Source organism: Dreissena polymorpha, chromosome 9, assembly GCF_020536995.1.
Source record: "Dreissena polymorpha isolate Duluth1 chromosome 9, UMN_Dpol_1.0, whole genome shotgun sequence".
Classification (NCBI taxonomy): Eukaryota; Metazoa; Mollusca; class Bivalvia; order Myida; family Dreissenidae; genus Dreissena; species Dreissena polymorpha.
In genome coordinates, this window is record NC_068363.1 from 58,521,652 (window position 1) to 58,593,740 (window position 72,089).

At 35.6% G+C, this 72,089-nt stretch overlaps 1 protein-coding gene across 3 annotated transcripts; it reads right to left on the bottom strand.

The window, feature by feature from the left end:
* Positions 1 to 9,411: 9,411 nt before the first annotated feature.
* On the bottom strand, positions 9,412 to 23,044 carry LOC127844426 (uncharacterized). Of its 3 annotated transcripts, XR_008032725.1 has the most exons (4): positions 22,944 to 23,044; positions 21,149 to 21,247; positions 10,858 to 10,929; positions 9,412 to 10,395 (listed from the first exon to the last, which is right to left on the bottom strand). XR_008032725.1 is itself a non-coding variant. In XM_052374638.1 (2 exons), exons 1-2 carry the CDS (start codon positions 10,903 to 10,905, stop codon positions 9,667 to 9,669), a joined length of 777 nt encoding a protein of 258 aa, XP_052230598.1. In that variant the 5' UTR covers positions 10,906 to 10,935; the 3' UTR covers positions 9,412 to 9,666. The 3 variants fall into 3 exon arrangements, 1 of the variants encoding a protein (XP_052230598.1); XR_008032726.1 differs by lacking the exons at positions 21,149 to 21,247; positions 22,944 to 23,044 and adding an exon at positions 14,277 to 14,339; XM_052374638.1 differs by lacking the exons at positions 21,149 to 21,247; positions 22,944 to 23,044 and having other exon boundaries at positions 10,858 to 10,935.
* Positions 23,045 to 72,089: the final 49,045 nt, after the last annotated feature.

Genomic DNA, 72,089 nt, shown 5'->3' on the forward strand with positions numbered 1-72,089 from the left:
TGACATATGTGGGCAGGGCGCCCCAGGGTTGGTAATTGTGCCATGCATAGTTGAGATTGACCGTATTTTCATAAGAGAAGTTCAGTATCAATTTGAAGTGAATCGGTGTAGAAATGAAGAAATTATAGTAAAAGGCAATTTTGGGCGGGTGTGGTCTATGTGGGCGGGGCCCCAGGGTTGGTAATGGGGCCATGCATAGTTGAGATTGACCGTATTGTCATAAGAGAGGTTCAGTATCAATTTGAAGTGAATCGGTGTAGAAATGAAGAAATTATAGTAAAAGGCAATTTTGGGTGGGTGTGGTCTATGTGGGCGGGGCGCCCCAGGGTTGGTAATGGGGCCATGCATAGTTGAGATTGACTGTATTGTCATAAGAGAAGTTCAATATCAATTTGAAGTGAATCGGTGTAGAAATGAAGAAATTATAGTAAAGGCAATTTTGGGTGGGTGTGGTCTATGTGGGCGGGGCCCCAGGGTTGGTTATGGGGCCATGCATAGTTGAGATTGACCCTAATGTCATAAGAGTCTGAATGTATCTGAAGAGATATCACAATGTTTGTGATAGGAGGGATACTGAGATATCTAAATATATATGAAGAGATATCACAATGTTTGTTATAGGCGTGCTACTCATATATCAGAATGCATCTGAAGAGAAATCGCAGTGTTTGTGATAGGAGGGATACTGAGATATCTAAATGTATATGAAGAGATATCGCAATGTTTGTTATAGGCGTGCGACTCAGATATCTAAATGTATCTGAAGAGATATTGTTATGTTTTTGATAGGCGTGTTACTCAGATATCTGAATGTATCGGAAGAGATATCCAAATGTCTGCGATAGGCGTGCCACTCGGATATCTAAATGTATCTGAAGAGATATCGCAATGTTTGTGATAGGCGTGCTACTCATATATCTGAATAAATCTGAAGAGATATCGCATTGTTTGTGATAGGAGTGCTACTCAGATGTCTGAATGTGTCTGAAGAGATATCGCATTGTTTTCGATATGCGTGCTTGTAAGATATATGAATGTATCTTAAGAGGTATCGCAATATTCGTTATAGGCGTGCAACTCAGATATATGAATGTATCTTAAGAGATATCGCAATGTTTGTGATAGGCGTGCTACTCAGAAATATAAATGTATCTTAAGAGGTATCGCAATGTTTGCGATGGAAGTGATACTCATATATATGAATGAATCTGAAGAGATATCGCAATGTTTGTGATAGAAGTGATACTCAGATATCTGAAGGTATCTTAAGAGATATCGCACTTTTTGCGATAGAATTGATACTCGGATATCTGAATGTATCTGAAGAGATATTGCATTTTTTTGTGATAAAAGTGATACTGAGATATATGAATGTATCTTAAGAGATATGGCAATGTTTGTGATAGGCGTGCTTCTCTGATATCTGAATGTATCTGAAGAGATATCGCAATGTTTCTGATAGGCGTGCTACTCAGACATCTGAATTTATCTTAAGAGAGATCGCAATGTTTGTGATAGAAGTGATACTCAGATATCTGAATGTATCTGAAGAGATATCGCAATGTTTGTGATAGGCGTGCTACTATGGTATCTGAATGTATCTTAAGAGGTATCGCAATGTTTGTGATAGACGTGCTACTCAGCTATCTAAATGTATCTGAAGAGTTATCACAATGGTTGGGATAGGAGGGATACTCATAAATCTGAATGTATCTGAAGAGATATCGCAAGGTCTGGATGTAGTTAAGGCAATTACATAAGAAGCCCTACTTGTCCGGGGAGGTGCCCACAAAACAAACTCACATGCTTCCGGGAATGGTTATTGAACCCGGTGCGTAAGTCGGGAAACGCATGTTGCAACCACAATGGTCACCTGACCATTGTGGTTGCAACACACGGTTCTCGACTTACAGACCGGGTTCAATAACCATTCATGTGAGTTTGTTTGGTGGCCACCTCATCGGACAAGTGGGGCTTCTTATGTAAGAATGCTGGAACACATTCCCGACCCATACCTTATGCAACCTTAAGCACTAACGAACATTGCAAAGTTAGAAATAATCACGGAGTGTTAGAAGAACTTTCTCAGTTTATAAATAGCCAGATCAATCTTTGTTTCGGCAAAAAAACACATTAACGTGCATTTTTAAACTGTTTTCTCGGCAATACCGTATAGTTTTACAATTTAAAAGCGCTCGTCGTAAAATTTAAGATTCGAAACTTAATGCATAAGAAAAGGAAAACGGAATTTTTAGTAGTGAACAATATATTGTATTTTGGCATCTCTTCCCGGCGTAACAATCAAGTTGAGGCAGCGATTGTACGTTTCACGACTCGAGTAAACCTTTACCTGCAGATATGGCGTCGTTTAACCCAGTAATTTTTTAATGTCTGCTTGAGCTAAACAATGACTAGCAAATGAATTTGTGATTGTTTTCTTGAAGGCCAATTCGTCATTTTCCTTAAATAAAAGTTTAATCGACATGAATTTCTCTCCACATAATGCTTTAGGAAGTTTCATAGTTTCTTAGCTAAAATCACCACAGTCGATGACACACATAGTTGTTCTGAACATTACTATAAAGAACTAAAGAAACTGAACAGAACGGGTTTATATGGTGGCAAAGAGGTGACATTCACTCCTCTTTTTTCTATCTTGTTCCCACATACTAACTCGAGGGAACGACTTACTTACTCATGGGAACGAGTAGTTTTGTCGTGGGAACGAGATAGAAAATATAGGAGTGCAAAATGCTTAACTCGTTTGTTTGATGCATCCATATTTATTTACTGTACCGCTCTCTTTTCATTAAACTCCTCTTTATATAGATTTGCATCCCTTTTTTCTATAACGTTCCCTCAAGTTAGTAAAAAGTTTCAACGACATAGCTAACTCGTTCCCACGAGTTAGTAAGTCGTTCCGTAGAGTTAGCATGTCGTGGGAACGAGATAGAAAAAAAAAGGGTAGCAATTTAAAAAAGAAGAGCGAATTTCACCTCTATGCCACCGTAGGTTTAGTGCAATATATGAAAAGTTTGACGAAAAGTTTGTGATTTGTTGCTGAATTCGCCATACTATATAACAATTATATTACTGGAAGCTTAATGCCTGCCACTAGCGCCTTACTAATAGTACTAACTCATTGTGATTCTCACATTTTTATTTGTAAAATATATATTGAAAAAATGTTCTTTTGTAGGAGGAAAGTACAATCATTTGCAGCAAATAAATTGTTTTCACATTAAATTTTATCCAAGAGTCTATTTCTTGAAACTGTGGAAGATATGTCTACACGCCTGCTGCACGATGAGAGAACAAGAGGCACGCGCGGGGGTCAACACGGCGCAGTTCATCTCGCACATCTACAACTAGACATGGCAGAAAGCGACTCCGAAGAACTTCCATGCTCACTAAGCGGCGATGAAGATGCCTCCGAAGAATGTAGAAATCTCGTAACAGAGGTACGAGAAGCACGTGTAAGCGAGCTTCCAGGCTCAATCAATCCAGTGAGTTCTGCTAGAACGTTCTTGAATTGAACCTAAAAAAATAAATGCATACAGGGAAAGAAATAAATAGCAACAGAAACTATTGATAATGTTTAATTCCCTACTGAATAATTGTGATAAAAAGAAATATAAGGGCACACTTCTTTGAAATAAAATTACTCTAAATACAGTTTATTTATGTTATGATATAAATCTATAATCACGTGTAATCAAGCCATTCCGTTAGATATACATTTGTAACATTTTTCATCAGGTAAGAACACAATTTAATATAATAAATCACAAACTTTAATGTGATGGTCCAATATTTCGACATCATGGCTTATCAGAGTAACTTTGTTGTCCATTGTAAAAAGTCAGAATTTTACCGCAGACGAGGTTTGTGGTCACAACGCCATGAAACATTGAAAAGAGGCATTTATACTCGGCACATTGACACTGAGAGCTGAGGTGTGACACGTGTGATTAAACATTCGCAGGGTGTGATAAAACACCAGCATCCGAATGGAAATGGAGTATTGGGGTTGAATAACTCGATCAGATAGAGATTTATCAGCGTGTCTATGACAGCTTCCCCTAATTGTGACAATCGGTTAGAGAGACGTGTTTTCAGTGAATTTAACCTTGATTGACAAGGATGATTCAAATCACGATAATTAAAACTAACCACTAAATAAATGTATAACGCACGTACAATTTTATTTATTTTACTTCAGAAGTTAAAAGCAACATACATGTTTATCAATCACATACTAATTAAACATTTTGTGGATGATTTTTTAGTAAATATTAACATAACTAAAATGACGGTTGAGGGGGGGGGGGATATAAAAACAGAGTCCAATCTAAAACATGAGCACCCTAATATTTTTCTGCTTTGATGGTATATTGTATGTATGTCAGTCAGCTGATATATAATTATAGAGGTATGTGAATCTTCATTTTGAAAATTTATAGATAATAGTAAGAAAGGTGGCCATTCCATGGAACTCAACATTAAGCATTTTACAAATTAATTTAGTTAAGTTAAAAAAAACACTGCAATGCCAACCAGGGTTTGCATATAAGATACACAGACATACAATTTCAACGCAAAAAAACTCCATCGAATTTCGAGTAAATGAGCGAAAAAAGATTTTCCTTTCGTAGTAATGGTGATCTTGACAGTGACACGATTTGCCACAATGCAATCCGAAGCTCAGTCAGCATGTATGTTGACATATGTAATATGTATGCCATATGTATGCACACTTAGTAACAGTGACCTTGGCATTGACCTAACGGTCTAGAAATGCAAGGTTTTCTTGAATACTTGCTTCATCTTGGTCGGGCATTGCAAATTAATGTTATTGATCGGCAAACACAAACATTTGTATTCAACGGTTCATTGACAGGTCCTCTTGCGTCTTCACGACTACATGTATCGATAGACCACGTCGATGTCTGCATTTCAAACACAGGCCCGCCCCTTCCGCTATCTGCTTCTTCCACCTTTGATGCGCCCTTCTCTCATCCGACGGTCCGAAGATTAAGTGTATAAACGTGTAATTCGGCGGGTCAGTTCAGTGGGACAGCGGGATATTCTAGGAGACGGGGGGAGAGGACGTCTGACTCAAGGGATAGCGGTTCTCGCTGGATTAGAATAGACATCCGTAGAAGTTCTCCTATCCATCTTTAAAGCCAGAAGGTTGTTGAAGTATTCAAGAAGTTCTTTTGCGGGAGACCCTCGCCCGGTCGCAACGCGCACGCTCCAGTGATAACCGGGGGCAAACACAAACCATAACCTAAATACTTTAAGTACCAAAGGGCATTTTTCTGCTTCATTGCAGATCAGAATGTTTGCCCCTGGTCAGTGATAATTAACATTAAGACATAATTATTATTTTTTTTAAATATGTGATGTAGATAAAGAGATTTGGAATTTTAGTCGACCAATAGTATTTATGAACACTACATTCTCTGAAAACATATCGACCCAATTTCTTAGTGTGTGACCAAGTTATGACACTTATGGCATCGGCTTCCGCATAAAATCTCATTCGCCAAGCGATATTTGGCTAACAGACTTTAGAGGTATGAACAAGCAATTATTGAGACGCTCAAACTGATTTTAAATTTTATCCGATTTGTTACGAATGCGAAAAAAACGGAAATTCAGAATAGCAACCTCATTCATATTAAAAGAATAAGTGTTATTTTTGTAACAATTATAAATGACTTGTAAAACAATCGGCATGCACTTCTTGAACATGTTTTGTGTTTTAAACCTCTTTTCCAAAAAAAAAATACGGAATTAACAAAAGCAAATAAAATCTTCGAATTTAGAATGCACTTTACAATGTAGTCCTATTTAATCAAACGTCAATTTGCCACTGTTTATTAGCTTCTCGCAGTTTTAAAAATATTCAAGTAAAATCTCGATGGTCAGCTGATCTACGAAATATTTTCATGGCCATATTTTGCACATATAACCATTTTAACCGTACTAAGAGGACTAGTGTCTGTAAAGGCTGTCCCATATAGATGCCGGATCAACACGGTTCATATCCAGGATGATTCGGCATGTAAAGCGTGTAGCCGCCGTGTTGCTCCGTGTAGGTTCTGGGACGTCCGGGAATGTCCTTGGAGCACCGGGAGGCCAACACGGCAGTTATGGAAAGTTCAAAACTGCCGTGTTAATCCGTGACAATGCGGGATGGCTCGTTTTGGTTGAAAACAATATCTTGATTGCTTAAGCGAAGCTATGACAGAGAAATTGAAAATTCGCGAAAAACATTTATCGCGATGACTAACATCGGGGACATTAACCACTGTCTTTCGGGTCGCACATAGCACCATCTCCAAGCAGGTCTGCGATGCATACTTGTAGAATTTACTGAGGAACCAATGCCCTGTCCTGATGAGTAGAAGATCGTCCAGCAGTTCGGCGACCTATAGCAGTTGCATTTCTATGTGGTTGTATTTGACGGGAAGCACATCGCCGTACATTGTCCTCGGTGTGGTAGCTCCTTGTACTACAAATACAAATGTATATGCAATCCATTATCCTCATGGCCTTATGTGGCATTTTGATGTTTTATATATGCATAAGAGGATGCACCTTCTTGATTTGCTGAATGATGGAATCACCGAAAAACATCAACCTGCTTTTATACAAGTTATTGTCGGTCCGGCGCAGATCGGGTTTGGTCCGTATGGATGCCGTGTTAGTCCGTGTCGTTGTCGTGCAGGTCCGTGTTGGTTCTTGTTTATCCGTGTCTCTTCCGTGTGGGTCCGGGTGTGGGTCCGTAGCTCTGCCGTGACTGTCCGGGACAATCCGTTTAGGCGCCGTTTAGATGGCGTGTTGCTGCCGGGTTTTGGCCCGTGTGGATGCCGTGTTGTTATCGGGATGATGGCTTGGAACACCGTCGACGCTCAAAAAATCCAAAAGGCCAAGGACCGTCCCGGTACTTGATCGGGGGGGGGGGGCGCGGTGCGATCCGGGACTGCCGCGTCCATCCGTACTTATATGGGACTGGAGCTTGAATTGAAACTGCCCTACTTGCATTTGAGGTAGGGAAAGAATGACTTACTCTTATTTGATAACTAATCTCCGCCCTTCACAAATTGCATGTCCGGGCAGCGTTCTTTGATTCGGACTCTAGATCACCCTTTCAACAGTCCAAAATTATACAAACAGCCACCCCGGGTCCGATTCCACAGCCATAAAAAACAAGTCTTGTCATGGAAGGGCCATGCAATATACTGCGAATTATTCACGGGAAGAATGTCGTTTAAACTAATAAAAGGCCTAGATGATCCTCGTTACAGTAATAAGCCTCGTTAAGGGAAAATTGGGCTTAATACATTGAGTAAAGTATCGTCCCTGAGTAGCCTGTAAGGGCTTATCTGTGACAACACTTTACGCACATGCATTCAGCCCTGTTTTCACAGCACGAGACTCATAAAAAAACAGACTGGATAAATTGTAAGAACAGGGCGTGATTTAAATCAACGTCGTAAAGAACAATTGTAAATTAAAATTTGATGCCAAATACTTAACATCTGAGACATGTAGTTTCAAAGAATAAAAATAAATTGTGTTCATAACCTATTTTTTATGAGACTTCCCTGGGACATGGTGAGAAATATTATCTGAACATGAAGCCGCCACATACAGTGAGTGTATCCCTCGCAATGATGCCTTTTGTTTGAAAGGTTCACAATACAATTAAGGGTAATACATTCTAAAAAATAACTCCATTGTGAAATATTGACAATATGCGCTAATGCACATATAATACTCTATAGGTTTTTTTATTTATTAAATAGCACAAATCTCAAGTGAAACTCTTTTATACTTATACTTGCAGTTACCGTGACAAATTTTGTTTCAAATCAAAACCTTTACCTAATCAGCAAGTAACCCCAAACCCCCACCCACACACACTTTCAGAAAACTTGTTTAAGCAACAGTGACATTGAAACATGTGTGAAGTTTCAATTAAATAAATGCAATAGAAACAAGAGATGTGTTTGTCAGAAACACAGTGCCCGCTATTGCACCGCTTTGAAGCCATATATTTGACCTTTGACCTTGAAGGATGACCTTGACCTTCCACCACTCAAAATGTGAGGCTCCATGAGGTACACATGCATGCCAAATATTAAGTTGCTATCTTCAATAATAAAAAAGTTATTGCAAAACCTTAACCAAGGTTAAAGTTTTGGGACACACACAATGAATGAATGACAGACAGACAGGCCAAAAACAATATGCCCCCGATCTTTCGATCCGGGGGCATAAAAATTGATACTGAAATATTGCAGATTTACTCAAAACCAATGTTTTAAGTACAAACGGAGCCTAATTTTGTTAATGTGCACATCAGATTATTGAACCTGGTCAGTGACCTAGCACAATGACTCCAACAGTTCAGTAAAAATTTCAACTGAATACCTGTCAGAAGTAGAAACCTTTATTTGGATATACATGTATTGCACCGTTTTATTTTTACAAAGTCTTATGTCAAAAATTGGGCATGATTCTGCTTTATCGCTGCCAGAATATTGGAACTTTGTCATTGATCTGACACAATGAATCCTAATATATATGAAAAGTTTCAATTGAATATCTGTAGACAAAACCTTGATATGGAAATATTAAAAGTTTACCTTAACCAAGTTTTTAAATGGGCATGATACACTGCTAAATGAATGCAAGAATTTTGGAACTTTCTCACATAACGAACCTGAATACAGGTGTGGAGACTTTAATACCTGTAGTATAAACTGTGATATGGTGATTACCGGTAAGAACGTTTTCCTTCACCATCACATACCATAGACGCAGAGACAAACATTATTGCAAGTCGTGTACAATCTTCATCATAATCAGCGCGCCCACTGCTGGGGAAATTTGAGCTATGTTGTACCATAACTGGGCTTAATGTATGTGCGTAAAGTGTGGTACCAGATCAGCCTGTGCAGTCCACACAGGCTCATCTGGGATGACACTTGATGCACATGCATTAAGCCCTGTTATCCCTGAACAAGGCTCATTTAACCCTTTCCCACTCAGAGGCAAAGTGAAAATGGCTATGTGCAAACAGAAAAAAAACACAGAACAGCCTGCCAGTAACTCGCAGTCTGTTCAGGTTTAATGCTGTTTTCTACTTATCAGTATCTTAGGGTTGGAAATGAAGACTTATAAACTTGAATATATTTAGAAAGGACTTAAAGGACTTCAATCAAATTTGATATTCTAAAGGACTTCAAATGCCTCAAAGTGGTAAAGGGTTCATTTCAGACTACTACAAACGCCACACCCTTGACAGACATTAAAAACGTTTTTAATTAACAAATCAATAAAATTTAAAATACTCATTACTTGCAGGTCCCTTAAGCCCACAACAAAAGTATTAAGATTCTTAAGTCCGATTTTTATTATTCACACACAAAATAATGACGTCACAAAACATTGCTATCTTCAATATTTAAAAATCTATGCTTTTTCAGAAATATACATGTATCTTAATAATAACCTGAATCAAGTTATGCTTTAAATCTCACATGAAATATAAGACAATTTAATTGACAAAACTATTATTTGGTTAATAGTAACAACAATATTTGGTCATTAAAATTAACAACGTTCGGTAATGAAATTCATTTAGAATTATCAGCTTTTCATAACTTTGTTTCCAGAGGTGTTTCTATAATGTGACTGATCTTGAACAATAACTCCAGTAAATATATTGAAATACCTAACATTTAAAAATTCATTTTGCAGAGCATTAAATTGTTGTCCCTTCACTTCATATATCCCACTAAATTTCTGTAGTTTCTTATGTTTTATCTCTGCTGGACTGAAGTTTATTTTTCTGCGAAAAATACCATATCGCAACACAACAGCGATGAACTTATTTATGTCTTCCTTGTAGTACATCCGCAACACCATGCTCTTAGAAATTTTTGCCAAACCAACCAAAAATGTAAGAGTAAAAACAGAGAACACACATATAGTTTCCAGAGGGTCAATTGGTCCACTATTATTAATGGAAACACTCTCTCGTTGGATAGGGTCAATATCAAGGATATTCTGAATTGCATATCCAGCGCCAGCGAGGAAAACTCCGCCTAGAATCCATACACACGGTATTCCTATTGTGTAATAGTTTTGGTTAGTCTTAGAGAATACTAGGACAAAGTCTTTGGAGACTCCGTCTCGTTTGTGCTGTGATTTGAAGGAGCTCTCCAGGCCCGTCTTGAAAGTCACACCTCTAGTCTGTGATGGAACACACCATGGAGAGATCTTCCATACACCTCTAGTCTGTGATGGAACACACCTATGAGAGACCGTCCACGTCTGTCGGTGAACTACTGCAGAGCTTGTGTGCAAATATTTTGTCTACAACAGGAAATTTAATAGAGTAAAATCTAGTAAAATAGGGTTACATTTCTACATTATGTTAAGATAACTCACATCTGCTGGTTAACAAAGTTATTAATGATTATCAAATATAAAGTATTTAAACTAAATAAATAAAAAATTCAACATTTATAAGCCAAGGCAACTACATTATAGTAGGCGTGTGATTACATCTCGTTGTATACAGAAATTATACAACCTATAACAAATGAGCCTTATTCTGGGAAAAGTGGACATAGTGCATAGTGGACATAGTGCATAGTGTACATAGTGCATAGTGAACATAGTGGGCATAGTGCATAGTGGACATAGTGCATAGTGGACACAGAGTCGTCCCAGATAAGTCTGTGCAGTCGATGCAGGCTAATCTGGGACAACGCTTTCCCTGATTTGTTTGTGCATTAAGCCCACTTTTCCCAGAACGTCACTCAAATTATTTACCACATTTGAGAGTAGACAGGTCTGTTGAAGCTTCGCTAGTTGAATCATTCTTTACGACCACACAGGCGTATTCTGGAAGACATTGTTAACACACATAACAGTGATTGCATATGTTGATTTTTAATTTTACCGTAACTTTACAAGTGACACATATTTTATTTAACGCCCATTGTATATGTATGTGAAGTTCATTTTAAAATATGTAACATTTTTACACTCGCCCCCAGAAACCAAGTTTCAAGATTGCTATGTCGAATAATTCCTAACAAATGTATGTGGCAGAATCTGTGCAATGTCTAAATGGTTCATGCCAATTGCGCCTTGATTAGTAATTTTATATGAATTTCGGATTCATCAAATGTCCAAATATCAATAGCAGTGCTCCAGCTATAAGGCCGAAATGGAGGCGTGCAGCACCCTGCTGAAACAAGGACCTGCCCTGCACCTTTTAACCCCAAAAATGCCCTTTTTATCAAATAACAAGGGCTGTTTGTTAAACATGCATGCCCCCCATATGGGCTGTCAGTTGTCGTGGCAGCCATTGTGTGAATACGTTTTTTGTCACTGTGACCTTGACCTTTGTCATAGTGACCTGAAAATCAATAGGGGTCATCTGCGAGTCATGATCTGTGTACCTATGAAGTTTCATGATCCTAGGTGTAAGCGTTCTTGAGTTATCATCCGGAAACCATTTTTCTGGTTTAAGTCACCGTGACCTTGACCTCTGACCCGAAAATCATTAGGGTCATCTGCGAGTCATGATCAATGTACCTATGAAGTTTCATGATCCTAGGCGTAAACGTTCTTGAGTTATCATCCAGAAACCATTTTACTGGTTCAAGTAACGGAGACCTTGACCTAGTGACCTGAAAATCAATAGCGGTCATCTGCGAGTCATGATCAATGTACCTATGAAGTTTCATGATCCTAGGCGTAAGCGTTCTTGAGTAATCATCAGGAAACCATTTTTCTGAGTCGAGTCACTGTGACCTTGACCTTTGACCTAGTGACCTGAAAATCAATAGGGGTCATCTGCAAGTCATGATCAATGTGCCTATGAAGTTTCATGATCCTAGGCGTAAGCGTTCTTGAGTTATCATCCGGAAACCATTTTACTGCTTCTAGTCACCGTGACCTTGACCTTTGACCTAGTGACCTGAAAATCAATAGGGGTCATCTGCGAGTCATGATCAATGTACCTATGAAGTTTCATGATCCTAGGCACAAGCGTTCTTGAGTTATCATCAGGAAACCATTCGGTTGACGGACCGATGGACGGACGGACCGACCAACCGACATGTGCAAAACAATATACCCCCTCTTCTTCGAAGGGGGGCATACAAATTTGAAGTTCCCATATTTCAACTTTATTTTCACTGTGCTTAGTGTTTTATTAATTATAGAAACACTGTTTTTTTTTAAAATACATATAAAATGAAATAAATATACATGTACATATAGAACATGATATATTGAAAATGAATGTGCATGCCAAAGTACCCTTTTCACATATTTTATCAAATCATAACTGGAGCACTGTTACTAGGATCATGCATATCGCATAATATATCCAAATTTTACAGGAAGACAGAATGTAATATGTGCCTCATTATTTTCGCAATGTACACTTTACTATGAAACAAGAGCTGTCTCCATAGGATGACATATGCCCCCAATAAATGCTTTTGATAGAAACTATGAGCATTTTTTTAATCCTAAACACATTTTTTGAAACCTAAACGCAGACTCTAAGTTCAAGGTCAAGGTCAAAATTTGTGTGCGTATGGAAAGGTTTTGTCCATATACATATGCATACCAAATATGAATGTTACATCTGAAGCGACATAGAAGTTATGAGCATTTTTCGAAACATAAACGCAAAGTGTGACGGACAGATGGACAGACAGACTGACCGATGGACAGTTTGATCACTATATGCCCTCCCTCGGGGGCATACAAAATATTGCATACTTGATTATTGCTTGAAATATCAGGTAAATGCTAGTGGTGGGGAATCATCACTCAAAATATTTGTTAATTAATAAAAGACAGAATTAACTAAGTGAAAGAATAACCATCTTTAAAAGAAATATATGAATTGAAGTATTCAGTACAAATGCAATTTGAACCATCCTTATAGTGTGTTTATTCTTTTTGATATAAGTTCAAACAAGAATGTTATAAAAACACATTATCTGTGCTTGTGCTACTAAAATATAGGAATAAAAGATTTTTATCTGAATGACACTTTAAGCAAATGCATTGTCTGCTTGCATGTGCTTAGGTCAGACATTAATATTATTGTTCTTTAACTTCTCCGGCTGCACACCACTTATTATTTTCATTGTTGTTCATCAAATTTGTCAGTTTGTTATTCTTAAACGGTTGAAATGAGGCTAATTTTTGTATGACCAACGTTTGCAGATGATATTTAGCTACAATTTAATATATAGGTTTATAAATTTAAACAATAATGACTTTGTAATTTGGACTTTTGTTGAATTGTGACATTCTGCCTTTTTGACATGTTCAAAGGCTTTACTATGACAATGAGAGGCCATTTGATGATGATGATGAAAGACATGATATCCAAAGTTTACAAAACAAGGTTTATAAGCTATTAATGGGTATACTTTAAATGGCAACTGAATTGAATATTGGAAATAAAAATGTGTACTAGTATGCGTCTTGTATTTGCTGTGTCTGACCTGTTGGAAGCACATTGGCGCATGCGCAGGGAGGAGACACCCTGAGCTAGACAGACTGTTTAACGAACATTCCGTGAATTAAGTTTTTGTGATAATTATTAATAAATCATGGTATATTTTAGCAAGTGTTGAGTTTTACTTGGAAAGTAGAAAGAATACAACATTGGTGATGAGGCAAAAAAGAACTGTGAATGCAGGAATGGGTCTGAGCTGTTTAATGGTTTCTGGGAGGGCCATGCGGATGCCAGACATGCTGTAGCCGGCGTGTATGGACCTTGAAACATTACAAGGGGGAGGAGTGTAGTGAAATAAGGTCACTTCAGCTCTTTAGCGACATGGTTAGAGTGTCTGACTACCACTCTGAACGTCGTGGGTTCAATCCCCGGCTTAAGCTCAGTATTTTCACATTATATTTAAGTGCCCTAAGTTACGCTGTGCGTCAAAACAGGAGGTAACCATAGTTTGGGTGAGGGTCACAAAATGTTGAAAATAGGGAGCACTCCGGGAATCCTGTCAAAAAAGTTTGTGCCAAGGCCTGCCTATTTACTTATTTATTTATTTACTGGTTGTTAACCTATCGAGTGTCCGAATTCATAAATCCGAAACATTTCCGTTTGGACACAACCATTAGCTTTAAGAAACACTCACTGAAAATGTCGTTTTTCATTGTTGCATCAGTAATATTATAACACGCTATCGTTTAACATATACCTTTGCAATAATTAGACTAATAATTTTAAAAAATGCGACACGGACAAAATGTATTTACTGTGATTCACAGTGTGAAGGACTCTTGCCGACCGGATGTACGATTAACAGAACGTACCTTACTCAAAACGGTCTCATAAACCCAACAGGCAACGGTTATGTACCTCTCAACAAATGTAAAAAGGAACATCTCGGCCATGATTATAGAGCTAAAATTGCACCTGTGATCCTTTGACTACATTATGTTCAAGGTCACGATAAAATAATTGATCTATGACGATCTGGCGCTTAAGCACGTGGGTTTGTTATGGCTTCATCTGTATGCACGTGGATATGGTGTAACGTCTAAATGATCGAATGTCCTGTAAAATGATTATTAGCCGGTTGCGCTACTCAATATCCATAGCAGTCATATTGTTATTTGAATTAAAAAACAATCTGTTGTAAGAACCCACCTAGATTGATCAAATTGAAATAAAATCAAGTTTCTTCATTTCCACGTGCAAAAAGATTAAACAAAGGTATGACACTTCACAATTTCGACATGTTAGAACTCGTTCTTGACGTCACGTGAAATAGTTTAAAACCTGGAATAGATAGCATGGTCAAGGCAAATATTCAGACTACTTAGTGTTACCCTAATAATATAACAAACAAGAAAAACACCGCTTGTATAAGGTTTTCTATAATTGCCCCGGAGATCTAGTTTTAGGCCCCATTTGACCCGAATATAAACATGATAAGTCATTGTCAAGATAATCATTTTGTCCAAAATTAAATAATATATAAGTCTAAGTATAACTGTGTCACCCCTCGTATATGCAGCAGCTTGTGTAACCTCTGCAGTTTATCAACATGTTCACGTATTCGCGGAATTTACGTTCGCATCAAAATTTGGAAGGTCATTCCAAGTGTTTTCCAGGCATCACAAACATTATATAAATGCTTGTCGTAAAAAATAATTTTCACTTGAATAAACGTCATTAATGATCCTTAGAGAAACACGCTGCACCCACACAAACCGTCCAGAACAGCTATCAGGCTGCTCCAAACGGGCAAGTACACAACCAGATCGATTTTATACTGGCGCCACGACGGTTCAAGTCCAGCATCATTAAGGTGAACACAAGAATGTTTCCTGGAGCAGACATCGGCAGTGACCATGACTTCGTTTTCACCACCATCAAGATTAAGTTAAAGAGCAAGCGCATCACGAAGAACATTTGCGTTAGATTTGACATTTAGAAATTGAAAGATCCAGTGACAGCAGAGATATTTAAAGCACAGATAGGTGGCAAGTTTGCAGAGCCCTTAACATCTTAGACAATTATATTGATGCCATTACCAACAACATCAAGGTTGTCATACTGTAATCGACCGAAGACGTGTTGGGAGAAAGAAGAAAGAGCAAGTCCTGGGTGACAACCAAAATCATTGACCTATATGACAAAAGAAGTGAGCTGATTAATGATAAGTACACCTGCCTGGACTCTAGGGAAAATTACCAGAAAGCGAACAGGGAGTTAAGGAAGAAGATGAAAGAGACCAATGAGGTATGGATTGAGGAAAAATGTATCATCGTCGACAAACAGATGACCACAGGCAGCAGTAAGAAGGCCTACAGCATCCTCAAGACCCTCACGAAGACCATTCAGCCAGTCTAAAGCCAGTGTGATATCAGACGCTGACAGGAATCTCCTTACCGAGAGTGCCACAGTGCATGTGACCTCTAGCACTTCCCGCTACAGCCAGACTTCATTCTCCTTCGAACGATCCCACACCAAAAGCGGACGATGAAAGTCCGTCCATACTTAAAGTAGAGGGGAAGGAGGCGGTGCGTAGTCTTTAAGCAACCAAATCACCAGGAGTGAACAACGTTCCTTCCGAGCTGAAAAAGAAAGAGGCCCAAGGAGCGGACACAGTCACCGGTTATAACCCTACCTAAAATGGGCAATCTCAAGTTGTGCGAGAATAACCCTTATCAGCCTTATCAGTCATCCAAGCAAAGTCATGTAACGCATCATCCTTAATCGATTGAAAAGTAGGGCTGAGAAACTGCAGGACGAAGAACAGGCTGGATTTATGGCTGGGCGGAGCAAAGTGGAACAGATATTAAACTGCAGAATGTCAGGGATGTATTCTCTCTACTGTCCTGTTCAATCTTTTTCATGAGTAGATACTGCAGGAGACTCTCCATGACTACCACAGCTCTATCTTCATCTATGAAAGAGCAGGAGCATACCAGATTGAGGTCAGCACGGACAAGATAAAGATCATGGTGAACAGCACGACCATCACCAGTGCATACATCACAATTAACGGTGAACAGCTAGGAGTGATCAGCTTCAAGTACTTAGGCGCAACCCTGTCCAAGGATGGTACCAGTATTCCTGATGTCTAAATAAGAAATGCAAAGGTGAACACAGCGATGTCCAGACTGAGCAGGTTGTGGACAAGCAGTTCGTAGTCGCTATCCTCCTCTGCAGCGGCAAAACCTAAACGCTTCATGTCGACACAAAACGCAGGATACACAACATAAATGTCTCTGAAGACAGCTCCGAATCTCCTACACAGAGCACAAGACCAACGAGTACGTCCGGAACATGTCTGCAAAACTTGTAGGTCCACAAGAGCCTCTATTGGCGACCGTCAAACGACGAAAGCTGGCTTGGTTTTGACACGTTACAAGGTTCAACTTTCTGTCTAAGACTGTTCTCCAGGGCACGCTTGAGGGAAGCGGACATAGAGGTCGCCAGAAAATAAGTTGGATGGTCAATGTAAAAGAGTGGACTAACCTTCCGATGGTTGAACCCATGGATGACCCATGGATGAATTACTCTCAACAGTACACAATAAACCGGACTTGAGGATTTCTGTATTGTCGTCCCTCATTTCCTCCCAATAGCCGAACTGATCAAGGGAAATATGATGATGATCATTCGAGAAAATGTCAATTAAAAATTCATTCACTATAGTTTAGTTCTTGAGCTTTAAGATAAAGAGCAGAAACAATAAGTTACCATTTCAAATTTATTGATCTCGAGTTATGTTATCATCTCATGTACAAATAACATGTATATTCCAATAACTATTTTCCTTTTAGAATGTGGTAATATTGTTCATCTGTAAATTCCTTTTCATTTACTTTAAGTGCATGTCCCATTATTTGCAAAATCATGTATTTCGATTCCCCAGCCTTTGTCGGAACAACTTCTTTCACAAGGTGTACATGCTTTGCAGTAAATGGGATGTTCTCCTTAGCAAGACCATTTTTCACCTGTACCATAACAAAGGTTTTTGACTGTATATGACAATACATTCGTACAATGTTACTCTTAATAAACTTTCTGTATACGAAAAATAAAAAAGTAGCAGCACAGGCTACAGCAAATGTATTTAAAACTAAATCTGCTGATGTAATTTTGAAGGGTTCATTTTCATCTGTTGATTCTTCTCCTAGCATAATTTCAGCCATCCATGCTTTGCACACCATTACAGCCACTAAAATTATAACAGCAAGATTGATATGCCAAACATATGCCAAGGCTGCTATTTTTGTGTCATTAACTGCTTTCTTCACATAAGCAAGTTTAAATTCCTTCGGGATATTGTCTGGTTTCCATAGTGAATAACGGCTCCTCACAATGCGAGAAGCCCCGTTGTCATTGCTGCTCAAATGTCGTTTATGGATTGAAATATAATGTGCAAACGAGGCTGTGGAAACATGTTGTCTTGGCAAATTTTGCAGAAGGCCAACCTATGAAAAAGAAAATGATTTTCTCATAAAAACATTTTCACAGAATGCGTTTGAAATGTTAATGCAAATCAATTATATTAAACATTATTTAAACTTTTTTTTACCATCATGTATGATTTGCCAGTTTGTTACACTCCAAATAAATTCATGTTAGCCAATAGTAAATTGCAGAACTTTGGTTGGTTCCAATTGTAAATGTCTTCCATGAAATCTTTTGTCAAAAACACCAAACCAAATGATTAAGACGATCATTTGAAAATTAATAAAGTGCTTTAATTATTGATGGATAGTAACTTTACAATAGCAATGTAGTTTTAATATAACTGAGATAATTAATGTGAAAGAAAAATAAGACCTACAAGACTGCATCAAAACTATATAAAAATGTAGTCCTAATTTGAAGACTTGTAGCAGAGGTCCAGATAGGACGTGTATTTGAGTGAATGCCTTTTACAATTGTGTAAATAAACTAAACATCATTTAGAAATTGTACTTAAGATGAATATAGACATATCAATGTTGAATCTTTTCACATTTTATACTTGTATACATGACTTTTTTTACATATTTAGTTGGACTATCAATTCTTCATGAAAATAACATTCACATTTATATATGCCACAAGTATACACCCAATACAAACAAACAGTTTTAAACCCACTTTTATTAAAGTGAGAACAAATGCTTATCTACAATACCATTTAACAAGAGCACCGCCTTGCGGGTGCAGACCGCTCATCTATTTTCTTTTTAAAGGAGGGAGGGGCGGAGTGAAGAGGGGTGTATAGTGTGGGGGTATGGAATTTATTACATTATCTGCCAAAAATGCGAAAAAAACGCAAAAAAAATACAAAAATTCGGGGTGGGGGGTGGGGGGAGATGATCTTAAAAAAAAAAAAAAATTAAAAAAAAATATAAATTTAGGGGGGGGGGGGATTCGGGTGCGGGGAGGGGGGGTAGGTGGGGATTCTTGGGTGCGATGGTTGGACGATATTTCAAATAATAATATAAATATTTGTGTTTTTTAACGGATTAAAAAAAAAAATTGGGGGGTGGGGTGGGGGGGTATAGTGTGAGGGAGTGGTGGTCATTTGTGAGATGATCTTAAAAAATAAAAATATTAAAAAAAATAAAAAACAAGATGCGTTTGTGAAACACAATGACCCCCTATATGACGTTTGACTTTGAAGGATGACCTTGACCTTGTGAAGGATGACCTTGACCTTTCACCACTCAAAATGTGCAGCTCCATGAGATACACATGCATGCCAAATATCAAGTTGCTATATTCAATATTGAAAAGTATTCATAAAATAAGCGATTTGGGCCACATATATGACCTCTGACCTTGAAGGATGACCTTGACCTTTCACCACTCAAAATGTGCAGCTCTATGAGATGCACATGCATGCCAAACATCAAGTTGCTATCTTCAATATTGCAAAAGTATTTATAAAATAAGCGATTTGGGCCACATATATTTGACCTCTGACCTTGAAGGATGACCTTTCACCAATCAAAATGTGCAGCTCCATGAGATACACATGCATGCCAAATATAAAGTTGCTATCTTCAATATTGCAAAAGTATTCATAAAATGAGCGATTTTGGCCATATATATTTGACCTCTGACCTTGAAGGATGACCTTGACCTTTCACCACTCAAAATGTGCAGCTTCATGAGATACACATGCATGCCAAATATGAAGTTGCTATCTTCAATATAGCAAAAGCTATTGCAAAATGTTAAAGTTGGCGCAAACAGACCAACAGACAGACCAACAGACCAACAGACAGGGCAAACACAATATGTCCCCCACTACTATAGTGGGGGACATAAAAAGGGAGGGGGGCACAGGGGATGGTTTGGGTGGAGTCTATTGTGGTAGGTCAGGTAAGAGTAGTTTTGTCAAAGTATCAATCAAATCTAATCATAAATAAAGAAGTAATGGCAATTTTAGCAAAATTTAATAATTTGACCTTGAGAGTCAAGGTCATTCAAAGGTCAAGGTAAAATTCAACTTGCCAGGTACAGTAACCTCATGATAGCATGAAAGTATTTGAAGTTTGAAAGCAATAGCCTTGATACTTAAGAAGTAAAGTGGATCGAAACACAAAATTTAACCATATATTCAAAGTTACTAAGTCAAAAAAGGGCCATAATCCCGTAAAAATGACAACCAGAGTTATGCAACTTGTCCTTTTACTGTACCCTTATGATAGTTTGCGAGTGTTCCAAGTATGAAAGCAATATCTATGATACTTTAGGGGTAAAATGGAGCAAAACACAAAACTTAACCAAATTTTCAATTTTCTAAGTATAAAAAGGGCACATAATTCTGTCAAAATGCCAGTCAGAGTTACATTACTTTGCCTGCACAGTCCCCTTATGATAGTTAATAAGTGTTGCAAGTATGAAAGCAATAGCTTTGATACTGTAGGAATAAAGTGGACCTAAACACAAAACTTAACCAAATTTTCGATTTTCTAAGTATAAAAATGGCACATAATTCTGTCAAAATGCATGCCAGAGTTATCTAACTTTGCCTGCCCAGTCCCCTCATGATAGTAAGTAAGTGTACCAAGTTTGAATGCCATAGCATTGATAATTTCTGAGAAAAGTGGACCTAAACGCAAAACTTAACCAAAATTTTCAAATTTCTAAGTATAAAAAGGGCACATAATTCTGTCAAAATGCACGCCAGAGTTATCTAACTTTGCCTGACCAGTCTCCTCATGATAGTAAGTAAGTGTACCAAGTTTAAATGCAATAGCATTGATACTTTCTGAGAAAAGTGGACCTAAACGCAAAACTTAACCGGACGCCGACGCCAACGCCAAGGTGATGACAATAGCATAATTTTTTTTCAAAAAATAGATGAGCTAAAAATGAGAAGACAAATACAACATGATAAAATGTTCAAGGAGAACAGTGCCATTCAGTATTAAACCTTATTTGGAAGTAAGTCTAAATTGCATTATTTTATTATTATTAATGTTTTAGTGCTATAAGTAAGGATTTATTAACTGAAGTGTATACACTGTCACAAGAAAGGATAAGTTTCCTCGTAGAATCCCTACCAAGTTAATAACAGGTATCGTAAGCATATAAACTTACATATGTCACCTTATACACATATCTTGCTAAGTGAGATGCAGTCATTTGATGCAGTGTTAGGCAGCTCATCCTTTGTTAATGTGCTCTAGGCAAGTGTACCTGAAAGAAATACAGGTTTAAATGTGTTACACAAAAAGCATAAACAAGGGCTGCTTGTAAAACACGCATGCCCCCCAAACGGGCTTTCAGTTGTAGTGGCAGCTATTGTGTGAATACGTTAGATCACTGTGACCTTGAACTTTGACCTAGTGACCTGAAAGTCAATAGGGGTCATCTGCTAGTCATGACCAATGTCCCTATGAACTTTCCTGATCCCAGGCATAAGAGTTCTTGAGTTATCATCTAGAAGCCATTTTACTGCTTCGAGTCACTATGACCTTGAACTTTGACCTAGTGACCTGAAAATCAAGCGGGGTCATCTGTCAGTCATGACCAATGTTCTTATGAACTTTCCTGATACCAGGCTGAAGCATTCTTAAAGTTCTTGAGTTATCATCGGGAAACCATTTTACTGCTTTGAGTAGGGGTCATCTGCCGGTCCAGGGCTCAACATTAACCGAAAAACCAACTTGCCCTGCCAGGCAAGTACTTAGAAAATCTACTTGCCCTGAGCCTTGAGCCGCTTGTCCAAACATGAAATATCACATTAACTGTAAACCTCATATTTTTTATTAAGATCAAAGTGATACACCATAAAACCTTTTTTGTTTTTGAACATTTAACAAAATGATTACTGCAATTAATGTCTAATGAAAGTCTCAATTACATGCTCTTTGTTCTTTTTTGCACTTGCCCGGACGGACAACTAGATTATAAAATAACTTGCCCGGACCCAACTTTTACTTGCCAGGGGCAATAGGACAACCCTTAATGTTGAGCCCTGCGGTCATGACCAATGTCCCTATGATCTTTTCTGATCCCAGGCCGAAGCGTTCTTGAGTTATCATCCGGAAACCATTTTACTGTTTAGAGTCACTGTAACCTTGACCTTTGACCTAGTGACCTAAAATCAATAGGGGTCATCTTCCAGTCATGATCAATGTACCTATGAACTTTCCTCATCCCAGGCCTAAGCATTCTTGAGTTATCATCCAGAAACCATTTGGTGGACGGATGGACCGACCGACTGACTGATATGTGCAAAACAATATACCCCCTCTTCTTCCAAGGGGGGCATAAATATATACAAGGTTGTAGATAATATATCTATTATAAACAAATACACAATAACACGCTCTACATCAAGTAAATGTAGGATAATGTTTCTGCAACTGAAAGAACTGCAGGCAAAAGCAAGACTTTGGTGAAAAAAAGTTACAAATAACAAAAATTAAACTTCATTATTTATTTAAAAGAGTGTGACGATTATTGCTTCTTGTGGAGGAAACATCTTAACAGCAACAAACCTCCAACTCAAAGAATTTTTAATCTGTTATATGTAATACCTTTGTTATACCCCGCTAAGGTGAACAGATACCACAATAAATATCTGTTAAAATACTAAAATGGTTGCAAATATTTTCCATCATTTTAAATTAATAACACTATTTTGCATGTTGTACGTTCTCTAAATGTTACATGAAGTGCATAAAACGACTTTCATTCTTGAACCGTCGTAGGCTTGGACCGCTCTAATCGACATCAATTTCGAATATTATCCGAAACAGTATATCCGGACAGCAGTTCGAGTTAAAGTCATTTGTAAAAACACGGATTTTAAACAATAAATGCATTTATTTCATTAGGTACAGTTTAATAAACAATTAACTAAAAATAACGTATCGAGTCGATTTACCGGTAACGCAAACATCAATGCAGGGAGAACAACCAACCATTTACACCCATTCGTCCTTAGTGAAAAGTTGTTAAAAATGCATAGATAAATAGGCCCAGGTCATAACGGTTATTCTTCATTTACATTATTGCATAAATCATTATCGCATTTCACACAAAAAATAATAATTATGAATTACCCAGATTTAGTACAACTAACGCAACAATATGAATATGAAATGTTCGCTTAATAAGCGCTTGCATATATGATTTTACATTGCTTTGTAATTGCAGGGACCTATATAAGTTTGCATAGGTCCCTGGTAAATGTTAAAATTGATCAAAATCTACATTTTTTAAGTTTTGAAATGATATAAAATACTAACATAAAATATGGATTTCCTGTTATAGAAATGCAAGAATAGTTAACATTGTGATAATTAGTTGTCATGGAAATACATAATATATTCCAAAGCATATTCGGTTTTAACGTACAATTAATGCAAGGCCCGTTTGGAGGACAGACGCACTGTGACGGTTCAAAAGTCCAAATCAACTTGTTGAAGTATTCAAATGATGTGCTCAGTAAGCGCAAAAACAGTTGCACAAGTCTGCAACACATTGACTACTACTATTACTACTACTAATACTACTACTACTACTACTACTACTACTGCTGCTGCTGCTGACGTAACCTCTACTTCTGCTACTACTATTAACAACAACAAAAACAATAGCAGCACGACATCCACCACCACCACTACGTTGTTTCTGTTATAAAGAGTTGACAATAAATTGTCGCTACAAGTTAAGCACGTACAATCAACATCAACATGAGCGGTTGTATCACATGTAAAAATAAAACAATTACAATAGCATTGTCATCAGATAGAACAATATGAGTATAGCAATTTTAGCATACATACAATAAAACACAATAGGTAATCGCCGGCATATTCTTTCATTTAAGAATCTGTGGCACTTGTCTGAATTTTCAAAACGCCCACTTTGCCTAGTAATGTTGACCGCAATCGTCGTTTTGGTAGTCATATGGTGCCGAGAAGCTCTCGTGTAAACATTCGGAATATTTCTCGTCATAACGATCACTTCAGTTCCAGCCCGAACCGCCCCACATGGTGCTGCCGGCGGTGCAAAAGGAGCCAGTTGTTACCTCTTGGTCCCGAGGGTCGCTAGAAGAAGCTAAATACACGCTGATTACCTTTCTATTTAGCTGTTTTCCGATGCATTGGTTAGTGCTTTAAAGTCTTAGTAAATAGCACAAAGCTGATTGTAAAATGATGTAAAAGTTTGCTCTCTGTAAGCGAGTTTGTTTTATTGTTTATGAGTGAAATCCGATCAGCATTTAAATCCATCTGGAAAATATACTGAAGACTTTTCACGCTAGACTAACGCTACAAATTATTAAGCTTACTGATGATGATGATGATGAGGAGGAGGAGGAGGACGACGATGATGATGAGGAGGATTCGTGATGATGATGATGGTGGTGATGATGATGATGATGATGATGATGATGTTGATGATGATGATGATGATGATGATGATGATGATGATGATGATGATGATGATGATGATGGTTATGATGATGATGATAGTGGTGATGATGGTGAGGAGGAGGAGCAGGAGCAGGATGATGATGATGAAAATGATAATGATGATGATGATGATGATGATGATGGTGATGATGATGATGATGATGATGATGATGATGATGATGATGATGATGATGATGATGATGATGATGATGATGCGGAGGAGGAGGAGCAGGAGCAGGATAACGTGGTAACGTTATACTCAACCCTTCAGAATACCTTCAATGTGTGAAGGAAATAAAATCCAAGACTAATCAAGTCTTCGGAACAACATACCTTTAAGTCGTGTGAACGACATTAATACTCAAAGCGCTGAAGGCAGTGAAGTTGTTCGCTATTGCATAATGTAAGACGCAACTCAATTTTTATCATGATTTTATAGAGATAACTTCTTCAAAATAACAGCAACATGGCCCTGTTATGGCGAACAGCATCGCCTCTGACCAGACTGCGAAAATGCTAAGGTTGGGCTGAAGATACGCTGGCCGAAACGCATAAGACCCATTTTCGCATGACGCGGCTATGCATGTGTGGTCTAAATGTGTCGAAAGAAAACTGTTTGTAAATCAAATATGTACATACGATTAATTTTGGTGGGGGAGAAATACATTCATAATTAGGCATATGAGGACACATATGATGTTCATTCCCTTAGTATATTTTGTATTTACTTACACTAATGTGTGATTTGACAATGATAACACACATTTCATGTGGTGAATATGCGACTAACAAGTGAAAAAAAAAACACAAAAGTTAAACTTTTGTTTTCAATTTAATTATTTTGAAACGTAAATTGCAAACTTGATTTCAAAGTCAGCAATTGCGCCGACTACATTTTTAAAAGATATTTCTTGTTATATTTAGTTGTTTTTTTTTATATTCGGTTTAAGCGATTATAAAGCATTTTTATTGTGGTCTAAAGTATACTTGTAGTAATTGGTGAACTCATGTTCAACGTTTTATAAATTGAGATCTGTGAATATAAACAAACTTAACCTTGTCAGCACCCGTGAATACAAAAGATCGCCGCTATCTGTTGAGAACAAAAGAACGTTTCCCAGACATATCAAATTTAACCCGCTCTACTAGCATGCACTATGAATGAGGTAACGCAACATCCGACTATACTTGTTTATCAGCCAAAGTTATATTTTCCCGCATCTATTAATAGCCTCAGATTATGAATGACATGATTAATGCATTAATACAATATAAAGAAGTGAAACTCCAGCTGCCGGAGCAGTATTGAATTCTTATTATAAACAATTAGTTGGTCCTTTATTTAAAGCAAGTGACCGATTGCCCAAACAGTACAAAACAGCACAAAACAGCACAATACAAAACAACATAAACACATATAAGAATAAAGCTGGGATCACCGCCTTGGAACGGTCAATGCAAAGCATTGGGGGTTTAAACCGGTTTTAGAGCGCTCAACCTTACCTTTGGCCCAGCAATATTCATGATACATTTAAGTGTAAATAAAATTTAACCTCATATATATATCATCAGACATTGTTTAAGTTTAATAAAATACACACAAATGCAACATGGCGTCAAAAATGGCCGCCTAAACCTATTTATGATCATAACTATGCAACTATCCACTCAAATTTGATGAATTTTGTGTCTATACCCAGGCTTCAGGGGGCAAAGAACACATTTATATTATCAGACAAAGTGTAAGTTAATTATGTTACACAGAAGTCCAACATTGTGTCCAAATGGCCGCCAAAACCTATTAATGATTATAAATATGTTATTATCCACTCAAATTTGACGAGTTTGGTGTCTATACATAGGTTTCAGGGGGCAAAGAACACATTAAGATCATCAGGCATTGTTTAAGTTTATTTCATTACACACAAATCCAAGACAGCATCCAAAATGGCCGCTAAAACATATTTATGATCATAAAATATAACTATGTAACTATCCACTCAAATTTGATGAATTTGATGTCTATACCCAGGTTTCAGGGAGCAAAGAATACATTAATATCAGTTTATATCATCAGACAAAATGTCAGCTAATTATGTTTCACAGAAATCCAACACGGCGTCCAAAATGGCCATCAACACAATACGATGGACCACAAGTCCGTCCATAACATTTTTTTTATTCAATATAATACATACAATGTATACATGTATATGATCATACAACATAGTGATTGTACAAAGCAACAAAGTTCAGACGTGTTATACAAGATATGCTAATATATATATATTTTTAGAGAGAAAAGAAAGAAACAACTGAAGAATAGTTATGAAAAATGATGAGTTGTATAAAGTCGGAAGAAAGCATACTGGACTTGTGTGTTTTGTTGTATATTTACAATGATCTTGTAAGATTGAAAAATAGAAATAAAAAAAATAAACAAAACTATTTTAGAAAGATAAACTAACATTTAGAGTGAAATGTATATAAGTGAACAAAATATCATGAGAATTTATTCCGATTTCATTTTTGTTCAAAGATTTGTAATGTGTCATTACTGAAGGCTATTTCTTTTTCAATCTGGATTTTAAGTTTAAGACAAAACAATTAAAATTTGGTACTTGTTTTTTGTACTTCATGTTAAAGATAAAATATTTCATCAATATAAGAATAAAATTCACAATATTATTATAGTCTATTGATTTCAATGAGTTAATTCCGAAACTTACATTTAAGAAAGATAGTTTGACGTTTAGTTGCTGTTGTTCAAGAAAAAATATAAATTGATTCCAAATAGGCTGGATGTGTTTACACTACCAAAAAAGATGTTCTATAGTTTCAATGTTTTCACCGCAGAAGTCACACAGATTTGAGTTAGATAATTTGCATTTAAAGAGATATTTATTTGTAGCTATAATTCTATGGATGTATTTATATTGAAAATTTCTCAGTGTGCTTTCAATAGTTGCTTTATATGGCATGGTAAATATGTGTTTCCAATTAAGTTCATGTTCTCCGAAAAGGACTTGCCATTTATTTTGGATTTTGGAGTTTTCTGTAGGGTTTTTAATTTGTAGTGTGTAAAATATTTTAATTTTTTTGTTTTGTCTTCCAAGTATGTTTTCTACGAATGTTGTTTGAGTACATGGTGTATTATTTGTATTGATTTCAGATTTAATATGTATGGATATACTTTTGATTAGTGTGTAGTACTTCAGAAAATTATTTGAAGGTATTCCGTATATGTAGCATATATCATCAAACAAGTAGAAATCTTTTATTCTGTAGTCATATAATTGGTCGACATATTTAATGCTTCGTTCAAACCAATCTTTATAGAAAAACGTCTTATTGTTTGAAGTTATGTCTTTATTGTTCCATAAAATTGTTTTACTGTTGGTTTTTGTTTCTAGGTTATGAGTGACATCACTCCATGCTGATAGAACATCAGCTAGAAATATGTTTTCCTTTGCAATTTCATGTAAGATAGTATTGCTGATGTTACATTCAAAGAGTAAGGAGTCACCATATTTTTTAGGATTTTCTGGTAGAATAATTTCCATTTACTCGTATTGGTATTATCTAGGTATCTTTTAACCCAGCTGCATTTGATTGAATTCAAGAATGAGTCAATGTTCGTTAATTGGATACCTCCATTTTCTACAGATTGAATTAATTGAGTTCGTTTTATTTTATCAGGCTTACCGTCCCATATGAAATTAAATATTGCTGATTTTATATCGTTAATAATATCATTTGGTGGATTTGGGAGAACTGTTAATACATAAATTAATTTAGGAAGTGCAAACATTTTCAATACTGTGTTTTTCCGATTAGTGTAAGTATACGGTGAGCCATGATTTTAAGCAGTTTTTAAAGTTCTGTAATTTAGGTAGTATGTTTTTAAGAACTGTAACCTTTTCATTATTTGTGAAAGTAATTCCTAACGTTGTGGCTTTATCGGATGTCCAATTAAATTTCATTTCTTTTTTATATAGGACATAACTTTGTTTTAATTTACCTACTCGTAGCACAGTACATTTACTTTTGTTTAGTTTAAGACCCGATGTCATTCCGTAAAGGGTAAGTGACTCTATTATTTTATTGAAAGAATCGTAATTGCCGTTTAAGAAGTAAGTTGCATCGTCAGCAAATAGGGACTGTTTGATATCTTCATCAGGTTCTAGTGATCAGAGGCGTATCCAGAAAATTTTCAGAGGGGGGGGGGCTCAACAGGGGAGGGTGCGGGAGGGGTGTCCCCTTCCGTGGACGATTTTTTTTTTAAATGGCACCTTGAAATGATGCGATTTCCTGCTATCTAATCAGCATTTTGCATGATAAAAGTGCATGTAAAACAAATAAGAACTTGAGCTAAATGTATGGATGAATTTCATTATTTGAATGTATCTTCTTCAGCCAATCAAATAGCGCAGTTTATTACTTACAGTCAATGAAGCGTGCACTTTAGCTGACGAAGGTTAGATCGTCTGTACACATGCCTGGAGGCTAATCACACAAATCGACAGCTGTTTATGGCTTAATTAGGGACATATGACAGGAAATACACAAGTGGACTGAAACTGTAAGGAGCTCATTTTTATTAAAAATCGTGTCTAGCCAGCCAGCTGGGGGGGGGCTTTAGCCCCCTAGCCCCCCACCTAAATACGCCTCTGGTGATATGCCTTGTATGTGTTTATTTGATTGGATGTGATGTGATAGATACTCGATGCAAATAATAAATGATGAGAGTGGACATCCTTGTCGAACCCCTCGTCCGATGTTAAAACTGTTTGAAAAGAAGCCATTGTTAATGATAATACTTTTAATATCGGTATAGAATAGTTTGACCCATTGAATGAGACTTTCACCAAATTTCATATCTTCTAAGCAAGAGAACATAAATGAATGATCAAGCGAATCGAATGCCTTTTCAAAGTCTGCAAAGAATATAAGACCAGGATTGTTTGAATTGTTGAAATAGTTTATGCATTCTTGGATAAGACGAAGTCCGTCCATAACTTGTTACTCAAACGTTATGGTTGTTATGTAAACGCCATAGTTTAGGAGACCATGAACACTTTTATCGAATTGAGGTTATCACTAAGCAGTTGAATAATCATAAAATCCAATTTACGACATTTGGAGGAGAGAATGAACTAGCACATGACTTCATGATAGGATCAGGTTCTACCAACTTCTGTAGACTTCATTTTTTACCGTTGCTGAAAATCATTGAAGATTAATAACAGCCTGAATAAGCATGAGTTCTTTCATAAGGTTAATATTAAACACTTTGTGTTCCTTTGGCCATTAATTTACATCAGAGCGGATGTAGATGGTCTTATTGTCCCTTTCGAAGTAATGCAGGATCAAGATGAGTAAATTTGTATCTTCGATTACCAATGTTTTGGTGCTACGACGGGATGGTTATACTGTTGATTTAACGATTTCAACGTCTGCATCCCCTGAAGACAGAACAACATAGCATCCCACTTTTGTCAGAGTTGTGCTAAACAGAGCAATCATGCCGGCCTTGTTTCTGTCACGAGACAAAAAGTCTTCCTTTTTTACATGAGCATTCTGTTTCTTTGCTGAAACTCGATATATGATTCACGTTTGTTTCATCGTGTGCGGTGCGTGTTGTCTTTTGTTATAATGACCGTCTTCGTAGTCATCGAACCCCACTGTCGCTTGTCCGTAATGCCTTTTTCTGAATGTACATAAGACTCGGCTAGTGCGTTATTTGAGTCGCCCTTCTCCATGGTCAACAATGCAGCAAAGTGCCACCATCATGCATCTGTTTCATGAATACAGTTTATTAAAGCCTCACATGATGTGTCGCGATCTAAGGCTTATCTGCTATACAAAGTATGTTCTTGGCTTCAAAAAAGGCAGCATGATGGAAGCTCAGTTCATAAGACAATACGACTGAAAGGGAAGCATCACCTGATTTTGACACCACCAGGAAACGCTGGAACAAAAGAGCAGGATAAAAAGCACGGTCAGAAGCGATCTTAACAGCCAAGCTATTCCCATTAGCGTTGGCTCTCTATTTTCTCGTAAATTTATAAGCAAAAACTGACTTTCCTATGATATCTCGTGTGATCGTTTTCCAAACCGCCTCAATTGCACGAACATTCATATCTGACCCAGCCAATATCCCATTGACCATGTTTCTCAGAGTAAGGTCAGCTGTGTATGGTGAGCAGGTTGTAATCTGTGTCTGCATTTTCTCTAAATCAGAAGAATCCCACTTGATGCACGCCTCAGTTGAGTCTTTGTGTTGTCGACTTGTAGTAAAGGTCAGTTCTGTGAAATCCTGCATCGCACTCTTGTGCTCGAAGGTTGCAGATAGGGTCCAAGGGGTTTGCATTTCCTCGGTTATTCCACTGCCGCGAGTTAGACCACATGTGCTCTATAAAAACATCATTAATGTTTGCTTAATGACAAGATCACACCCTAGCCCAGCCCAGCACAGATGTTTCCTACGAACAACGTGAAAAATCAATACCAAACTTTCGATAAACATTCGGGTGCGTTTCCTCTAGGTTGCTTATTTGCTGCGGATACATGTAGTTATAAGCAGATTACAGGTAATGTACCCAGCAAAGATGGATAGCATATCGGACACTGCCTGCTTATGCATCAGCCAACACACATAACAATATGCTTGAATTAGTAATCAACCATACTATGTGTGTCTTTGAGGTCATGGCAAGTTCATGTTTCTTCTTCTCTGTAGTCCTCTCGAGTTTGATAAAAATCGCATAACATGTATCATCTGCTAGCGTTGTTTGCCCCTAAGAAGGGCAGAGTACAAATCATTGGCATGATCCAGAAGTATCTGAATGTCTGGATCTTCCTGGGTCCTGGCTGTGTATGCACTTTTCAACAAGAAGATGGTGTCGTGAAGCCCTGGACAGCTTTTCGTGTCAAAAAGTGCACAATTGCATTTTCTCCATAGACAGCCTCAAGTATGTTTTTTAGAGCAGTTTCTTCCAGGAGGAATCCTTTGCCCCCCCCCCCCCACAAGTTTTCACGTTTATGAAACATCCCAAATTCTGAACAACGTTTTCAACTACTTTGTCGCGCATCAATGATGATTTCGGCAGCCTTCCAATACAAGGGTTGGTCAAACGTTAGTTACAATGGTGTGAAGGTTGTGGCAAGGTTGCAAACTAAGGCTTATGTTGACAGAATTCACGCTTTGTCCCCATTGTTCATAAGTATTAATCAAAGGCAAGAATTTTGTTCTGATGCAAGATAGGCATCATTCCGTCCTGCCAACTCAGTGTTGTCTGAAGTTTAAAAATATCGATCCTCTTGTCAAAATCCAGAAATCGCGGCACTTCCAAACGATGGCATTACACATAACACGCATCACATCAAAAGTAATGGACTTTTGGTCCTTCGTATAGTGTCATTAGACGCCATGTGAGATTTCTGTCTAACATAATACACTTAAACTATGTCTTACAATCGCAATGTGTTCTTTGCCCCTCGAAACCTCGGTATAGACACCAAAATCATCAAATGTGAGTGGATAGTTACATAGTTATGATCATTTACAGGTTTTGGTGGCCATCTTGGCGGCCATTTTGGACGCCATGTTGGATTTGTGTGTAATTTAATAAACTTAAATAATGTCTGATGACCTTAATGTGTTCTTTGGCCCTTGAAACCTATGTATAGCCACCAAAATATTCAAATTTTAGCGGATATTTATATAGTTATTATCATTTATGGTTTTAGCGGTCATCTTGGCGGCCATTTTGAACGCCATGTTGGATTTGTGTGTCCTATTGTAAACTTCAACAAGCTCCGATGATCTTTATGTGTTCTTTACCCCTTGAATCCTAGGTAAAGACAACAAATTTATCAAATTTGATTGTATAGTAACATAGTTATGATCATAAATAGTAATTGTTTCCCGATTTTGTTAGTTTCTCATTAATATTCATGAATATGCAAATGAGATAAATATATAATTTGGTCTTTAAAATAAAGTACAATGTGTAGCCTTTGTTTAAATACTGATTTGTTTGTATTATGATAAGATATAATATAATTATGATAGTCGCCCTGTTCCGTTTCCAATTTTGAGTGGCGGTTGCTATGTAAACTGTTTGATATGAACACTTTCAATTGAGTTTATCTTTGAGGACACGTGAAAAAATTTACTTACTTGAGTTAGTGAAATTTGGTATAGGTGAAAATTAATCCCAACGGAGGTGCATGGAGACCTCTATTAGGACATGGCCTAATAGCATTGTAACGCAAATTAAACAATAATAAAAGGGAATTAAAACGCATTCAAATCAATTACCATTTAATTACTCAATGGTAGGAAAGATACCAGAGCAACAGCTTTCTGAGGAACGATGAAATGAAACTACGAACAAGTGTCAAATAAATTCCTTCTTTATAGAAAAATATTTAAGAATTTAGCGTCATGAAGTTAATATTTCAGATCATCATCGCACAAACACAGGAAGAAGCAGCAATAATGGGTGTAGAAGATCCATATTACATATCTTTGTTGTTTATGTGACTGCTAAAAAATAAATCAAACAAGAAACGCCTGTCAGAGAGAAAATATAATTAAAATTGAACGCTTTAAACCCAATGACCTATGCATGTAGATTAAAACAGCTAAAGTATGTGGTATGAAGCAATATAAAAGCGATGATGTCACAAAAATCAATGTATCCAAGAACAGAAAAAAAGTATCGTATGATAAGCGAAGACACGATGACGTGAACAAAATCCAGGGGCAGTACTGTAACATAAAAATAAGAATATTAAAGGGGCGGTACTGTATAATTGAATTACCAATAAAACCAGCTTAGGTGATTAAATATTTTAGAATCAAGCGTATAAAATGGTAATTCCATTAATTATTCAAAATTTTAAGAGAAGAAAGATATAGTGAATCGAAAACTAACGAGCACGTGTTTTTAAGTATGTTAACATCGTATCCTTTTGATAAAAATGAGTTTATTAAATTAAAAATTTTAATATAAACATTTTCTTTAAGATATTTTAATTTGCAAACACGCTTCAAAGCATCTCCATAAAATGATGGGTGGGAAATTTCATTAGTTAAATGCCATTTTAAAGAAACATTATAATTAGAAATTAAATCACCATACTTTGAGTGAAATTTAACGAATTTACTTCTAAGGTTATGATACAAAAAACCTTGTCGTAGCAATTTATTTGTTAATATACGATTACGATCATAAAAATCTTTAATACATGAACATGCTCTGGCATAACGTACCAACTTCGAAATATTAATACCATAGGATGGACCTTTAGGAATGTTGCCATCTAGGAACGGAAAATTCACAATTTCAAAGTTAAAGTCGTCCCGTTTGTCGTATAAACTAGTTTTAATCATATTATTATTAATAGTAAGATGTAAGTCTAAATACGCAGCGTCTGTATTGGATTGACACGATTCATTTAAGACTAGTTAATTTGGGTAGATTTTGTGAATTTATTGTTCAAAGAATGGGTTATCTAAATTAAGTATGTCATCAATGTATCTACTAGTAAGGTTAAAACATTGAATAAAATCTAGTTGTTAAGTTTTAGATGATTCTAGCATAAAATCGCTTTCATAACAATATAAAAAAGGTTCATAAGTGCTTACTTGTGACACCTTATTTTTTTTTTTCTTTTCAATTTTATCAATTACTTCTAAGGAGTTTTTTAGTGACGAAAATAGTTTAATATTAATATTTTCATAAACTTTATTACAACATTTAGCTTTATGATATTTAATAGCACTCAATGAAGATGTAAGATACACTGATAATTGCTTGGTGGTGCAAGACACTGAATTAGCGATAAAACGACTTTTATATGGCGTGTTATGTAATTTAGGTATCCAGTAAAGTGATGGCAATTTCTTGTCAGTAATATTGACATGTAATTTTTTGCATTCGGCAATATGGTCGGCAATAATTTCATTAGGCTGCTTATTGTAATCACAATATGATGTAGTTCGTGAAAGTTCTTGTGAAAAAGTTTAAACATAAAACACTCGTCATATCATTATTACATTATTAGCAGCCTTATCTGCAGGAACTATGACGAATTTAGATTTTAAGTCTACAAGCAATTTACAGAGATTTTGTTTATTAAATTTGGGTGAATTTGATACGGCCAAAGGATTTGTATTATAAAAATGTATTTTATTCATGGCCATACTTAATTCTTTTGTTTTCCATTCATTGAGCGCAGTAATTTTAGCATTTTCCTTCCTGCACCATTCAGTGCAATATTCATGTAAGGATGTTTCGACTTTCTTAATGCAGTCATCAAAATCACCAGGTATAGGCAGTCTATACTTAGGGCCTCTGCGTAGTAAATTTCTAAGGTTTTTATTTTGAATGAAATTAAGGTCACCAGTAATAACATGTCCAAGTGTACCATTTATACATTTTGAACTAGAACAGTCACATGATGTAGGACAATTTCTTATTACATTAATATCTGTGGAAATAGAATTATAATTAAAAAAGATATAGTAAACGACAGGTTTACTATATGTGTAGCAAATAAGTGGTGATTCAGTATTACGGAAATAAGGGGATATCAACCGACGCACATTTTTAAAATTGAATATTTTTTGAAGTTCAATTAAATCAAGGCCTTTGTTACAAAACTCAATTTTGATACGAATTCTAGTTTTGTTATGTGCACTTTCAATAAAAGGTTTAAGATTGTAGTCAGTGAAAGATTCAATTATACAAGCGCATTCATACAGTGGGTCGGATTGAAGTAAAATAACATTCCTTATCAATATGTGCCAAAGAAGAAACAGAAAGAGAGCAAAGTGCACTTAGTAATTTATGTTTACCCCCATTTTGTAATAATGTGTAGCAGTCATTTAAACAAAGCAGACGTTTAAATGTACGCCGTATGTTACGATTTTTAGCTCATCTATTTTTTGAAAAAAAAAGAGCTATTGTCATCACCTTGGCGTCGGCGTCGGCGTTGGCGTTGGCGTCGGCGTCCGGTTAAGTTTTGCGTTTAGGTCCACTTTTCTCAGAAAGTATCAATGCTATTGCATTCAAACTTGGTACACTTACTTACTATCATGAGGGGACTGGGCAGGCAAAGTGAGATAACTCTGGCGTGCATTGTAACAGAATTATGTGCCCTTTTTATACTTAGAAAATTGAAAATTTTGGTTAAGTTTTGCGTTTAGGGCCACTTTTCTCAGAAAGTATAAATGCTATTGCATTCAAACTTGGTACACTTACTTACTATCATGAGGGGACTGGGTAGGCAAAGTTAGATAACTCTGGCGTGCATTTTGACAGAATTATGTGCCCTTTTTATACTTAAAAAATTGAAAATGTTTGTTAAGTTTTGTGTTTATGTCCATTTTATTTCTTAAGTATCAAAGCTATTGCTTTCATACTTGCAACACTTACTAACTATCATAAGGGAACTTTGCAGGCAAAGTAATGTAACTCTGACTGGCATTTTGACAGAATTAAGTGCCCTTTTTATACTTAGAAAATTGAAAATTTGGTTAAGTTTTGTGTTTAGGTCCACTTTATTCCTACAGTATCAAAGCGATCGCTTTCATACTTGCAACACTTATTAACTATCATAAGGGGGCTGTGCAGGCAAAGTTATGTAACTCTGACTGGCATTTGGACGGAATTATGGGCCCTTTATACTTAGAAAATTGAAAATTTGGTTAAGTTTTGTGTTTTGGTCCACTTTACCCCTAAAGTATCATAGATATTGCTTTCATACTTGGAACACTCGCAAACTATCATAAGGGTACAGTAAAAGGACAAGTTGCATAACTCTGGTTGTCATTTTTACGGAATTATGGCCCTTTTTGAGTTAGTAACTTTGAATATATGGTTAAATTTTTTGTTTCGATCCACTTTACTTCTTAAGTATCAATGCTATTGCTTTCAAACTTCAAATACTTTCATGCTATCATGAGGTTACTGTACCTGGCAAGTTGAATTTTACCTTGACTTTTGAATGACCTTGACTCTCAAGGTCAAATTATTAAATTTTGCTAAAATTGCCATAACTTCTTTATTTATGATTAGATTTGATTGATACTTTGACAAAACTACTCTTACCTGACATACCACAATAGACTCCACCCAAACCATCCCCCGTGCCTTCCCCTCCCCTCCACCCCTCCCCCCCCCCTCCCCCCACCCCCCTAATTTTTTTTTTTTTTTAATATCATCTCACATATGACCACCACAACCTCACACTAAACCCCCCACCCCACCCCCAATTTTTTTTTTTTTGAAACGGTTAAAAAACACAAATATTTATTGTTATTATTCTATGTTTGCAATACCGTCCAACCATCGCACCCAAGAATCCCCCCCCCCCCCACCCACCCCCCACCCCCCCCACCCCCCCCCCGAATATTTTTTTGCGTTTTTTTCCGCATTTTTGGAAGATAATGTAATAAATGTCCACACCCCCACACTATACACCCCTCTTCACTCCACCCCTCCCTCCTTTGTGATTGAAAATGAGAGTCCTTTCAACTTTAAAAAGAAAATAGATGAGCGGTCTGCACCCGCAAGGCGGTGCTCTTGTTCCTTATCCCATGTGAACGTTTATTTCTAAGACGTTTACTAAACAGAGAAAATGAATTAATCGATTTGTTTTTAGAAATAGTTCCAACATTTAAAATATTATCATTTAATCCAAGTGGGTAATCTGTTTGTAAACGTTTAATCCATTCAAATTCCGACATGCGCCGTGCTTTTAATTGGTACTGATTTGAAGTACTATTATCAAAAATAAGTTGCTCCACAGGTTGAATTGAAATATTTGTTACGCAGTGACACGTTTTATTAAAATGCTGGTAAATAAAATTGTAAAATTTTGTGTTATTTTTAATTTTGAAAAAAATGTTCCCTAAAACGTGTTTTAAGTGATCTACTAGTCTTCCCAACGTATTGCGCATCACAACAGGGTACATTTCAAATAATGACATACACTACATGCATATAATTTCATGAGACATCGGATTTAATGTTAACTGAAAATTTGCGGTTATCATCAGATGATAGAATAAAAAAGGACATATTTAAAAACTTACATATAAACACTTCCTGGAGTTGCATTTATTTATTGTAGGATACCGATTACACGGAGCTGCGAAATAGAACTTATTGTATTGTATCTCCAATTAAAGATGTTAGAAGTAAACTAATTTTGACTGTAGGTTTAGAAAAAAGTAATTGTCTATAATTAAACGGCAAATGAATTCTACGTTTAATCGGAATTCTCAATGGGGAGAGAACAACTTTCTGGTTTTTTGTTATCAATTTGTCCGTAGTTTTATAATTTGGCGAAACCACCAATCTTGTAGTTACATTAATACACATTGCCAAGTCAACATACATAAAAGAGTAAAAGGCAGCTTGTCAGATAATGGTCTGTAAAAAATCAGTATAACCTGCAGAACTCTCAATTGATGAACATACAAGTTTACTTTATAAATACAGAAAATGTATAAGAATCTAAGTATAAGAAAGGTCTTAAACAAAGTTTCTAAAAATAATAAAAAATAACAATACTGCTACAAGCCTCTGAAGGCTGGAAATATAACAACATCGAAGATGTGTACGGGGATACAACCTTATGGATTTTTTTTGTATATACGCTCCGTTAAAAAATAGTACATTTAGCACGATATTCACATTGTTTCCATTTGTGAACGAATAAAGTCGAATAACTCAAACCTCTTGCATAAATTATACAACTCTTTCTCGCGCGGATGGTTCAGATGCGGCAGTTATCAGGCTTATCGTAGTTAAGAACGAACTGACTTGAAACTTATGTACTGACATTAGTTGTTCGCAAGCGAACAACTATAAACATGCACATTTCACTTCAGTGCTACTGTAGAAATAATGCTCTTCATGCCATTTTACGGCGACTTTCACGCTTTTCATGATGTTTATTTTGATTTAAAATGGCTGACGCACATTGGCTTACCATCTTTTATAATACAAAACAGTTAAACAATATTATGGAAAAGCTTGTTAAGAACAACATCACAAGAAGTCTCATAAATCAGTTAGTTCTCCTATGAAAAGTAAAAATTTAGTCAATAACATTAAATGCGGACTAAAATTTCATAACTTCCATGTAATGTTAATGTTTATCATCTTTTTCTTTTAATACACGGAATTCATTTTACAAAGTCGATGTTCATGAAAGCTTGTCTTAATACAATGGATGTAATATGCTTTCATTTTGGTCAGTGAGCTTATCAATATGAACGAGTTTTGCTTAATTGTATTAAAATATATATTTCTCAACCGATTCTTTACAATTCGATTGATTGAAAAATAGATATTATCAAGTAGATTGTGGCAGAAATCTTCCAGCTGCTGATGTAATGGTATGTAAGGAGAGCCTAATTTAAACGTATCACGATACACGAGATAATAAATTTTTGTTTACTTTGGCTGTCCATTTTAAGAGGAGACATTTGAACGAATGTTGATCGCAGAAAAATCTTACTAAAAAATTAAAGTAAAAAATGACAGTTTTTTTTTTGTTTTTTTTTTTCGTTTCTTGATAAGGAACAAAGCTAAAAATGACTGTTTTATTTGACAGCCATAATGCAATTTCCTGTAGAATGTTATATCGACAGCACACTGCCTGGTCCGTTCAGATGTAGATGTAGATTTTATTTATGGTTAACTTTTATAACTTATATATCTATATACCATAAGCTATTATATGTATTTGTCCGACCAAGCGTCCACCATAAATATGTGTCGCGATACAGGGAAAACGAATTTAGTTTTTTTTTCGGCCTATTTCAGGTGCGCGCAAAATATGGAAACGACCATGGGCTTTTGGTGTTTTTCGATCATTTTCTCGGTTATCCTCTTCATTATTGTTTCGGTTTCTAAAATTAAATTGCAAATGATATGCTTGCCTCGGACATTTTATGAAATGTATTTAAGAAGAATTATTTACGCAGACTGAAATATTTTTAGATTTATTATATAAACAACACATACATGTTAAAAATAGTTATAATAGTGACAATAAATGTCCATGCAATGCTATAAGTATGGAAGAGTATACTGACACCCCAATCGTAAGTAATAGCCATATCTTTCAAAAACAGTTATACATAACTTTGATGTATTTCCAATGTTCAACCGGCTACGTATATCTTTTAGTTATTATTTTACCTGATTTTCATCAAATGTATGCATAGAATACATTAACGTATGCAAGTCAATCTTTACCATTTACATTATTTATGTTCGCACAATTGTTTGTTATTAAATTAAGCAATCGCGTATTTATAAAATGAACACTAAATAATTTGAAACAGTTACCTTCAATTTAATATTTATGTAAAAGTGTCAAGACTTATGAAATATATATATATATATGCGCAATTGTGCCATTTTAAAATGATTGCAATTACGTGTGTTGTATTTTTAACACGGAAATAATGTTCAGCATACAATTGTACGATACTTTTTATATTAAATATGTACTTGCTAATATAAAATAAGTTAAAAACACATTTTATTTTTACTTTATTTAATAATTTATGTATATATTAGTTTTAGTTGCTTCGCTTCTAACAAGACTATTTAATTTAAAGATATGAGGTATTGCTCGCTGTGTGATTAAAAATGACTAAAATAAATAACTTATTCATGGCCTTCGAGTAATATATTTTACAAATGAATTAATGTTCAAGTGGGTTCACTACACTCTTCCGTATGTAATACTTAACGAGATGTAATAGATTATATAACTACACATTAAAACATATGTTATTTGCATACGTGAACGAAATAAAGTACTTGCTATTTAGCTTACGACAATATAATTACTAATGATGATATAATCACGTTGAAGTCACATAACCTATTAATAAATACACCAAATAACATAAACTCTATGTTAATACATAGTCATAAGGTTTAATGTAAGTGTCTAAATCTAAACATTAATAAACGCAATATGTAATGATCATTTTCTAAAGCACACGTATCGCTACATAATATTTGCACGTACTTCATACAATTGTTTAGCTATAAATTCTTCTGTTTGGGTTCTATTAAAATTCCTTCAAACATCGCCAAAATCTTCGGAATAAATACAAATTTTTGCATGATCGTTACAGTATGTATGTCAAAACCAAGCTAGAAAGTTACACTTTGAAAGGCCTTTTTTCCGCAAAATCCGCGCATGAGTGCTTAGCCCCAGAGGCTTTTGGCCGCCTTATACAGACTTCCGACTTTCAGTACGTCGCCGACACCACTGCCCGACGGAAACCGAGTCGCCGATCGATCCCGCCGACACCCTGGGCATTTGTCGTTGTAATACGGCGTTCCCCATCCACCGCTGCCCAATGGTGGATTTCCGGCCATGCAATTTCCTACGTGTGTCCCTGCCGGCGGTTTGCTTTCCAGCCGTCCACCACCGGCAATTGATCCCGTGAAGCCTTTGTTTCCCCAATCATCTCCCCAACCCATCGTGTCTCGAGATTAGGCTTAGCTCCTGATGTGGGACTCGCTTGAAAGCGTGTCTTACGCGTTATTGGATATCGGGCTATTGTTTGCCTATATAAATTCTGTAGTCCAAGGCGCTGAAGATCGTTTATAGTCGGTTGCTCGAATATTGAATCTAACTTCTCTTTCTTCGCACTTCGTCGGGAATATTATTTCAATCAAAGTGCCAATCCAATGTAATATTCATGTGAACACGAATAAGTAATAACAGGTTCCTAAAAATGTTCCATCGGTTGATTCGTCCGAGATACGTTTACCGCTTCTACTTTAGGAGTTACGTTAACCGCTTCTATCAAAGGGCGCATTTATTCGTTGTCACGCTTAATAGTAGTTTCGGGTGCTTAAAAGAATATTAAAGGCACAACATGTGTACTCAGTGTAACATAACAATTTTGTTTAAAATTTTAGTGTAAAGATTGAAGATTTAAACGTAAACAATATGTATATGTGTTGTTTTTTTCAATATGTTTAAGATTAATTACATGTGTTTTAAATAGAGAACCAGCAGCATTGTTTCAAAAATGAGCCTCGCTCTGTCAAAAGCATGGATCAATACATGAGCGTTAAGTGTCGTCCCAGAGTAGCCTGTGCAGTCCACATGGGCTAATCTGTGATAACACTTTCCGCCTAGACTGGATTTTCGTTTAAAAGACACTTCCTTAAAGCAAAACATGCAATTAAAGCGAAAAGTATATTTGCTGAATAGAATGTGCGTACTGCACAGGCTAATATGGACCGATACTTAAACACATTCACTTTGCCCGGTTTTTCCAGCGCGCATAAGCATATGCCCGACATTCATTAAAGTTCTCTAATTCTATAACATGCTATTGCGTTTGTAATAATTGTTTAGAGCTGTTTTATTAGTTTTTAGTTTGTGTATCAATAACTTACAAAACAATAAGTAGAATAAAGCCGATCTGATTTTTTTTGCATTTGGTTATCGAATCTGTAAGGTAACCATTTATGGAATAACTGAAGGCCTGTCGTCAACCGATTGGTATAAAAAAAAAAGTTGTATTACCTTACATGTGGAAGTGTGACATTGACCTTTTGCGCTTGTCACACACAAAAGCTTTTTCGCGTCCGTATAAATGAACTTTAAGCACGACCTTGCCCCTTTTGCCATTGACAAAGGCCTTCTATGCAACATTTTAAGATTATAAAATCACTGAAATAAAAAAAACTATAAATTTATACAATTAACTAAAAAATGTGGAAAAACGACTACACAAAAGTCGTCGATTTTTTATCAGTTGTCTAGAAATCCTTCTTCTACACTCACAGGTTTTGCTTTACAATCAAAATATTTTGTTACTAAAAACTAACCCAATGAAATCGTGTGAGTTCACACTTTACAGCGGGTATGTTTGATGGTTTAAAGAAGAGCATTGGTGCTTTAACAATAACAACATTGCTGCTAAATAGAGGTTTTAATGTCATTCTATTGCTAATCATCATTAATATAAATAATAATGTCTTGTAATTAAACGTTTCGGATTTCGACCACCGATACACGAAGGTGATTGAAATTTTACACGTGGACAGTTTCGAACAACGAACTGGCAAGACTGCAACACATATCGAGTCAAATAATCCGCCGATAAAGATCAAGCTATTGATGGGTTTACATGCTTACTTATCATGTTATTGATTGGATCACGAGACAAGTTCACGTAAGACAATGCCCATTCTGTTCTGACAGTTCTGTCCTATCATTACGTGAACAAATACGCGCTGTAATGTCTTAATTGATAGTCCGACGTGGGTATGCTCTTTCACGACGTAAAATACAATATAATGTTAAAGTTGCATGCTCCCAGTATAATAAAATTAACTAATTCTTGCATTTTGCTTTAGCTGATCATACGATAATATTTGATGAAAGAAAACTCTTCAATAAAAATATAAATATTATCTAAGGTAGGTCACGAGGTTAAATTTCTCGATATTACGGAAAAGTTAATTTTGCCCCGGAACGTTTAAATAATGTATTACGTTCTGAGTTGATTTACGTCGTCCTGATCTACAAGGCAAGTATGAAAACTGTGTATCGTCCGATCACATTATTAATCACTTCAATGTAAAAAATAAAATGTTAATGTGTGAAAACACATAGCAACGTAAAGTATGTCATAATATTTCATACTTTTGTTATCATACGCGGATTTTTAAAATGTCACTTAATAACTTCGCTACTAACGCTTTAACGGTTTCAAGGATCAATCCTTTATCTTATATATATTAAATAATTGGAGCGAAATAAGTAACACGACTAAAGAAAAGAAGTTCTTAATACTTAATTTTTCAGTGATAACTTGTTAGTTTATATTTATTAGACTATTTTGACAAAACATTAAAATAACGCTTCATCATAATATTAAAATAATTGTCCTTTCGACACAGGTTTAAAAAAAAACATAACATGTCTAATAAATATTTTATGAGTGTAATATGGTTTAACCAAATGAGACTAGTTTCATTTGTTGGATTACAAAATAATAATTTAAACTGATAATTTACAGCAAACATTGTTAATAGTTTTAAACAATCGCCATTGTCAACATCAAAATACAGTCATCCAAATACTTGATAGATCTTTGGAGTATTTGAGTGGTCTTGTGAGTTTCGAATTTCCGGTTTTTAAGTGATTTTCTAATTCTGTAGGAAAATTGTCTTGAAAGGTGCAAAATCAATGTAACGTAAAACAAGTCGACGCGCAAAGATAACAACTGTTAACACCACTTTAGTACACTTAAATTGTATTTATTGTTTACAATAAAGCTGAATATCGCCCTTTCTGTCTCGCCTGTCTTCATGCTCAAGCTTCATTGTAATTTTATGGCAAGGGATTTTTTCCTAAGTAAAAGTTTCGGTTATATCAGCTCAAGTATATTAAATATTAAATCTGGTGAGGTCCGATAAGTTTTTTTTAAGTTATTAGACATCATGTCCGATAAGATTTTTTTTGTCTTTCGCATGGGTTGAAATTTGCTTTGTTTTTATGTCCAAACCTTTACAGACAAGATGTGTGTTTTTTAAAGACTAAGGGCGTTGTTATAGTTATGTTATTTCTATGCTTTTAATAAGAACGTATATTTTTTTACTTAATAATTACTGGTTTCCATATTATAGTCATGTGATTTCTACATAAAAAAATATATTTTCCCATCTAGATTTGAACAAGATGAAATATAAGACCTTATATAAAATTTCCAGAATAGTAGTAATTGTATTCGTTTTCTTTCTTTCTCTTTTTGTGTCAAAATTTCAAAAACGACCACCCCTCATAGATTGTGCAGGCCTCCGTGTTTCTATGGCGTAGGATATACCCTATTTCTGATTTATGGACGACCTAACTCGGTAGACCAGCATTAACGTGCCCTGTAACTGTTAACAATTATAAATGTATTTAATGTATATTAGCCCAAATACAAGTTAGCAAGTTATGCATTGACAATTGTAGTTTAAAAACGAACACCTTATGAATCTAATATGCATATACTTGTATTTTCCGAAAATGGTCGCGTTACAATCGATTCTACTGCAGTGATGACAGTAAAGATATATTTGAAGGACTCACTTATTTAATTAGTTGTTTTCATCGAATAAGTGACATTCACATAAATATTTTATAAATTCATTAGATATAAATGTATAAGATATTTTAAGAAGGCAAGGTTTTCGGTTTAGGTATGACTGTTGTTATTGTTATCGTTCTACTATCAATATCAAAACTGCAAATGATTCATTACAGGGTTGGTCGAAACAAAAACCGGACCTGATTTAACGTGTCACACTTTCAAAAGCTTGAATACCCATTTTTTATCAATTCAAATATTTTAAAATAGAAAGCATACTCAGACTTAAAATATCAACTATCGGTATACTCAGAAGTTCTTAGTTTGTTAAATAGCCTCATGTTTTTTTATCGCCACGACAAAGCAACCATGTGACCCAGCGAAGAGAATATAGGTGAATTATGTGGTTATGAAATGTGGTTCTCATACCTATTCGTATGCTAACTAAGCATGACTCTCAGACTTGTTGCAGTTTGTTTGGTGCTTGGCGCTAACGCTCTGGAACCCGACTTTATCAATAAACGCCTAACAGGTTCGAATATGAGCACAACGTGATTGAGAAGCTGATCTATCTAAAACAGTTTAAAGAAGAAACCAATGGGAATTTGCAGCTCTGGAAAAACTTAAACAATGTGATTTTAGTTTTCAAATTCAACTTATTGAAATACATTATCTGTTATCCGTTTTCATAAGCATAACAAGTTAAACTTGGTTTAGTAATGTTTAAAATACGTTTGTACGACAGTTACATTACATTCGCATGTGCGAGCTTGGAACGGCAACTCTGCGTGGACATTGTGTACCCATTACAAAGAACGTGGCAAGTAATGGGTACACAATGCCCACGCAGAGTTGCCGTTCTAAGCTCTCGCATGCGAATGTAATGTAACTGTCGCGCAAGAGATTGATATGTACAGTTTTTTACAATGGTAATGAATAATTATACACCGACAGTTTCTTTTAAACTTACCATGAAAGTGACACTTTATATTTGATGGATAAAAAATAGCATCGCAAGTTTTCTGACTATAATTGCACGCGCGCACATATTTTGTATCTGGTAAAACAAGTAGGACGATAGTAGCTAATCAAAGGTAAAATCCGAAATCGTAAACAACCATAAGGAAGTTTTTAAAACAAGAGCTGAATGTTCCAAAATGACAAGGTCGCTTAACAATGTAGTCGTATTACATAAAACACTTATCAGAGTGCAAGATCAACGGGGTGCAAACACAGGCAGGACAGAAAGTTAACATACAGGTAATAATATTTTTTTGGCAAATACCTCAAGTTATTGAAATACATTTGCAAAAATCTGCATAAAATACAGCTTTGCTGGCAGTTTATGCCGATATCTTAAGACTTAACAATAAATCATTCAATACGTCTGAAAATGGTGCAAACATTTGGACAGGTTGAGAACACGATGTAAACACGATGAATGCTGTACAAATCAAATTTGTATGCCAAGAACACAGGCTTATTAGATAAAGTAATTCTTAAGTATTTCTAATTGCCGCAAGCAGCATACACAACTTTTAAGCACACATTGAAATTCTTACGAAAAATTTATTGTTTAAAAAGTTATTTGAAAAAAAAATCATTTACTGGTGCGTTCATACCCATTAACGTTCACTCGTGAACCCCACAACGTAACGTGATCCTGCAACGTGCTATCAACCGGGTAGCAAAACTAGCAATCCTGCGCAACTTACATGCGCACAAAACCTTTGTCCTGACAGTTCTTTCATTACCCGTCAGGACTTAGTAACAGCTGAACGTTAAAAAACGTCTCGTCAATAAATATGCAGTTGTGTGCGGCTTTTGTATTCATCGCGTGCTGTGCCGGTATTTACTTCGTATTTTGTATAAGTATTTCTATACATCAGTGAACGTTTTGCTAGGCAATCAAGTTATATTGATTTTTATTTTGATACATTTTTATTAGAGCTTAGTCAGCAGCAACATAAAATATACCAATAGTACTGCTATTTTAAATTCTATAAGAGTTGTTTTAAATATATAAGGCTTTCGTTCAAGCTATAGATGGGTACTTTTGATTTTGAAATATTGACACATTTAACAACATTTTGACAAAAACAAGTATTTCACAATTATTGAACGGATATTATAAAAATTATTGCGGCACATGAAAGAAAAATAACGCAGTATTCACAGTTTTTAAAAGCACCACATTAATGGAAATGTAAGTAAATTAAATGGCGCTAACTTGCTTAAAACAAACATATGAAATTACACATTTCTTTTTACATTCATCAGTTTAAAGTGCAAAAATACGGCTAAGCCCGTATACAAAAGCGATTTATAGTAAAACGCGTATTTGTTTCAGGTTTATATATGAGTCGCGTTCTGAGAAAACTGGACATAATGATTGTGCGTAAAGTGTCGTCAAAGATTAGCATGCAGTCCGCACAAGCTAATCATGGACGACACTTTCCGCTTTTATGATTTTTTTCGTTTAAATGAAGTTTCTTTTTAGCAAAAATCCGATTTAGGCGGAAAGTGTCGTCCCTGGCTGCACAGGCTAATCTGGGACGACACTTTACGCACATGCATTATGTCCAGTTTTCCCAGAACACGACTCATATCTACTTTTATGTCATTATTGCGATATTACATATTTCTGTCGTTAATATCCGAAAATGTTATATAATTATTATAGAACCATTGAGGATACAAACGATAAATTATGTTTTAATTGAGTTTATATTTGTTTATTTAGGTCCAAAATTTATTTTGGTTGAAGAACTAAAAGTTGACAATGTTTTACTTGCTTTTTTATACAGTTTGATTTCATCAATTGCTTTCAGCAATACGTTTTGTTTTAAGAAATGGCGATCTTGCTTGTAAAAATGCAGTTTTGTTCGAAATTAATTGATAGTTTGTCTACATGCGTGTACGTTCTTTTGCATATTTATTAAAGATAAGATCACGCGAGATCGAATCTCCTAATGCAGACCGGTTTTTGCTTAACGTTTAATTGCTGATGCTTGTAATGAAACAAATGTAGAAATGTATAAGAAGAAAACCAGACCCACCGTTTACTTCTAAAATTTTACAAGATTTTAGCATTTTTAGTCCCCTACCGGTTTCACCGGAAGGGACTTATGGTTTGCGCTCTGTGTGTATGTCAGTCTGTCAGTCTGTCAGTCTGTCTGTCACACTTTTCTGGATCCTGCGATAACTTTTAAAGTTCTTAATATTTTTTCATGATACTTGAAACATGGATAGATGGCAATAAGGACATTATGCACGTCATTTCATTTTGTTCCTACGTCAAAAATTCTGGTTGCTATGGCAAGAAATAAAAAAAATATTTCTGACAATGGTGGAGCCGGTAGGGGACTTATATTGCTTGGCAAGAATCTTGTTGCATATAATATTATTTGAGCAAAAATTCCGTATTTCAAATGGCTTAAATTGCGAGCGACAAAAATGAGCCCTTTGTACGTCTTACTTAGATAACATGCTCACGCCGGGTATGCGGATACTTTGATAACAGATGGCACTTCGATAACAGAGAACAACAAAGGTCACGCGCAAGAGGAGAGTTCTTCAGCTTTTTTGTTCGGTTCATTTGGTTTTCAGACACGGGGCATTGTTTGCTGGTTTAATGGTATAGCACTTCGTATTGTGAAGAAAGAAATTCGCAGAAAAACGGTGGATCATAAAAAAACGATAAAATTCCATCAAAAATCAGCATTAATTGGAGGATCAGTACATATTTCAACAAAATAAAAATACTTGGGAATAAACCAAGAACGTGCTAACTTTTCGAAATAAAAGTTCAATATATCCATTACACTTGAATTTACTAACGTTTTTGAGAAAATTCAAATGTTTAAAGAGTCGGATGCCAAATTTTCATGGACACTACTTAACCGATCATCTCAATGACTGTGGCACTTCTATTCCCGATCAGTCGACTCTTTTAACCAGATATAACACACTCTTTTTAGTGAATCAGAAATGCAGAATTCGCTGTAGAATACTGTTATAGTAAGCAGGCATTTCATAAAAATTCTTGTACTGAAGTAAATTAAAAACGATTTTCCGAAACATATTTTTAGCCCCTTGGAATATGATTATGATTTTGTATAAATGTGAAATATAAATGTGAAAGATAAATGTGAAACTAATGAGATATGTCTGATGAGTACCGTCTATATGACCATACATTTTCCATTTCTCGAGTCACCCAACCGCCGGATCTTCGCATAGTACACAAACAGATCTTAAACAATTCTAACGAACGTTCTTTGAAGCGAAACGGTTGATCTAAAGCATGTATAATTATGCCATAATAAAGGCACTAAGGTCATTTACTTATACATAAGATAGCATGTCATGAAACATCACACTGCTAAAACTGCTACTTGAAAATAAATATCAGCAGTGATGGAGGTCTAAATTCTTTTAACTCATCCAAAAAGTGATTTAGGGTCAGGTGAATCGCACTTCGAGCTTACGTTAGCATTGTGTAAAAGTAAGTGATCCATATAAGCAGAGCTCAAGATAAAAGGAGTTTTCAATTCTCTTATTAATTTTGTGGCTACGCATTCGTATCGTCTTGATGATGCTATTATAATGAGCACATGATCCGTTGTATTTCATCTCTCTGAATCTCAAGTTACCCCTTAACAAAATAAGTTCATTATATACACAATTATTTCCGGTCGTTTTTTCTTCAGAAATAAGCTTTTTAATATTATTCAAAAATTTCAATTATAATATTAATAGTATTCATTAATAGTAATGTGATTTTTGAAAACCAGTAACGCTATTGGTTATATTGTATTTCATATGTGTTTGTAATGAAGTTATGCATAGATTCCTAATTTATCGCGCTTGGCTATGGACATTGATTCGTACTTCAAAATGTTTGGTAAGAATATCCATAATATACATAAATGTATTTCTTGTAGAAGGTAAAACTCGGTTATCAGAGTGCCCAATTTGTTGAAAGTCTCTTTTATCCGAAGTGGCCCTTATCGGGAATCAAAGTGTCTGCAACTTCACGAATCCCACCTATTAAAACAAACCATATCTTTGTTAAAGGGATCTTTTCACGTTTTGGTAAATTGACAAAATTGAAAAAAGTTGTTTCAGAATCGCAAATTTTTGTTTTAGTTATGATATTTGTGAGAAAACAGTAATACTGAACATTAACCATGGTCTAATATAGCCATTTTATGCATCTTTTGACGATTTAAAAACCTGAAAATTATAAAGCGTTGCAACGCGAAACGATTGAATAATTTGGAGAGTTCTGTTGTTGTCATTTAATTTTGTGAAACTACGAAAATTGCTTATATAAAGTATAAAATACGTCGTCTATATATACTTGGCAGGATGGCCGAGCGGTCTAATTGGTTTTTACTCCAGGACCCTGGGGGTCACTGGTTTGAGCCCTGCTGCGGGCTACCTTTTTTTCCTTTTAAAAACTTTTTAGATCCAATGTTTACATTTATCAATATAAAGCATTTAATGACAAACTTCAAAACATGCCAAAAATCTGTGAAAAGGCCCCTTTAATATTTCATTAAATACCATCAAAATTGCAGTATTTGAAGCACAGTAATTACTATACATGCTGGAATTTAAAACAATTTCTTGCATTTTTTTAAGTAGCTTTATTTTGTTGAAATGCGTACTATTCATCCAGTTCATGCTGTTTTCCGGCCAAATATTTTTCTATTGGGGGAAATAGAAAAGGATACACCATTTCCAAACTCGACCATGTGCCTTGTCTAAAAAACTTATCTTTAGGATATTACTTAAAAAAAAAACATGAGGAACTTATATTTCGCGCGTGGATTTTGTTTATCCCTGTTATCGAAGTATACGAATTACCAGCGTGATGTTACAATAGTAGCAATGTCTAGATTTCCTTGCTGATTGGCGTCGCACTGAAGTGCGGCGACTAGTATGTAATACGTTTTTTCACTTATGGGAGGAGAAGTTATTTTACGGATCAATGTACATATTTTGTTGTCAAGATATCTTGCATAGTGGAGATTTTTTTGTGTAAATTAGTGTAAATAAGAACTGCAGTTGTGCCTTTTACATTTACTGCAACAGTTATTGCCAATAATGCAAAGCTAATTCTTTTAATTCATAACTGATCACAGGGACTGGGCAATAATAAAATATCACAGGGACTGGGCAAATATGCGAACCGGTGAAACTTTCTGGTTTTGTACAAAAACAAAACATAATCAAAATATATTTATTTTGTGGTTTTTCTAACAATAGCGCAGACTTTTGCTGTTCGGGTTTTGGTTAACGCGTATTTTCTTCAATTTTACAAGACGACAGCGATTACACGGTTTATTGCTTTATTGATAACCGTTACACTACAGTCGCTTATTAATATCTTAGTTAGAAGGTGATTTTTCAAGCGGTTCCGTAGTGTAATGGTTACACGCTCGCTTCACATGTGAGTGGTCCAAGGTTCGAGCCCCAGTAGAATCAAATTATTTTATTTGTGTTCTATGTTAACTTTTTGTTCCGATATAGACATTTTGGTTTAAATAAATATGCTGTTTTATTGTAACCATTTTTTGTTTTTATTATGCCCATGAAATATATGTGTGAGAGGGTGGGGGGGTTCGTAAACACATTAAAACTTTTACAGTGTTTTCATATCAATGAGTACTTAACCCCTATCGTAAATGAGCAACGTAAGAATAAGTTCAGAATCATCTCCCCTTGAAGTTGAGAAAAATATGAAATTACGCTTACAAGATGAAGCAGATTTTTTAAAACCTACACAGTTCTGTTCCCTTAATGAAAACTGCACACGGATGCCAGTAAAAAAGGAAACCAATGTAAATAAAATGAACTATGAAATATTTTGGGGTTACACCACAAAATCATATATAGATAATGGTTATTTGGGGTTATAACACAACATCATAGATAATGGTTATTTGGAGGTTATAACACAAAATCATAGATAATGGTTATACCAGTATCTTTTTCTATTTTGTTTAAAATAATCGGCCAATATAGTAATATTAACAGTATAAAAAAAATCGTTCCATGTAACTTCATTGAGTGCCTTTTACACTGAAATTCCCGACGGCTTTTGATGCTTCGCATCAATACTTACCTTGTACGTAAATAATATAACTCCCAGCCATTAACTCCCCGGGTTGCTGGAAATGTGCTCATAAAAGCTCAATGCATTCAGAAGAACTGATACGTTAATGCGCAATATATGAACAAAATTCTACTAATTACGCAGAAATTATGACATACGATGATAATCTGCAGTATTAAATTGAAATACCTGTAATCTCATGACAAAAACCAGTATAAAGTACTTCAGTTTTTCTATGACAAAATACAAATTGTAAACATAAATATGCTAAACTGTATTTTCCAACAACATTTCCTGAGGGATAATATAGCTCTACATCGTGTTTGCTTCTAGCCGTATAAAAGTATTAAATAGTCCAGACAGTGCCTTGCGTGTCAGTTAGGACGATAACATATCAACATATTCCACATTTTACAAATAATATCTGAGTGCTAAACCAGGGTGCAGGATCACGTGTCTTTGTCGGGGTCTCAATTAAACGTTAATGGACGTAAACACACCGGCAAATGGTGCTTTAAAAAAAATAACTTTGTACAACATTTTTTCTTGAGAAGTTCAATTTGTGAATAAAAGACAGATTTGTATGCTGTTATGGCAATGTGAAAGACAGCAGAATTACTTTATTTACTAAGTATGTGGTATCTGTTCTTGTTAAAAAGATTTCAGTCGTATTCAAGGATATATTCTTATACTTAAAGAAAGCGGCATAAACTGCAAGAAAACTGTCTTTTATGCACTTAAGAGTATGGCAAATGTATTTAAATAAACTAGAGATATTTGAAGAAAATAAAGTTCTTTACAGTGTGTTTACATTCTGTCCAGCCCGTGTGTAAAGACCAGAAAACCGCGTTGATTCTGCTCCATGTATACCATTTTTATACAGCTTATTAAGACTGATTCAAGTTGGTGTGTATTTGTAAAAGTTGTATTTGTAAAAGTTGTATTTTATACAATGCATTTGTGCTTAGTGTTTAGTAATTTAACTATTGTATGTTGGCGGGAAACACTGTCGACAGGTTAAGAAAAATGCATTTATCTAATGCCATTTGATACCAGACAAATACAATTACTCATGTTACTTATTTTAGCACACATATTTTATTTAGTTATATACTTGTTTTGTATTGCAATTTCATTGTGCAAATAATGATTTACATTGAAATGGAGCTTATGGGGTATCAGTTTGAAGTTCTATGTAGCCTGCCAAGTAAATTGTTTTATGTCGATCCTCGAAAACACTACACGAGGCAGCTTACAGGCTTATGGGCATATTGACCCAAGATCCGTTTGACTATGCTATGTATGCAATTCTTCGACTTCAATGTCACGCTTATGTTTTGTTTTAAAAAGTTGGGACATATTTGTACCATGTTAAATTATACCATGTTAATTCTATGTGCGCTATAAACAATATTGATAATCTCACAAATGTGCTTTGAATGATTTTTTCATTTTCTTTCTACTCACTTGGTTTGTGTTGATATCATAGTTTCTGAGAAGAAAATATTGTTATTTCCAACTTATTAAACATGTCGTTCAAATTGTGGCCTTTTTCTTTTTCCAATATAAACTATTTTTGCTCCGAAATATCTCCCCTTTTACTGTTCGGCGGATTTCGCTCAAACTTTCAATGTTGAATTCCATTTATATAGAGGTGATCGTAAAAGACGGAATTTAGGCTGCCACTGACTGTCGAAGTATTATTGTAATTTGTCTTCTGTCCCACTTAAGAAAATATAGTTCCTGAAATTATATGAGTGAACCAAACAAATCGTTAAAGTCACGGGAGCTTGTTACGAGAACCAGTCAAATTGTTAAAGGCACGGGGATTGTTACATTAAACATCACATACTATCAAGGAAATGTTTCAACATATTCATCTAATGCTAGGAGTTTTTGAGACCGCAATTTCAAAGATAAATGGACTGCAAGTCTGTGCTTACTTGACTAAAAAAATCTGTCTGCAATTGCTTCACGCTTATAAGCTGCTTTTAATCTCAAAGGTAATATTGTTTATTTAATTAAATTCCTGAAGCGTTTTTTTGGCACTTATGCGTTTTGTTTTGCATGCGTTGGTACCTGTAAACGGTAACACACCCAATCCGATTTTCCGAGCATTTGTCCCAATTTGAAGGCAGCAAAGTCCCAAATGGTTGAAAAAATAAAACCGACAAAATCCTGAAAAGATTAAAAATAATAATATTTGCTTTTATTCCAGCAACTACTCATATTTTTAACAACAGTTAAAGTTAATCGCTATGGTAAGTAATTGTCTTATGTTGCCACCGGTTTACCTTACATTCATATTATGCTTTAAACAATGTGTGAGTGAAAAGGCATCTGCTGAACCAGCTGTCACTTACGACATAAGATACAAATATGTTAGTGTTTGACAATGACACTGTCGGTGTATATGTTGAGTCTGAGATATTTACTATAAAGCATTTCAAATTTCAAACATGTGCCGTTGATGCGTATATAAAACATTAGGCAATTAAGACACTTTCAAATTTCTTGGCAGCAAAGATTCGGTGGGGGGTTAACCCTTTGGTGGTTGAGCTGGTGCTTGTATAAAAAAGAGCGATTCCCCATGACTTAAGTTTTCATTGACTAGAACTTTCATGCAACTTTATATATATCAAGCGTGCAATGAGACCTTACTGTTATTTGAATTTCAGCCCAATCGGGTCAAGGTCAATGTTTGATTTACATAAAAGTAGAACAATGGTCTTCGCTCAATAAATCATTTAAGAATTTACGTATTTCACTAAAATTATGTTAGTATGTATCTTACATGCCGACAAGTTATTTCACTTAGGGCCACTAATAATTCAGTTTTTATTTTCCGCTAAGTAACTTGAGTAAAAAGCTCAACTAAGAATGTTTGTAGTGTTACATTTAGGTGACGGTAGCATATTTATCATGTGAATTTTAATCATTCGCGTCTGTTTGCTGAAATATTCGAATGATAACGTTATTAAATTCCTTAGTCGTACGAATATCTCAAAACGAGCAAGTATCGTTACAGTGGATTAAACAAATCGACAGTTATGAAGAACGCGTGAAAAGGCATTTTTTTCTTGCTAACAGTCTTTATACGCTATCAGCGTTTTGATTATTATAAGATATGCATATGTTCTGTGCTGTCTTAAGATCAAAATTGTATGGTATCCTATTAATTGGGTGATGCATTATATGCGGATTTGTATTAGCAGAGGAGGTGCCACCGTAGCATTTTGCATTTCACATACTAAAAATTCCTTTCAAATAAGGTTTTTCACCGATCAACAATACGAAGTCATGTTACAAAGAGAATACTAAGTTGTTGAATACAGATATGTTTACTTTGCATAACTTCCAGACACTGAACCACGGGCCTGGGCGAGTTGGTTCGGTGTTTGTGCCGAGCAAATTATAATATCTGTGTTCGACTCTGGCATGCTATCATATTTATCCAATCATTTTTTGAAGTGAACTGCCATCATAATGAAAGTAAACATAAAGAAATTGCTGACTTCAGATTACGCCAAGAAAATACACAAAATGACATATTTTGGGGGGGCAACCATTAAATGTATCACATCAGATGATAGTGTTCCTTGACAGTATTAATATTATTTCAATCAGGAATTTGCGGAGCGATACGATGCTACTCCTGCGAGAGCACAACAGACAGCCACTGTGCCGACAAGTTTGCTCCCGATGGAATCACAATAATATATTATTGCACCCATTGCTCGAAAGGCAAAGGAAAGACTGGTACTATTCAGTGTAAGTATCGCAAAACGTAGCCATCGCATGTCACCAACATTTCATTTGCATATAAACCAACATTTGAATCGCATACGAAAGTTTGTTTTCATGCCTGAACGTCGTAAAGCAAATGATTCAATTTAACACCTTTAGGCGAAGCTGGCACAAAACTTCATCTGACCTGTATTAATATCGGTCTATTGTTTCAGATGCCGTAATCTCAATTCGAATGTTGTACAGAGTCTATTTGGTAGATCCGAATTAAAACAAATTGTCAGTTTAATCATTATTGCGAATATTAAATCCACTGTCATAAAAATGAAACAAAATGAAAACGCAGAACAACTGTTTTGAAAAGGATGTTCTATTTCGGTCATGCGACAGAACATTACTCGTTTTTGGCTGTAGCTCTTAAACGCTATAGTTAACACATATCTATTTCAGATGTCGAAAGGGGATGCGAATCAGATTACTCTAGTTCCAATGCATGCCACTATTCTTCGGTGAATGGTATCGATGTAAACATCTGTTACTGCAACACCGACCTCTGCAACAGCGGACTTAGGGTTGCCGCAAGATTCGCCATAGGTGTGATTCCTCTTACCCTGTTTCTTCGATCGCTTTAGATGCTCATATGGTGTAATGATGTTTTGCGACAGATATTTCATGCATTTGCTTTAAATATCTCATATTAAAATATTGAACAGAACAGATATTTATTATGTTTTACAGTTCACAAAATACATAATACATATTTTTTTACAACATGCTAGAATATAGATCACAAATAATTATTTTACAATATACTAGAATTTTGAAAAAAAATGAAATAATAATTTGCTGAAGGTGTTCAGAAAGTTTGCAATATGATTTATTGTATAAATTGTATTAAAAATGGAATATGTTAATATATTAATATATATGTGCATATATATGATATCGGTGTTAATATATAATGTGTTGTAAAACTTGAGGCAAGTATATATATTTGTTTAAATTTTTTGCATTTTTAAATGGTTCAAGTAATGGTCCAAGTTGTTTCAATTTCAACTTCTGATGTATACCGGTAGTCTTAAATGTGTATCTATTGGCATTTTATGTACAGAAAACAACATCGCTCCATGTATGTTCTGAACAAGCAAACGTCATTTTTATAAATACTCTAATACTATAGTGTAGTTTCGCTAATTTCAACATTTTCAGCCAACTTTCGATGAGTTTGACCTTGTCTGCCCTTAACCCATGTATGCCTAGCGTCTAGAAAAAAGGCCTTTGCAAACAGCGTGGACCCAGATGTGACGCCGCATGATGCGACGTTTCATTAGGGTCTGCGCTGTTTGCTTAAAGGAATTTCTGTAAGAAATATTGTAAATATAGAAAAAGGTATACTAGACATCCCTAATTTTGGAAATAAATTGATCCAACTTAGAAGGATGGGAGAGTCAACTAGGCATAAATGGGTTAAACGTTCTCTTAAGAAAAAGCAACTGAAGACATTTTCGTAAAACTAATTAGAACCTTCTGTACTGTTATTGTTACGAAACAGTGTATTAAACCAAAGATAAAATAAAACCCTCGTCATCATCATACTTCATAGTTTATTGACCGCATGGACCTTTTGAATTGACCTGCCCATGTGACCTTTCAAAGGAAAAGTTACTTTAAGCCAATATAGGTAGCATTTACCCCGTCAGCACATGGAAAGATACAATTTTATTTTTTAAAAACAGTGCACGGTGGCAAATTAGGCCTTAATATTCACTAGGAGACAATTTTCAACGACTTCTTGGTGATCTTGCCCCCGAAAGCAAATAGAGACAAGGCTACTCCGCCAAGAAAACGCTGACAAGTTCAAGACTGATTCTTCTCGCTCATTCCGCGATCCGCCCCACTGTATAATCACTCTTGACATCACCGGCTGTCGACTCTAAACCCAGGACGGTTTTCATAAGAACCACAACCGCGATGTCCTGGTTTGCACTCCTGCCAGTGGTCTTCACTGTCCGTCCTCTGCTGCTGCCGCCTCAACTAATCCAGGCTTTCTTCCGACCGCCTTCCGACTATGGACTCCGAAGAGAATGCGCATAAACGTATCATCCGGTGGGTCTTACACGTTAAAGAAAACAGCGAGAGAGGAAGTCTGATTCGTGTGATGGGGTGGTACTCGCTGGATTAGAAGAGCCGCCCGCAGAACTTCTTTGGTAGATAAAGGCAAAGCCAGAAGAAAGTTGAATTCTTCAAGAAGCTTATCTGTGGGAGACTCTCTCTCCGGTCGCGACGCGCAAGCTCCAGCTAAGCGACCGGTAATTAAACCCTTGATCAAGTCAATAGCATTAACAATTAACAGTGTACTTACCATCCTCTATCTAATATGTGCAAATTAACACTAAAAGAGCTATTAAAAAGACAATCTCCTTATTATTTTCTCACTTACCGGATAGCTGAAAGCATCTATGTAAACTGGTAGTAAACCAAAGATATTTTTAATAAATTCCCACATTTGGACGACTACTTTTAATACGCATCGGAAATGGAACATAGAGCTAGGAATAATCAAGTTCGAATCCCATATGCAAGTGGCAAAATAATGTCCACAAATGTCGATTCTCAACTAACCTATGTGCTTATGCAAGTTGTATGATAGAAATTGTTTTCAAGATTGAGGCTATCGCGCCGGGAATTGTTGATCCATATATTACATTACAAATTAATAATACTATTTTTTACTGAATTAACCGGGTTTTAATGGTTGATGGTTAGGGAAAAATGTATGGTCTTCCATTTAAAGGGCACGAAGTATCTACAAAACTACGAAAGGAATTATGTTATTTTTCCGCGGATAACCGGTATACAGGTGACAGTGAGTTAGGTGGCGTTACACATTCCCTGGCTTTACATATGGACTATTTTCGGATTCACTGAACATGCAATTTATAATACAGCCCTCAAATCTCAGTATGTCACTGAATCTAGACTTAACGCGAATTAAAACTGCATCTTCATTTCGTGTGACTAAAACGCGAATCTATGCGATAACATACGAACGACTTTCTAGTACTTAAGCCAACCCGTGCCTATTTTTAGTAAGTCAAGCGCTATGTCATCCCGTACCTTCTCATGCTCTACATAACATATCTCTAGTCTAAAAACTGTCAATGAATCTTTGCCTGACTTTGTTTGTGTTAAACATATTTAATTGAAACGGTAAATATGGATTCAAACTGCTAGCAATGCATTTAATATTAATTTGGAGTAATCACAATAAAATGTGCCTCAAGTATTAACCGTAAGTTTAAGAGTAAACGTACTGACTACCAATTGGTTGAGCCAAAAGCCAGAGGTTTCTAACCTGTGTGAAACAATAACTTAATGTTGACATTGATCTTCAAGCGCTGACTTTCGTATGGATCAAACTCACGACCTCAATATCGTATGGCTGACACTATTATACCACTGCGACGTTCGTGTTAAATTAACATTAAATAAATACTTATTTGTAACGCATATATTAGCTAAGGCTCGAAATTATGCAGTGTCATAGAAAAACGAACAATTATTCATGGCCAATAGACATTCTGTATTGTGAAGATATTTGTATCGATGTCTTTACAACGTTACATGACATTTCACATTATTTAATGTATACTAGTTGTAATATTGACACGTTATTGCAGACTTGATGTTCTTCATGACTTTAGTATTGCTGCATTGCTTAGGCGTAAACATTTAGTTTTGATTAATACACGACCAAACAAGCAGCGGTGAAAAAATGCATGTTTTCATCTTGAAGATTGCAATTGTACGAAAGTACAGGTAATGTAGCAAGGGTTGTAATCACAGTGCATTTTTACCAAAAGTATGCTCGGGTTGCCTTTCTTGTTGATATTAGCAAAGGTCACTGTAAAACTTGAAAGAAGCAGTGTAACAAAATTTATAATTTCCAATTCGCATGAGATCCTGGTAAGTACGATGTTCACTGAAAAGCAAATACATGCACAATATTTAACTTTAACGTGGATGTAAAGTGTATTATTTAATATTAATGGTTTCAGTAAAGCATCTCAATAAAAAAATTTATGATCGGTGCTTTTATAAAAAAAATACATATAACACTACTCCGTAATATTTAATTATTTCAAATTATAAATTGAATTTTTAAATTCTTATTTAAGATTTTTTTTCCCTGTCCGTTGATATATAGATGCCAAATAGAGGAATTAAGGATGCAAATAGCAGCCTTAAATGTATACAAATGTCTTGTAACATTTATGCTGATAAAAGTATGTACATGTATTTTGAAGAGCGAAAACTATGTTTAAGCGGATGTTGCTAGAAAAATCATCAACATTCTTTGAATTGTTAGACGTATGAGTTATATGAGCTAGAAAAATATAATACATACGATGATGATTTATATTAGTAGGATTCCCTACATAAATATTAAGAGCAATTTCGTCAATAAGTTTAATTGATAGAATATTTGAAACAGCAGTTAATCTGCTTTCTTCAGAACAAACTGTTACTGTGTCCATTATTAACGGAGGAAAATTTTCATAAATTAAGGTATTACGAATCATACAGTTTGATGTGATTTAACGAAATGACGATATACATACTAATCACGTTCAAATGAAACGTACGCATCAGTTATATATAATGCATGTCAATCAGCATTAAAACAATGAGCAAATTGTTAGTAAATAAATTATATTATCACTATAAATTCAATGTAATATACCATAAAGCTTCATGATATGTTTAATCATACAATCTAGATAATTAAATTAAAATATCACTACAATCCATACCGAGTACTTATGAGCAGATTTTTTTTAATTGTCAAAATAGAATAGTCTGTCAAATACCACAAAGGATTTCTTGAATTTTATGATTGCACTGTCGTAAATGCAAAGGAATGAACTGCTCTGAATGGACATAGCTTGGGACCGTTTCAAATAGTTTCGTTTGTAAAACCGATGTCTGAGAAATAGTATCTATTTGTAGGAAAGAAATATTTTACCATCTATCTCAAAATCATTAAATAACAACTCAATTTCAAGTGTAATTACATAATAGATTTATTTGAAAAAAAATTAATGAAAATCAAAGTTGTTTGTAAAAATATTCAAGAAAATAAACGAAACCAAACACAAATCATGTGTGTACAATATGCTGGCGCCTCAACTAAAACAACAACCAGATTCAACATTTTCCAACTAACACATGCGCCAGGAGCGGGGATTAACTAATCGTCGCTCATGTGAGATGCTGTTGGACAAACCACTGCGCAAACCGAAATGCCGTCTTATCATAGCACCAAGAGCGTTCCATTTCTTAAGATAAATTTTGTACTAAAACCCGAGGTTCTTCTTACTGGTGACGTCTTGGTAACTACAATAGAATAGAGCGCAACAAAACACCGACGGGACGCATACCCTCGAGAGTTTCCGTGGAGACGCACAGAAATGGTTCGTTGATCGCCTGAGACTCAACGTAAATCCTAACGCACTCCGTCGATTGCGTAAACTGGCATGCCTATTGCAGACATATGCGGTTGCAGCCTTTTTGTTGACGGTTATCTAAGTTTTATATCTATAGAGCATAACCACTACTCCGTTCAACGTTCATTACATTTATCTAAGACATCGGTGTTTATTCTAAGTTTACACTGCGTTCATATTGCGCCGTAAGCCCGATCAGTCAAGTGCAAGTTCCACTAATATCCCCCAAACATGGTGTACGTAGGTTTTCCTAGCTGTATTTCGTGATCTGGTTTTATTATACGCGAGTCTATAGCATGGCTGATTCCTTAGTGTGGTTTGAGTGCCTCTAGAGTTATACCAGCGGGAGTCTAAACTTCTGAGTGGGCTTCCCAAGCTTGAAAGGTTGAAGGGTGATGGTCAGACTTATATCACCCACCTCTCCTCGAAGCCAAGAGAAGGGTCAATCAGATAGGAAAACAAAGGACGGAAGAAGCTCTGAAGCCTTGGCTGGGTAGTCTCATACGACAAGAAAAAGACGAAAAATAAACCACAGCTCAAGACGGATGCACTGGGCCAAACAGCGAATAACGATGATGCAACGCTTTCTACTCCAATTATGGCAACAATAGATTGTTGTATGATGGTGTTCTGCGTATGCCAGATACTTGAGTATTCGACAATAAGAAGAGTATATATACGCTAGCTGTTTCCTGATTAAATCAGATATGTAAAAAACAGAAATCGTAAAAATATGTTTCCATATTTCTCTCTGTATTTGTGAACGCTAATTAGTAAATATGATAGAAAGTCGCCCTCTTGTTCGAAAACTTAACTGAAATAGCACATTTTTTTTAGAGTAGGTATAAAAAAGGGTCAGGTGGGATCGTGGTTTCAATTGTTTTCTCCTCGTGTATTTTAAAAAGCCATATATCGACGTTAAGCACATAAAACGTATTTATGGAACATTAATGTTAAGAATGTAGTCTTTTTACTGCGATGATATGCTTCTTGCAGTGATATTATGTATAGAAGAAAGTAGCACGCCGAGCTTGATTTCCATAATGATTTGAAGAACATTTCAAAAGTTATAGTTCCACTCTTAATACGTACGATGGTGGTAGAAGTCCTAGACATAAGAAGGTTATTTATATGCCTATGGTAGCAGTAAAAAAAGGTCCTCGGATGTTTCGCCCCCAAGACGTTTCCGCCCTGGTCGATTCGCACCTGGTCGTTTCGCCCCCATATTAGCGGAACACTAGGTGTTGAGTAGTTTAATTGGTGACCATTATATAATCATCAAAGAAAGTACCCTGAAGCATGAGTCTTAAATTAACAATGTATTTCATTCCCTCATTATGTAATTGTGATAAAACAAGTGTTAGTTATGGTAGGTATAGCGCTTACCATTTGTAGAAAACGAGATGTGAAAACATTTGGAGATCCGTATTAAAAAAAATAACAGTGCTGCTATATATTGTAATGTAAATAATTACGACTCATTCAGTTTATAAATGTGCTTTGCTGTAATTTATTATTGTGTGTTATGTATACTCGAATAAACTATGTGTTCTGTTCTATTATATTAAAAAAATATTCATGTAGTGCAATTTCATATTTAATACAATACAATGTATGGAAATAAAGCATTTGGTTTCTTGTATGCGTGATATTCTATTAGTATTAAACTATTTATTAAATTCAATTAAAAATGACTTTGTAAATGGAAATAATATTAAGAAAGTGATGACATATTATAATGTTAAAGTCGTAAGACAAAATTAAACATCTTAACTGCGATAATTTCCATTTATTAACTTGACAGCTTACGCACAAAGTGGTGCTTGGGCAACAATCAATTACTGACACCCGCCTTCGATTGTCAATAAATAAACAAATCAGTTTTCTTTTAAAGTGCTCCCTAAATGGATATTTGATTCACAGTCTGAACAGGTGTTATACCGGTAAACATGCCATTCAATGCGGACAGCTTATCTGTTAGAACATTGCCGCTAATCCGATGTTGTTGCGTAATGTTATTTTAACTATCAAATAAAGATCGTCGTGTATTCGCTTCACAGTAAACATTATTTTATAAAATGTCGTTTTTTTTAGGGTTATTATTATTATTATTTATTATTAATGAAATGATAACTCAACTTGTTCTATTATGTACTAATAAAACGATATACATGTACTTATTATAAAAAAGTTATTATATAATCCATCACTACCTGCGTGCTTGCGGAAAACTATACGGACCGCCAGACATGGAGTTATGTACCCTGTCGAACTCACCTACCTGCGTGCCTGCGGAAAACTACTGAAATATCGAATGTGTTCATCGCGTTGTTTTAAATTGTTATTTTATGCCAAATAAATAAACAAATAGACACTACGGACATTTCTTCGTGTTGTCATACGCTGTTATGTTTATGTACTTCATAAAATATATAAATAAAGAATGCTTTCATTGTCGTTTTAGGTAACTAAACTACTGAATTATCGTATGTGTTCATCGCGATGTTTTACACTGTTATTCTACGTTATTTTATGCCAAATAAATAAACAAATAGACTCTACGGACTTTTCTTTGTGTTGCTATACGCTGTTGTGTTTGTGTACTTCATAAAATATATAAATAAATAATGCTTTCATTGTCGTTTTAGGTAACTTAACTACTGAAATATCGTATGTGTTCATCACGTTGTTTTACACTGTTATTCTACGTTATTGTATGTCAAATGAATAAATAGGTCAGAAAAATTATTTCTTTTTAGTTTTTTGTTACTACTCTAGAGTCTAGATTATAAGTTTAATCATTGACGTGATAAATATCCTCTAATTAAAAATTAGATAATGGTCACCAATTAAACTACTCAACAACTAGTGTTCCGCTAGTATGGGGGCGAAACGACCAGGGCGGAAACGTCTTGGGGCGAAATAACTAGGGTGCGAAAAAACTTGGGCGCGAAACGTCTGTAAATCGTAAAAAAAAATAGGGTTGTAAAAGGAGAAGACGTGACAATTATTGTGTACATTTCAGTTATTATACGGCAAGTTATACTGTTTTTTTGAAAATGTTTTCTTAGCATTTAAATATTATTTGCATGGGCGTTGCAACTGCGCTGTTATTAAGTAGCCTATACACAAAGGAAATTACGTCAATGATTTTGGTACGAACTGTGGGGGAACGAATTGATAAAAAATGCTACATTCACGACAACATAAAAATATTGATACTTAAGTCTTAAGAGCGTGACATCACAACGAGGGAAAATTGCGTCTAACTTACAAAAAAGGTCCTTTCTGTATCAAACACGAAATAAGCTGAGGTAGGCCTTTTTTAAGATAAACTTATAATGTTTGTTTTCCGTGTATTTATTTATAAATCATTACTTTTGACTACAGTATGACAATGTGGTGATTCGCCCCATGGTAATTTCGATCCCGATTGCAGAGCCTTATCTGCAAAACTACAATTTACAGGTTGTATAGTTCATTGACCCCCTGCTGAAATTTATTAACTCAACTTATGGTCTGTAATAAAGTTTTAGTTCAATTACTCTTTCTCCAGAAACTTCATTAGACCTGTTAGCGAAAAACAATAAGTGTTTGCTCATGAGCCTGGGGCGATTATATTGGGTCCATACAATCACTGAAAAACTTCGAAAACACCGAAAAGCAACGAAAAACATTCAATTTCTCTATTTATACATGAAAGAAAGCTATAAGGGCCGTTTTTAATGGATGGAAAAGTTGTATATATGTATTAAGTCAATAATGACTTCATTAAATATTGATTTAAGTTTAAATATAAAGCACAATAGTGTTTTTAGGCCACCGAAAAGCACTCCCATGTCAGCACAGAATCACCAAAAAGCACTCAATTTCTTTCTCTATATATGAGGTGGTTTTCCAACATAATGAAATGTTACCCAGCTCTTGCCTCGTGGAGGCCACCTCTTGTAACACATACATCTGCAAAGAAGGTAGTAAAGTTACATAATTCAAGATTATGATTATAATAACAAATGTGAACAATGATTTGAAAAAAACCCACTGAAAACCAGGTATGAATACCATTAAAATTTATGAAGAAATATATAAGACGGGGCATTTAACTAGTGTTTTAGTTATTTTATAATGGAAATATCAACGGAATGTTCAGTTATATAATCTATCAGCGGAGTTTTAATTACATCACAACTGATTGACGGTGTTAATCTTATCAGCGGGGTGGTAATTAAATCGCCTCCGATTCAAGGCGACAATCTGATTACCGGCAGCACGCAATCTGATTACCCGCTGCGCACATGCGTCAATATGATAAAAATGCTTTTACTACATGTATCATACCTGGTTTTGTCAAGTGTATAAACATTCAAAACATAAATAATTATAAGACTCATTGAAAAAAATAACAAGTTACAGAATAATGGTGGTTTGATTTTTCATTTAAAAAACACACTGGAAACAAAGTCATAAATGTATGTTTAGAATGCGTGGAAAACTGCTTATTAATAAAATACTTATTATTATAAATACCATATACCTGGTATTTCAATTGTTAAGAACATACTTTTGCTTTAAACCTATATGCCATGTGATTACACACAACATGGGGTCTGATGTAGTATCAGTTATATCTATGTACACAAGTATGAAGTTTGAATAAACGCGTACATGTATGGATATCAAAATCAGGATATATGCCGAATATCATTGTTAAAAAGTTATTTCTTGCTACCATTATCGTCGTTTCATTTCAAAAAATATTGTCTAAGAATAAAATCTATATAATAACTAAAATTAGAATTAGTATTAATATGATTTAATAACAAGCGTATATGTACCTTAAAAAACCCGTTGAATACAATAATACGAACTGATAAACTTTTCATTCGGTTTTATTTACCATATATTATTTTATATACGCGTTCAATTCCAAATAATACAGGTAAAATCATTAGTTGATGTGGATATCAGTCCAGTTAATAATTTTGTTTATCTTGTAATCATAGAATACGCAATCTTATAATTTTGAAGTAATCTTATTATGCCCCCCTTCGAAGAAGAGGGGGTATATTGCTTTGCTCATGTCGGTCGGTCTGTCGGTCGGTCCGTCCACCAGGTGGTTGTCAGACGATAACTCAAGAACGCTTGGGCCTAGGATCATGAAACTTCATAGGTACATTGATCATGACTCGCAGATGACCCCTATTGATTTTGAGGTCACTAGGTCAAAGGTCAAGGTCACGGTGACCCGAAATAGTAAAATGTTTTTTTTAATGATAACTCAAGAACGCATACGCCTAGGATCATGAAACTTCATTGGTAGATTGATCATGACTCGCAGATGACCCCTATTGATTTTGAGGTCACTAGGTCAAAGGTCAAGGTCACAGTGACCCGAAATAGTAAAATGGTTTCCGGATGATAACTAAAGAATGCATACGCCTAGGATCATGAAACTTCATGGGTAGATTGATCATGACTCGCAGATGACCCCTATTGATTTTGAGATCACTAGGTCAAAGGTCAAGGTCACGGTGACCCGAAATAGTAAAATGGTTTTCGGATAAAAATCAAGAACGCATATGCCTAGGATCATGAAACTTCACAGGTAGATTGATCATGACTCGCAGATGACCCCTATTGATTTTGAGGTTACAAGGTCAAAGGTCAAGGTCACAGTGACCCGAAATAGTAAAATGATTTTCGGATGATAACTCAAGAACGCTTTTGCCTAGGATCATGACACTTCATAGATACATTGATCGTGACTCGCAGATGACCCCTATGGATTTTCAGGTCACTAGGTCAAAGGTCAAGGTCACAGTGACAAAAAACGTATTCACACGATGGTGGCCACTACAACGGACAGCCCATATGGGGGGCATGCATCAGTGCTCCTGCCAGCTTTTCAAAATAGAGGGGAGCTTCCCCAAAAAGGGCACATTTCACGCGTAATTTTGGAAAATAGGGCATTTGGTTATAAATATACCGGTACTTAAGTATCAGTATGCATGTCTTGACAAGAATATGCGGATTCTATGCTATGAGCATATTGCATAAGGCCCATTTTCGCATGACGCGGGCTTTATATATATCGTCGCGTCTTGTAAATAAAACAAACAAGAAATATCTTTAACAAAGGGCACGAAAGGCCCAAAGTCGCTCACCTGAGATTCAAAGGAACTGACCTGTTCTGTGCAGCCCAAGATATAACTAGAACAAAATGTTCTTACCAACTTTCATGACTAGTGATCACCCTGGCAGCCACGTTTTTCAACAGACCAGAACCATTTTCATACACATCCAAGATATCATTTAAACAAATATTCTGACAAGTTTCATGAAGATTCATGATGCCATATAAGAAAAAATGCCCCGCCCCCTGGTGGCCATGTTTTTCAAGCAACCGGAACCATTTTCGAACTTGTCCAAGATATCATTGGGACAAATCTTCAGACCAAGTTTCATGATGATTGGAAATTAAATGTGGCCTCTAGATGGTCAACAAGGTTTTACTATAGCCAAATAAGGAAAAATGCCCCGCCCCCCCCCCCCTGGCGGCCATGTTTTTTTTCAACCAACTGGCATCATTTTTGAAGGCGTCCAAGATATTATTGGGACGAATCTTCTGACCAAGTTTCATTAAGATTGGACAATAAATGTGGCCTCTAGAGTGTTAACAAGGTTTTCCTATAGCCAGATAAGGAAAATGCCCGCCCCTTGGCAGCCATGTTTTTCAAGCAAACCTTTCCGATTTTCAAACTCATCCAAGATATCATTTAGACTAATCTTCTAACCAAATTATATGAAGATTGGAAATAAATGTGGCCTCTAGAGTGTTAACAAGATTTTACTATAGCCATATAAGAAAACATGCCCGCCCCTGGCGGCCAAGTTTTTCAACCCACTGGCATTATTTCGAAAAACTCGTCCAAGATATTATTCGGATGAATCTTGTGACCAAGTTTCATGAAGATCTGAAATAAATGTGGCCTCGTGTTAACATGGTTTTACTATAGACCTATATAGCCTTATAAGGAAAAATGCACCGCCCCTTTGCAGCCACGTTTTTCAAGCAAACGTAACCATTTTAGAAATCATCCGAGATATCATTGAGACCAATCTTCTGACCAAATTTCATGAATATTGGAAATAAATGTGGCCTCTAGACTGTTAACAATGCAAATGTTGACGCCGCACAACGGACGACGGACGACGCACGACGGACATAGTGCTCAGGTGAGCTTAAAACGATATACGGCGTTGATTGTGGTCGGTGTTTATTAACGATCAAACGTTATATCTATGAGATCAAAAATAGTGAATGCCGTTTTTTTCTGCGCAGTTCTTAGCTGCATCACACGCCAATTGCGAGATATTGCGCCAGATTTCGTGACTTATGCCGGCAACACTCGAATCTTATTTGATTCCATTATCGATAGTTTCGTGAATCATCGTGCTCATGCTTAATAAATTTGTCTAAATGGATAAATATTTCTAATTAAACTAATCAAAATTGATCATTTTTATGCAAGTGTTGAAAACACATTAACATACCATTATAATATCGCCGGATATCTTTATTTAGTATCTTTCTTATCAAAATAAACTTTAGTAAATTCAATCTTATGCAAAAACTATTCATCCGATTGTATTGGTTTATACGTTATCTTGTTGCTTATTAATTACTCTTTCAAAAAATATAACTTTTAGTATTTTCCCGCGGTTATTAATGGATTTATAGCGAGTTAAACACAAGAAATACACATTTTATGTTTTTCCACCGCGCGTTATACCGTGTTGTGGCTATCGATCTTTTACAATTAGCGTACAGCGAAGCGCCGAGGTTACACATTTTGATGTACCCATTCACGTCTTTTGTTAAATTTTAGTTTCATTTCTCGGCCGATTTTGACAAATTATATATCATTAGAAAGCTTACGTTACGTAGTAAACAGATATATAAATATATATTAAGTTTTTCTTCTGATTTCGACAGCCCGGCGAGTTATAACTTTAACTTTTGCAAATATCATACCGTTTTGGAGTTTTAGAATCTAGATTTACGGTTGACATGTTCGTACTTAATACCGATTTGTAGCGTTTATATTTGGAGTTCAGTTTTAAAAATTACATCTTGCTTAGGAGAATAGAATTCTGTATGCGATAGAAAAGAATTGTTTAAAAACGAAAGTAATTAAGGGATGAAGGCGGAAGAAAGTAGCGCGCGTTCCTAACGCACTGAACTGATGCTACGGTCTTGGCGATTACTAGTATGCTTTTGTTTAGAAACCGGCCATTGCATTTCCTTTGCCATATTATTATATTTTTTATGTAATATATTGTAGTATTTTGTTCACGAAACATATCAATAAAGCTTATTATAAATGAATCTTAATAAATTAACGATTTCAGCTCTTGTTTATAACACAGAAAGGGTGTTAAATTTATGATGAAACAGCGTATATAGCGGACCCTCTCGATATTATTCGGCTTTGCATGCATACTTGAAATAAAATGGGTGTCAAAAACATTCATCGTTTGCTGTTTATTATCAACGAGGTAATTATGTATAATTATATGAAATGTTATTTACCTTAAATTATCAATTTATTAAAGATTCTTGAAAATCACGGTCGGTGTTACGGGGGTCATTCGTATTTTGACATCAGGGCATCATGTCCAACTATTCAAAATCAGATTTTTTCACCGGGACGATGGCGGCTTAGATTTAGACAGACAGACAAATAGTTTATTCAGAATTATACAACAGTACATCGTCTTCAACTCAAATATATAAATTATTTTTAGACGAATTGTTAGGTGATTACACATATAGCAGTGATGATTCTGAGAAGGTTGCCATGTTTCTTATCCGTGTAATCTAGAGTCCGTGGTTTGAGCATTTTTATCGCGGTGTTCAATAAAAGATATCTCAATAATCTTGTTTATTGATAGATCTGTGGTTTTATTGCCCCTGTGTTCAGCACAAACCAATTATCTCGTTATGATCAGATACTGTGCCGACCAATACTAAATAACACTATGGTGTCATACGCCACAGCAGGGACCTATACTTGTATATTGGTCCCTAACCACAGGTGGCAATGTCTGGTCAGTTTACACTTTTTATGATACCTCCATGTCTTCTCGTGGTATTAGTGGTCATTTCTTGGAGTAATGTAACGCCAAATACTCAATTTTGCGTATATAAGATATGTAGCGTATTGAAAACATTTATAGTCATCTGCCCATACAGATTGCCATAAACTAAATACTGTATAGATGTCAGCCAGCTTAATCATAATAATTATAAGTGCTTAATACCTATACGTGTACATTTTAAACATGTAAAAAGTCTAATACTTAACATCTAACGTATTTAGCGGGTCCCGATAAAAAAACTCCGTCATTTCGTAGTTCTATAAAGAGTGTATGGTAGTGTACGGAACAACATGATTAAAAACAGCATTCTCATTTGACCACAACGGGGTTAAATAATCTTTCCGAAAAATACAAATAATACAGAGTTATAATTTAGAATTCTATATATTTATAACTCTGATAACTAATAAAGATATTTCAATATACATGCATAGACAGTTGACCGTGATTTTCAAGAATCTTTAAATAATTTTAATTAATTGATAATTTATGGTTAATAACCTTTCATATAATTTGACATAATTACCTTTTTGATAATAAACAACAAACGATGAATGTTTTGACACCCATTATATTTGAAGTATGCAAAGCCGAAAAATATCAAGAGGGTCCGCTATATACGCTGTTTCATCATAAAATTAACACCCTTTCTGTGATATAATCAAGAGCTGAAATCGTTAATTTATTAAGCTTCATTAATACTTAGCTTTATTGATATGTCTCTAGAACAAATATTTCAATATATTCCATAAAAAATATAATAATCATGGCAAAGGAAATTCAATGGCCGGTATCTAAACAAAAGCATAATCGCCAAGACCTTAGCATCAGTTCGGTTCGTTAGGACCGCGCGCTACTTTCTTCCGCCTTCATTCCTTACTTGCATTCATTTTTAAACCATTTTTTTCTATCATATACAGAATTCTATTCTCCTAAGCAAGATGTTATTTTTAAAACTGAACTCCAAATATAAACGCTACAAATCGGTATAAAGTACGAACATGTCAACCGTAAATCTAGATTCTAAAACTCCAAAACGGTATGATGATATTTGCAAAAGTTAAAGTTATAACTCGCCGGGCTGCCAAAAACAGAAGAAAAACTTAATATATATTTATATATCTGAAAACTACGTTACGTAAGCTTTCTAATGATATATAATTTGTCAAAATCGACCGAGAAATGAAACTATAATTTAACAAAATACATGAGTGGGTACATCAAATGTATAACCTCGGCGCTTCGATAAAAAATCGATAGGTACGACACGGTCACGTGACTTAGACACAACAAGATATTTGGCATAACGGTCCCGTTTCTTATCCGTGTTCGCAGGTCGATACATCTGTAGTCGAGAAGACGCTGGACGACCTGTAAATAAATCTCAAATACACACACACTCTTATCCGTGTAATCTAGAGTCCGTGGTTTACGCTCATGAGCCTTTATATAACGATTTCTGTAACTGACCGCAAACTGACCTTGATACCTTGCGGGTTGGAATGCAATGCATTAAAGTGAGGTAACAAGTCCACTGCTGTAATTACGACTTGATTAATCAAACATTTACGTGTTTAACTGTCAAATTCGAAAACAATTTTAAATATTATCGTCAAAAGCGTCCCTCCCTCCCCCCTCCCTCCCTCCCCCCCTCCCTCCCTCCCTCCCTCCCTCCATCCATCCATCCATCCATCCATCCAGCCATCCATCCATCCATCCATCCAGCCATCCATCCATCCATCCAGCCATCCATCCATCCATCCATCCATCCATCCATCCATCCATCCATCCATCCATCCATCCATCCATCCATCCATCCATCCATCCATCCATCCATCCATCCATCCATCCATCCATCCATCCATCCATCCATCTATCTATCTATCTATCTATCTATCTATCTATCTATCTATCTATC

Excerpts from the sequence above, each read along its gene's own strand:
- LOC127844426 (XM_052374638.1), bottom strand. The coding sequence starts at position 10,905 with ATGATTCAACTAGCGAAGCTTCAACAGACCTGTCTACTCTCAAATGTG. Across the intron at positions 10,396-10,857 it reads CCTGTCTACTCTCAAATGTG|ACAAAATATTTGCACACAAG; the intron begins GTAAATAATTTG and ends TTCCTGTTGTAG.